Source organism: Triturus cristatus, chromosome 4_1, assembly GCF_964204655.1.
Source record: "Triturus cristatus chromosome 4_1, aTriCri1.1, whole genome shotgun sequence".
In the NCBI taxonomy this organism is placed as follows: domain Eukaryota; kingdom Metazoa; phylum Chordata; class Amphibia; order Caudata; family Salamandridae; genus Triturus; species Triturus cristatus.
The window spans coordinates 698,614,988-698,687,076 of record NC_140585.1 but is presented as its reverse complement, the minus strand read 5'-3'; positions in this window follow the sequence as shown (position 1 = coordinate 698,687,076).

Genomic DNA, 72,089 nt, shown 5'->3' with positions numbered 1-72,089 from the left:
ATTTAGCCAGCACCACCCTTAAAGTGGAGCAGGTGATATGGACACAACTTCTCCTATTCCTCCATCTTGGGATGGCAGGAATGAACCTTTCAGGGCTTTGCTAATGCTCACTCCCACAAGAAGTGGTCATTTAGGGGGTGAACTTGCACGCAGCGGCTGTTATGAACACGTTCCATTCCAAACACGCAGAGACCTTGCACGTGTTAAAGTGTTCCGTTATATGAGATCTCATAGTTGACCACCTGTTTTATTTTTACATCTTTGCATACATTTTTTTATTCTGAAGTGTGGTGTCCTGCTGAGCTCCCGTAAGGGTAGCAGGTTGGATCTGTTTTTCATGGTATAAAAGAAATTAAGGGGCTTTTCCAAAGAACAGAAGCCCTTGCTTTACAGGGGGCATTAATATACCATCTAGGAATCGGTTACAATTCGTACACTTGGTTCTTAACCAGGTTTATTGTCTTTGTTAAACTGCCTACAATGTGATCCTCTGGCATGAATGTGATCACCATTGTTTCTCCCTCTTCATGCTGCAGTGATGGTGAAAGTGCATCACTTTTTATGGGTCCTTTTGAAACTAAAACAGAGTAAGTAGCACATTCAGTGTGCTTGTAATTACTGGTAAATGTGACCTGGCTATTTCTTGTTGGCGTGTCTAGATAACAAATGCACTCCTAGTTGCAAGAAGTTCCTGCTCGAATATAGACTAAATAATAAAATTAATCATGTATGTCTATAATTATTTAAAATGTAGTGAAAAAAACACAAACCAAAATTACAAAAGTAGACTAGTGAGACAAATCAAATGGATTAAAATATACTTTAACGACTGCCAAGCATGAACGTTTTGACATCACAAACATCACTATTTCATTTAAAAATACAAACACCATAATTGTGCATTAATGTGAAAAAAAACCAAATGGGACAAGCAAATATATAATAAAATGGAGCATTTTAAGACACAAAAACAATGTTCATGGAAATGTAATATGGAGAAGTGAAAATGATATATTTGCCATATTTTGTTTCGACCTTGGCAGAACAGAAGTAGACTGGGCTTGCTGCCTATAACCTATGTGGAGACCTGAAGGGCTGGGCCTGTTCACATCTCTACCCAGGGCAAAAAAATTAATGTGTGGCTACAGTGATATAACAAGCTGCAAGAATCATTTTTCCTGCAGTAGCCAGAGGACCAGTTTCAACTGGAGCTTAAATGGACCTTTCTGGCTCCCTCTGATAGAATGTGTTCTGGATGCCTTGGATGTGGCTAAGAAAGCCTAAAAGGTTGGCACTGAGAACATTTTTGGACTTCCAAGACCTTTGAAGCTTCAGCAGGGCCTTTCTGCAAATGTGTCCAATTTTGTAAGGACTTCATTGGATACAGCTTCTGGCTAGCCCCGCTGGAAGATTTTAACCTCCAAAAATGGGACTGACTAAGGCTACAGACTGGCATACTTGCGAGGGCATGGCATGGTGGTCCAGCCTCCGCTGAAATGGTGTTCTGACCTCCTTATTAGGACGTTGGTGGTTGGGCCACCATTGCCCCACCACAACTGCCAGAGACCTGCAGTCCCGTGGTGGTCTAAGGGCCGCAATATGCCTGGTGGAGCCCTGAGGCACCACCAAGCATATTATGACTTTCCTCAATTCCAGCAGTGTCATGGAGGTTCTTCCTCCATCTAACTGCAGGTGGTGAGGAAAGAAAGGGGACCCTACAGGGCCCCTCTTGCCCCTGTGCACAGGGGCTCATGCAGGAATGCACATGTGCCCGCCTGTAGTGTGGCACCACCAGTTCCTGCAAGGAAGTGGCATGGGCCTGTGCCCGCACAGCCAAAATTCGTAAATCAGGCACCAAATCTAAAGGTAGAAATTGTGACCAGGCATAAGAACGAAAAGTATCCACCCAACAAGAGGACTCCGGCAGCTGCAAAAGTTCTGTTTTAATACTTAGAGATGTTTCCACCATAACCAATTGCTTCAGTTAAACCTGAATTTGAAAGAATCTCATCCTTAGATTTAGGCCCTAATTTGCAGTTTGGTGAGTGACAGATATTCAGTCTGCTGTATTACAAGTGCCATAGAATATATGGAACTTATTGCATATATTCCATCCGCCAAACTCGAAATCAGCCCTAAGTCAGAAAGTATACATTTTTACTGGGATGACCCACTTGCTGTGTCCAACCTCTGCTCCATCATGGTCAGCCTACAATTGTGCCTAGATCCTGGTCCACTGCAAATAGTGGTTTCTGATTAGTGCTGTTCTTTTTATTGGTACTTTTTGTCTTAAAACTTAAAAAATGTATATCTCTTGTCCCCTTTATCGGATTTAGCTGTTTTGATGTCATTTTTCTTATTGCATTTTTTTTATTTTGTAGAAACTGGTTGTGCGATTTTTATTTAGTTATAGTTTGAATTGTTGATTGTTTTAGTGTTGTACCTTTTCCTAAGTTAAACCTGTGTGCTCTATGCCACAGCTACCAAGGTGTGCTCCCAGGTTTACATTGTTGCAACAGTGTAACTGACATGACAGGATTTTGGAACGTATTACTTGAGTAGAAAGCACATCCTCCCCAACGAATAACCCATTTTCTTACACTACATATCATTGTATTTCTCACCTATAAGTATCTTCCAGAAATTCCCAGTTTTTGTACATTCAATGTATGTTTTTTTCTAGTTAGTAGTTTACATTGCATACTATTGAATATTGTTTGGTGGAACGTAGATATCGGTCGTGACTATTTTTACAGAATCCATATTTTCTCAAATTAATATATGTCCTGTTTCTTTTAGGGAGTTTTAGGAGAACTGAAAACAAGTAGTGACATATTGGATATCTTATATTTACCTAATGAACGCCATCTAAAACACACTTTCTTTTTTCGTTATGAGTGATGGAATACTGAATGTTTACTTGTAAATAATTCTAGTGCCTATTAACCTGGCCTTTTACCTTTTGTCATATTCTTATACGTCAAATGCCCAAGATGTTTTCCGGTACTTGTACAATTATCTGTAAACGAAAGGTGCTCTAACTTACTATAAACAAGTCTACAAGAAGCAGTTTCTCTTTTGGTGTTTTTTTTTTTTCATTTTATACAAATACCTCGATGATTTGTATTTGTTTTTTTGAGAGCACAGGAGACGGAAAATTCCCTGTATAGTGCATTTTAAAAGTGGTCTTGTTCAAGTACTTCACAAATAAATAAGTTATTATTCTGATAAATGTTTAATGCAAAACTGTGAATGCACGGGTGTAAATTACACCATAGGTAGGCAGCTCAGGGACAAGGCCTGCATTTTCCCAGGGCTTCTGAGAATCACCTTAATAATCTATGGGAAAAGGTTTTCCCATTTAGCTCAAGATGTCGATTTCACTCTGGGTATGGATATTTCAACAGCTAGATCGTGTTCTGCATGCTGCTTGTTTGTGTAGTGGCGGAGTTTGTCAGCGATCTTGCTTGCAATTCTTTCTACAGATGTTACACACAGCATGACTTCAACCTAACGTCATGATGGAGACAATAAAGGGGCATTCGGCACAATAAAATCTACAAACACTATCCTAATATGTCCTTTAAACATTAGAAAACCAGATCAAATACAACAGCTTGAACACATCAATTCAAACGAAAAAAAATGTGTAGATTTGGGAACTATTTTGTTGAATTTTCACATTGAAAGGCGGAGATTGAGATGGGCAGCAGTCAGTGACCGAGGAAAGGAGTGAGTTGGACGCTAAATCAGGAGACAAAAAAATGCAGCTTAATGATTGCCGTGGACTTGACCTGTCGATTTATTATTTCATGAAAACGCTGGTGTTTGATATAATTTAAGAATGGATGTAAACACTTTCTTGTGAGTTCCAGGCTTTTAAAACATTTTTATTGAGCAGATTACTAGATACAGTACAACATAAATCATTATAGCCATATTTTCATAGTTCCACGCTTATTGTGCATGGTTTGCACTTCTGTTTACAGCAAGCAATGTGGTAAAATAAAAAAAAGTGCACATTAAGAGGTGAAACCAATAAAATTAATGAAAATAATCTTCAGGGCTCCTTTTGGGTATTAAACCTTTTTTGCGATGTCCTTCAGGCTCCGCAATGCATTTGTTATATTTTAGCGTTTTGAATGCTGTGTTCCGAGACTTGCTGGAGAATTCTCGAGTAACTGTATGTTAAATGATTGTACTAAGAATCTTGTTATATATAAACTGAGTATTAGAAAAACTGTGGATTCATAAAAGTTTGGCTACAACGTCAAAGCCCTTTTTCGATCAAGACCATATCTTATTCCTCGCATATGTCTTGTCATGAGAAACATTCAAAATGAAAACTGAAAGACCAATTGCAATTTTTGAGTAGGCCTGGGTGGAGTTTGCGGAGTCGCGCTACTTGGAACTCTGCGCACGGGCTAAGAACTCTACCATTCTATGTCGAATTCTGCATTCGTGGGGATGTTCCCGGCGTGTCCGTTCACTTTGTGTTTTTAGTCAAATACAATGCGGAATCGTCCTCACATTGGAAATCACACACAAATGGCACCACGGGGTTCAGATGGGCACGCCCATCTTGTTTTCTCTGTTCTGTTCATGGATTTTTGAATCCACTGTTAATCCTTTCAATCTTTCACCCTCCTAATTAATCTACCCCTAATTTTTATTTATTATATTAATGTGTTTTTTTCTGTCTTTGTATTTTGCGCTTTTTATTTTTTGTGTGTTTTTGTGACAGTTTTTATTGTTCCTTTACTTCCTTATATTTCATTTTCTTCCTCCATCCTGTCCTCCTTTCCTCCCTCCCTCCCTTTTTCTTGTGCACCGCCACCTCCCCTCCATGCTGGCAGCAGGCAGCAGGCCTGGCAGCGGTTACCCCCTATTTTGGCTGCATGGGGGACAGTGCATCAGTTTGTGTGGTGCACCAGACAGTTTCGGTGCACCGTCCAGCAGATGTCGCAATGCTGGACAGATATCCTTGACTGGGAGCAGGACCTGCTCGACTTGCTTGTTGATGAGATTCCGGGCTTGGTGACTCTTAATTGTTTGTTGTGTTTGTGTTCCACAATGGTATAAAAAAAATCTGAATAGCAAGCTGCTCACACTAAGAGGTAAGTAACCTTTAGTTTACATTTGATATTATTATTATGTGATCTAGTTTCAGCTTGGCGGGGGTTAAGCACCACCTAATCGTACTCATTGGTGCTCGCTTTGGCTGATTAATTAGTAATCCATTGCAGACTCTTCTGTCCTCCCGTCACCATAGTGAACCAGTGATATCAGTGTGTTAGCTTTCTCTGCAACTTTCTTTATTTAGGTCGTACAGTTCCAGGCTATTTCAGAGTGATGTGTAGTATGCATCTATGCATTGCAAAAAAGGGAGATTGAGTTTGTCCATCAAGGGGGTTGAGAAAGAAGAATAGAATAAAAGATCATTCATTGCAATGAATTAATTTCAAATGTAGGTTTTGTTAATGAACTCAGGAATAGGGATATTATAATTAGTATGAGCAACTCAACAACAGTGAATATACTCGAATCTAGTACTATAGTCGATCTGATTTAGATAAGTACAATGTGGCAATGTGACTGCGTTTGCCTGTCATAATACTTTAGCAGAGATTAACTCTACCACTAAGCTATTTTTCATCTTCTTCATTTCTTACATCAGCACACAAAGGCAAAACGAGGGGCAGTTCAGAGGAGGGTCTGGTAAGAGCTGGGGAGGAGGCGCCAACCACCAGCGCCACCGCTGAGAGCTCATCCTACTAAGTCCTATTACTTACTATTATTATTTGCCTAATTTTGGTTTTTATGATTGTTGTGGGCTTAGGGTAGAACCTTGGGGCATTCTGAATATTGGTGCTGGGTTCCAGGACAGGAGTTGCTGCCTTGAGCCTGGTGTTTCTGTTGAGAAGTAAAGTTGCGCTGATACTCTTACCTGCTGTCTTCCTTTCACGTGGCGACTAGGGTGGAATATTAACCTGTGCATGCATGCAAAGCACAATGGATTAGCTATTTTATCTCTGCCCCCTATGGTTCTTTTAAATGTTGCCTTGTTTATTTTTTCATAGTCTCCTTTTTTTCCAACTCCGCTATCTCATTTTTGCTTCTTTCCTGTTATCCCTGCATTATCTTTTTAGTTCCTTATTTCATGTTTTTTTGGGGGTAGCTGACTTTTTCCAGTCTGTTCTAGTCTCTTGTACACTTATGTTCTGCTTTGTTGGTAATATTTACCACTCTCCTATATATCTTGAGGTACTGTAAGACTAAAACAGATTTGTGTTACTCTACTGTCTATTGTGAAATTTACAGGACCAAGTAAGCTAGTATTATAAATAATATTCACCATGTATGTTGTTGAGAAGGCTTTCTTTTCCTTGCTCGTGCTCTAACAGTTAACAAGAGAATTGCCATGGTCATGCACCTCCCAGATCCCAATGTTCTGCTGTGTAATTCACTCATACAGTAAACCAGCAGTTTTCATGACAGTGCAGCATGACTGGAGAATATTAGATCCTTTTTATTGTTTTTTTTTTTTTACTATTATTATTTTTCTTTTTTCACATATACAATACCAGCAAGTGTACTTACATAAAAATCCATTAAGTTAACCAAAATAAATAACATTCACCAAATAAAATAGCAGCACTAATTCATAATACATTCCAATTGTGAACAGAGTCAGCATATAAAATGATCTAAACTATATTGCCTAATAAAACCATTCCAGCCATATTGTTAAAGCCTCCTAGATGCTCCTCCCCTTCCTTTTATCTCGCTTGGTTTCACGTGCATTCAGTGCCTTTTCAAAGTGACATACATGTAAAAAGCGGTCTTTCCATTGCTGTAAGGCTAACGGTAAAGGGGCGAACCATGATGAAGAGATACACAGTCTTAAATCTGTCATTGTAATACAAATAATTTCCACTCACACAATTTGCAACTGTCTCATCCACCCCCAATAGCATAAGTTGTGATGATGATATTAACATTTAAAACCTCCCCTAAAAAGCTTACAATTTCCAAATGAAGTGATTTTAAAGTGGGGCAGGAATAAAATATGGGAGCCAAATCCTCCTCCAGTGCCTAACATCTAGGTCCCAGCCACACCACCCCATTTCGCAATCTTTGCTGGAGTTATATACAGGTCAAACAACGTCAAATAGTGTTGTGACTGTAGATACGAGGCGCACTTGACTGCACCTCCCATCTGAAGTGATTTCAAAAACCTGGGGTCGGCCAAATCAAGCCTATCCCGCCATTTCCCATTCTGTTTCACTAAATCATCCGGGACACATTACAGCAAACAGCCATATAACTGCGAGATGAAAGGGGTAGTGTTCTTCACCAATATTTCCAGCACAGGTATTCGGTCAAAGCCAGCTATCTCCCCAGTCTTTCTCATGAAAAAATCCAGAATCTGTAGATATTTAAAAAAAATCCTGTGGCCCAGTATTAAATCTACTGCAGACCACCTCAAAGGGAGCAAACAGCTTCCCAACAAGAAGATCTCCTATCCTACCCAGCACGCCACTTCCCCACCTTGCAAAACATCTGTCATTAAATATGCTGGGTAGTTATTCATTCCGAAGCGGGGTGTATATCTGCTATACCTACCCACCCCCCATTTCTTTCGGGCCATTGCCCAATTTTGAAATGCGCCATTCAAAGTCTTGAAGTGAGTCTGCTTAAAATAGCTTGGCTCAAAAAACTTCAAAGGGCATCCATGGACAGCGTTGCCAATCAAAAGCAATAAATGGAGGGTACATAACCAATTGCTCGGCATTCTATTGCTTGACAATTAAATAATAAACTAAAGCACTGCAAAGCAGCACCTAAATAATAAAATCTGAAATTGGGTAGCGCCCACGCCCCCCCTCTCTCTGGGTAAACACATGAAAGTGTTGGTTCTCCTAGTTTTCCCATTCGCTCAAATAAATCTTGCCACTAATCTATCAATTTTTTTAAACCAATCATTATTGAATTCCAATGGGACAGTGTGAAAAACATATAATAGTTTAGGAAGGAAAATAATTTTAACTAAGTTGCATCTCCCCATCATGGAAAGTTTCAAATTATCCCACCGCGTAAAATCCTTCTTGGCTTTCTCAAGGATGGGCACTAGGTTTAGATCAATTAAATGCTCCACCTTAGCAGTAATAGATATTGTTTATTATATGTCCTCTTTTTTAATCCTACTATCAGAGGCAAGTGTGTGACTATTAATCAATACTTGGGTTTTAGAGCTATTAACCAAAAACCCAGATCTAGTGCTTAAGTCTTCTGCTATCTCCTCAACAGCCAGCAGAGCTCTATCTGGATTGCTGGTTATTATCACCACATTATCAACGTAGGCCAGGGTTTTTGTATCCCAGCCCTGTAAGCTGACAGGCACAATATCGTGTTAGGATTCCAGCTTCCTTAAAAAGGGACCATAAATAATGCAAATAACAAAGGAGAGCTAGGTCAGCCCCGTCTCGTGCCCCTCTCTATTGAGAAGGGGTCTGAATCGTGTCCCATTATTCATAGACAGACTATTGGTTTATTATACATTGTGCGAATTGCCTCAATGAAATCTCCCTCCAAGCCGTTTGCTTCCAGAACTTTCCACAGAAAGGCCCACAACACCCAGTCAAAGGCCTTTTCAGCTTCCAGTAAGGCCACCCACATAGGTTTTGCCATGTCTTCAGTTGCATCAAATAAAGAAATGACCCTCTGAACATGATCCGTAAGTCCCTCTGCTGGGAATGAACCCATGCTGCCGTTCTGACACCAATCTGTGTATAACGCCCGCAAGTCGAGTGGCAAAGATTTTTGAGTAGATCTTCACATCACTGTTATGGAATTGTTCTATATGGTCCCATAACTGTGGGGTCCTTGGCTTTAAAATATATATATATATACTAGCAATGCCCCAAGACCCTGGGGGAGGGACCCCACATTTAACATCATTGACCATGCTCAGCAGTTACTGATTTATTTCTGTATAGAATACCATATAAAATTCAAGGGGGACATAGTCTGCCCCAACTCTTTTCCCAGATGATAAGGCGAACAGAGCCGACTGTACTTCCTGGATCACTGACATAATATCGACAGACATAATATCGACCGACCATAATATCGGGACAAAAATATTGATTACACTAATGTCGACATACTATAGTTATTTTAAAAAATACACAAATATCGACAACAAAATATCGTTAAACATTTACATCGATCTCAGTATTATCGAACCCAAAAATATTGTTATAACTAATATCAAACTGATTAAGAAAGCATACAAAGTGACAATAATATCGATAACAAAAATGTAGACAACAATATTATTGTTAAAAAAAGTATCAACATGTTAAAATGGTTTATAACACAATACTTACCCCCAAAAATATAAAAATGTTAATTAACACAGACAAAATAAAAAAAAATGGATTAACACATATTAAGACATTTAAGAATTATTAACCCCTTCACTGCTAGGCCTTTTTCCCCCCTGTGCTAAGACTTTTTTTGGCTATTTCGGGGAGTTCACGCTTAGGCCCCTGTAACTTCTTGACCACATAAGGTATCCACGCCAAATTTGTGTCCTTTTCTTTCAACATCATGGGGATTCTAAAGGTACCCAGGGTTTGTGGATTCCCCCGGAGGGGACCCAGAAATTAGACAAAATACAGCTCCATTTTGTTTTTTGGGGGAAAAATGGGAAAAAACTGCTGCAAAATGAAAGCATCTGTTTTTTTCCCTGCAAATGGTATCAAAAAAGGGTTTGTGGGGATGAAATCACCATTTGCCCAGCTTTTAGGGAAGACAAATTTTTGTCAGAAAACCAACATTCTTTACACAGTTTTGGCATTTTTCTGGGACATAGCCTATTTTTACTATTTTTTGTGCTTTCAATCTCCTTCCAGTTAATGGTAGAAATGGGTTTGAAAGTAATGATGGATCCTGTAAAGCTATACATTTTTGATAAAGTAGACAAAATTCCTAATTCAGCAAGGGGTCATTTGTGTAGATCCTTCAAGGTTTCTTTAAATAAACTAACAGTTAAATATAGGAACAATTGAAAATTAGTTGAAAAAAACAGCCTTTTGTGTCAACGTTTTCACCTGTAACTTCTTCTAAATATGACAGCTCTTTGAAAGCAATATGCCGTTATATCCGCTGGACATTACTGGTTGTGGGGATATATAGGACTTGTAGGTTCACCAAGAACCCGACGAACCCAGAGACAAAAACTGAGCAGCGACTTGCAATGGTTTTTTATTATGTACCGTGTATATAGCAATTATTCTGGGAAAATGTATACATGGAAAAATCGGTATGAAAGACACCTCTATATTTCTGAAATGGGAAGAAAATGTAGAGTTTAGAAACAGTAGATATTTGCACATTTCTGAAATTAGGAATACTCATACTAGCATGAGAATTATCGGTCATTTTTCAAAATGACTTCTTTTTTACACATTGTCTTTCATTTGGAAGGCAGACATGCATCAAAAGTAAATAGTTAATACATTTACGTTACAAATCTGAATTACCCTAAGTCTTCCGATAAAAATGGTACCTCACTTTTGTGGGTAGGCATAGTGCCCACGACAGGAAACGGCTCAAAACTCAACGTGAACACACTACAATTTCATGCATGGGCACCCTCTCACACAAAACCAAGCACCCTCCCTTCAGGCCTGCCATAGGGGTGACTGATAGGTTTATATGTGCATTGATAGGTGAGATATAGTGAACCTATATCTCTGTAAGGGGTGCATGCACCACCTTACACAGGCTGCAGTAGTAGGCCTGTGGTGTCATTTTGGAGGGCTTCCCAGGGGTGGCATAATACATGCCGCAGCCCCTGGTAGGCCTCTGGGGTACCTATGCCCTGTGTACATAATATACCATATACTAGGGACTTATAAGGGCACCCCAGAATCCAATCTGTGGTGTACCTAAGGTACTAGGAATCAATTTAGAGAGGAAGCAGCTAGGCTGGGGTCCTGAATAGCAGGGCCCCAGCCAGACTAAAGTCGTAAAACAATGAAACATCAGCAAAAAGTGGGAGTAACAATAAGAAGCAGATCCTACTCTCCTACAACCCTGCCCACTTTTATAAAACTTCCTGCATGTTTTACTGCAAGCTATCCCACAGCTCTCCTCTTTCCCTAAAACCAACATGGCAGAACCCTTCTTCCCATAGACAGAGCTGCCTGTTCTCACCCAGATGTTTGGCAATGGATATTGGCAAACCCTCCCCTGTGGTCAGCCAAATCCAGTTCAGAGGCAACAAAGAAGGTATGCCTGGGTGTGAAGAACATCTGCTAGTGTGAGGGTAGGCACCCTTTATAGCTTAGGAATGGAAAATCAACTCTTCACAACCAAGCCTTTTGTCCATTGTCTGGGAGCAATCCACATCTCACTACAGGAGAATGAAGCAACACTCAGGTGGCAATGGGCACTAGCAGAAAGGCACATTTGTCATAGGAAGAAAAATGGCAAATTTCTGAAAGTGTGGGGGCTTGTGTTTGCTGCGCACTGTTCACTGGTTTGTAACCAACAATGTTAAACCATGTGTGCTCATTTTTACATTTATTTTCTTATGAGAAAAGTATTTCAACGTTAATGGAAAAATAATACATACATTTGTATTTGGTAACGGAACATAGAAATCAGTAGTTATTAAAAAATTCTGCTTTTCATGTACTTCAACATCATATATAACATAAATTGTACATTTACAGAAATATTCATTCGTGGATGCTCGTGTCTATGCCCAATGCATTTCGGAACATACAAGTTCCTTCCTCAGGGGAAAATTCTGAAATAAAGAATATATAGAACATGATATTATTAAATGTGTGTCCATTCGGAGGCTCGAGAATGAGTATATGTTAGCTTAACTGTTTTCATTGTGTGTCAATTAATCATACCTCAGATAGCCAGTGTGTGTCCGCATAACCGGTAATCCTAAAATGCCAGATCACAATAATAATGGTTTTAATATCGTGAAGCAATAGTAAACCGTGAGAGTACCTAATTTGTAAAAGCTTACCTAATTAAAGATTTGCCAGTGTTATTATCTGAAACACAGAGCCAAAAGAGAATTCAGTGTGAAAAACCATGTGTTTTAAGGCAATCACGAGACCAAGAAAACAAGATTGCTAGAGGCGTGTGAACAACAAGTATACAATGTCAAATGTCTTACCTAAACGGCACCCATTTCATCAAATATCTAAACGGAAACAAAGAGCAAAAAGACAACATAAGTCGGAGTTTAGTCTTGTATATCTGCCCCTTTGAATCTAGAGAGAAAACGCATAAAGTTAAGTCAGCTTCATGAATCCAATTATTTTAAATAATTCACTAAATTGTGCTGAGAAAACAATTTTAATGTACGAAATTCTAGAATGTCGTCATTGAAAACGTCTTATGAAGAAAGTAAATAATGCATGCATTATTGGTTGCTCATAAAAAGCATATTTTTGCTTGTCAAATTTTACAGTCCCTGGAAATATCAGTACGGATATATTATGGCTCATTATCTTGACTTATCAAGCAGTCTCACCTTGTTTTTTTCGAAGGCAAAAAGGATGAACCTGTACAACGTCACTGCATCGCATCAGACAACAAACATACAGGGGCAGATTTACAAGCCCCTTGCACCACTTTTCCCATGTTAAAAAATTACGCAAACCCTATACGTCTTGCTGCGGCCGCCCGGAGGAGGGTTTGCCCTCGGGGGGGGGGGCGCCCTTGAAGCATGACTCACACGAAGCCAGGGAAGGAGCCGCCGGTGGCCTCCAGGGATCCCTCAGTCGTAGACCTCTGGAGCAAGCCCGGCGCTGCGTCGGCGGGCGCCACGCCGTCAGGAGCGGGAGCCTCTGCCAAGCCGGTCACTCAGTCCTTCATGGCGCTGTTCATGCAGGAGCTCAAGTCGGAAATTGGGTCACTTCGTACTGAAGTCCAAGCGTGCGTCAAGGACCTACGGAGGGACGTGGGGGAACTGGGAGCTCGAGTGGACGACATGGAGAAGACTCTGGATGCTCACACGGAGGACCAGGAACACCTATGGCAGCGGCTGGCGACTTTGGAGGAACAGCATGTCGAGCTCCAGATTAAACAAGAGGACTTGGAAAATAGGGGGCACCGAAACAACATACGCATCAGGGGTGTTCCAATCGGGGCGGAAGGCGCTGACATCATGCCGTTTGTGGCGGACCTGTTGCATGATATTCGCGGAGACGACGACGCCTCGCCGCCGGCCCTGGATCGGGCGCACACGGTCTCGGGACAACCTGGGAGGCCTGGACTCATCCCCGACATCCTGACACGGGTCCACTTCTTTGTCGAAAAGGAAGCAATTCTCAAAGCGGCTAGAGATAAGTCCGAACTACTTTACAAAGGCAAACCTATACAGCTGTTCCAAGATTTGGCCCCTACGACTCTCCGACGCAGAAGGGACTTCTGACCTGTCACTGACAAGCTGCGGGATCTTAACATCCGCTACCAATGGGGCCACCCCTTCGCCCTCATCTTTCAGTGGGAATCCAAGCGCCAGGTGATGCGTTCCTATCGGGAGGCGGCCCAACTGCTCCAAATTCAAGATTCCCCGCCGGCCAGCCACTCGTGGCGGCCGGCGAATCTCAGAGTCCCGCTGAAGCCGCAGTGGTCTACGGTACGCCGCGCCCGCCGCCCTTCCTCCCCTGATGGCAGCAGAACATCACGCGACAAGCAGGATATCATACAACATATCAAATCCTTGGAAGGTGGTACGTCACTGTCCGGCTCATAGGCGTCTCCTCTAAAATGAGCCCCCGCGAGCTGGAAAGTCCCTCATGAAGATACTCTCAGAGTTCTACAGCCTACTGGCTTGATTCGTCTCTACTCGCCTCGGAGGCCTTCCCCTTAATGTCCTCGGAGCCCAAGCTGGTGAAGCGTTCCTGCTTGTTCTGCGGCGCACCACCCACTCTGGAGCAGCGGGGGCCCGGAGAGGGCCCTTGGCGATTTAGACTTATAGACTGGCGATGACGGACCCCCATGCCTATCTTTGGGAGAGTGACATCTCCGGGACAGCCTGTGCCATTGTGCCTGGCTACTCCCTAGACTGGAATAGGCTTTGTTGGCCATCTTGGCCGTTTACGTATATTTGTTGTTCCACCTGTTCTTCCCCACTCTCCCTCCTTCCCCTTCTTTTGGTACCCTCTTGGCGGGGGGGGACACGCTAGCGCGTGGAAGATTTGCGTGGACATAGCCTTTCGAGTGGACCTGGGATAATGACCACTGAACCTTGCTGGAAGCTCCTCTCTCTTAATGTGAAGGGGCTCAACTCGCCCAACAAGCGCCGCCAAATATGGCGGTATTTGCTACTTCAGAACCCCGATATCATTTTCCTTCAGGAGACCAACCTCCTTAGGGCTGACGTGGCCCGTATGGCCCACCCACGCTTCCCTCGGCAGTTTTGGGCCTCTGTGGCCACTAAGACAGCAGGGGTGGCTATTCTCTGCAGGGCGGGGTTAGCTCAAGGGGCTCACAAAGTGTTCAGTGATAGCGAGGGTCGGTTCTTGAAAGTTGAGGTCAGGAGAGGACATCGCACGCTCACTCTCTGTAACGTTTACGCCCCCAACCAGGGTCAGAATGCTTTCTTACGCAAGCTGATTAGGGAACACCTCGAGCCGATGCATACGGACCTCATAGTTGGAGGCGACTTTAACTTGGTATGGGATGCGGAGCTGGATCGCTGTGGGGGTGCCTTTCATGGGGTAGGGGCTATGTCTGCAGCTGTGAAGAACTCCCTGGGTGCTTTGAACTTAGTTGATATCTGGCGCTACCACTCTCCGGGCCTACGAGACTATACCTACTACTCGCACGCGCATCGCTCTTACTCTCATATAGACCTGCTTCTCGTCTCACACTCCCTGCTCAAAGACACCATATCGACGGCACATTCTACTATTTCAATCTCCGATCATGCACACGTGGAGTTGAGTTTGCGTGAGCGCCTCACCCATCCTCTGCAGTCGTGTCGCTGGCGGTTCCCGGATCACGTCCTTCGGGACCCCGTGGATAGGGAGGAAATTCAGGCCGCCATGCTGGCATACTTTGAAGCAAACGACCTCCCAGGGACCCCCCTTCCCCTTCTGTGGGACGCGTTCAAGGCTACCATACGAGGTACCCTCCCGGCTATAGCTGCTGCGAGAGTGCGTGAGGCACAGCTTTATGAGACCAAGCTTACGCGGGAAGTCAAGACGCTTGAGAAGATGGACCAAGAGCGTCCGCTAGCAGCGCACAAACAATGCCTGGCCGTACTTAGAGGCCAGCTTCGGGCGCATAGGACGAACAAAGCGGAGCGTGCTCTGCTTGCGCTCAAGCAGCGTTATTATACAGGCGGCGACAAGGTGGGCTCCGTTCTGGCTCGGCGCCTGCGTACACGGGCAGCCAAGGCCCACATCGCAAAGCTGCAAAAGGCAGACGGGTCATGGGCCACCACGGAATCGGCAAAGCTCCAAATATTCCGCAATTTTTATGCGACTTTATATGCAGATGACCCGCCTGCGGCGGATCTGATCTCGTCGACTTTGGGCGCCTGCGATTGGGAACCATTAAGCGAGCGCCAGTCCGGGCTCCTGGAGACCTCCATCACCTCGGCAGAAATAGCTGACGCCCTTCGCGACCTTCCGTTGGGTAAAACGCCAGGCCCGAATGGGTTGCCGGTCTCCTTCTATCGCGCCTTTTTGCCGCAATTACAACCATATCTTCTCCGTCTTTTTAACTCATTTGATGAGTTGGTTGGACCCTCACCGGACATGGCAATGGCCGAAATAGCCCTCATCCCAAAACCCGGGAAAGATCACACCCTTTGCTCCTCCTATAGGCCCATCGCCCTGCTAAATACGGATCTCAAGCAGTACACTAAACTTCTGGCTAAGCGGCTCAGCGTCCATCTGCCCAATCTCATAGAGCCAGACCAGGTGTGGTTTATCCAGCATCGCCAGGGTGCAGACAACGTACGCCGCATAGCGCACATAGATGGGAAGGCTAACCATTGGGGTATCCCAGCCTGCTTGTTATCGCTTGACGCCGAAAAGGCGTTCGATCGGGTGGACTGGTCATTCCTTCGTGCGGTCTTACGGAAGGTGGGCCTGGGCCCGAAGATGGTGGGGCGCATTATGGCTCCCTATATTTCACCGGTCGCTATAGTGCACGTAAATGGTCAGCTCACGCAGCCCTTTTCCATCTGTAGGGGCACCCGACAGGGCTGTCCCCTGTCACCCCTGCTGTTCGCCCTTGTGGTGGAACCCCTTGCTATCATGATACGCCGTTCCCCCGACATCCGTGGTATCTCTCTTCGAGGGGTGGAACATAAGATCGCCCTTTTCGCGGATGACCTCCTTCTCACTCTCTCTGACCCGCTGCGTTCCTTGCCGGCAGTGCACTCGCTGCTTCAGGCTTATGAAAGCGCCTCTTGGCTTAAAATCAACCACACGAAATCCTGGGCCCGTAATCTTACGATCCTGGACGCGGACCTTGTGTCGCTGCGGGCCTGCGTTCCTTATCAATGGGCGTCCTGGTCAGTGCGATACCTGGGTCTCAACTTGACCCCCGATCTGGCCACCTGGACACAGGCTAACTGGCAGGAGTATAAACTCTCAGTCCTGGCCGACTTGTGCGCGTGGAAAGCTTTACCACTCTCTTGGCTTGGTCGACTCAACACGGTAAAAATGTCTATCCTGCCGAAGATCCTTTATCTCTTTCAAACGCTGCCGACGCCTATACCGGAGCACCTGATACAGGGGCTCCAACGGGAGATTGTTGCCTTTATCTGGGGCAGAAAGAAACCGCGCTTCTCTAACAAAATTTTGATGCTCCCTTGGGATAGGGGCGGGCTTGCCTGCCCAAACCTACTTAACTACTATTGGGCGTCGCATCTCCGCTATGTACTGGAATGGGGAGCAATGGAGAGTGAAAAGGTGTGGTTCCACATGGATCGGGCTGTCACCTGCCGCCCACTGTGGGACCACGCCTGATTGCCTCGAGAGGCGCGCCATCGCAGCGCCTACTTGGCGGTCCCCACAAAAATGGTCCTTGAGATCTGGGACAAGGTGGCAGTTCGCAAGGGCCTTACCACCTTCCCGTCCCCTCACACTCCCATTGCGCGCAATCCGCAGTTCCCTCCGGCGTGTCGTCTGCCCTATTTCGCGAACTGGACGGAAACTGGTTGCAGGACGATAGGGAACCTATTTACAGGAGGGAACTTTAAATCCTTTCCTCAATGCCAGCAAGAATTTGGGCTCACAGGGAAGGACAAATTCCAGTACATCCAGCTCCGTCATTGGATTCAGGGCTTCTCACTGTCCCAGGCGGCCGCGCGGCCCTACACCCCATTCGAGCAGCTAGCGCGTACCTTTGGCACATATAAGGGGCTGATCTCCCGTATCTATAAGGTGCTGCAGCACGCACAGTGCCTGGATCCCCACCCATACCAACTGCGATGGCAAAACGTCTCCGGCTCTGGTGTTACCCCCTCTCAATGGGCAAGGCTTTGGAGGGACATCCCTAAAACTCTACATAGCATTCCCCAACAGGAGTCAGCTTACAAGGTAATGACCTAATGGTACTACACCCCCATTCGCCTTCACAAGATGTTTCCTAGGACATCTCCCCTATGCTGGCGTTGTACTCAGGCGCTGGGAGACTTCATACATATTTGGTGGGTGTGCCCCCTCCTGGCCCTCTACTGGAAAGAGGTCCTCAGCCATATCAAAAGGGTTCTGGGGTACCCCCTGCCTGAGGATCCGCTTGTGGTCATCCTAGGCCTTACACCAGAGACTCTACGAGCTATGACGGGTCGTGATCGGCACCTTAGCCTCCACATGCTGTGCGCTGCCAAACAGACGGAGGCGCTTTACTGGAAGAAACCCGACACGCCCTCCATCAACGTATGGTTTACCCGCCTGTGGCATGTGGTGGCGATGGAGTCACTCACGGCACGTCTCCAATTTCGAGATACTCAGTTTAGGAAACTCTGGAAGTCCTTGGTAGATCATCTGGGATGCCTGGAGCACGTTAGACTGCAGCCACCACGGCTCCGGGCCCTTAAGCTCTTTGACGATGAAGTACGCTCTGTGGACCCAGGGGGTTTCTAGGGGTCTGTGGACAATAGGTAGGGTGTACCAGATACTGCCACCTCCCTCGGGGGGGGGAACCCTGACTCTGAACAGTTGAGCCCACGGCCACCACCAGATAGCGATAGTGTGATTCACCCTCCTTCTCCCCGCCAAGCCCGCCCTTTCTACCCCAGTCTCTCCCCCCTTCTTCTCCCTTACCCCCGACCCTGCCTCAGTTGGTTGACTGCCGTATAGGCATCCTTTGATTCAGGGAGTACAGCGGAGGGTTCGCCCGCCGCCATGCCAAGGTAACGCTGGATTGCCCTACTGCCTGTCTTTCTATTGCCATGTCTAGCCTGATAGCTGGTGTGCCACTTTATGCTCTGCAAGTAATAGGCGAACGATTTGGTGCTTCCATAGGACTCTACTCCTGCCATTGCGACTTGCTCAGGGGTACCTCTGTTGAAGAATGGGATAGGGTCATGGTAAAGAGATCCCCCTGACACCGTCCTCCTGGATGGCCGCTGCCTGTGGGGAGGTGCTGCCCGATCTGTTTGTGTGCTGCTACCTCTAGGGCGGCATAGCCTCAGGTCTGGCTGGAATTGCAGTAAGAAGGGTTTGGAAACCAGGAGGCTGCCCTAGTGTCATGCACCGAACAGGGCATATCGCCCTCTTAGGGCGCGGGCGGCGCCTTTTGCATTTGCTATTCCTTGCTGGAACCCCCGCTCTTGTCTGATATTGTTCATCTGAAGTTTTGACCGGGTTGATATAGAGCTTTTGGGGCGGGGGATTCTGTTCAAGTGGACGATTGTATCTAGACCTGTTCTTGGGTTATAGTATGGCCTCATTGTCTCTTAGACCCCTGCATTTCCTTATCTGAGTTCTTTGGCTGCCGGCCTATAAGGTTGTAGGCGAATAAGCTGTGTATTGGTTATGGTGGGAACCTTGAAAATCAATAAAAAGTTGTTCTATAAAAAATTATGCAAAAGTGGCGCAAGCCCTTGTAAATAAGCCCCACAATGATCTGTAGTGGTTGCGCAAGCACGAAACATCTACGTTCTGAGCGTTTAAAAAATCAATGAGTATATTGCAATATACCCATCAAGCCTTACTGTATATCACTACAAGAAACTTTTTTTCTGAGAACAATTAGTGCAAATAATCACATATTAAAAGAATATATGAATGAACTGTAATATACCTTATAATACATAGACACTTATAATCCATGTATCTAATATCGCTAATTTCCATAATACTATCTAGCTGTAACAGAGGCAGTCACTTGAAATAAGAAAATGAATAGGTTGCTCAACTATGTTATTATAATTGAAATGTGACGTCATAATGCATGCAGACAGAGCAAGCAGTCACGGTGAAAAGGTCAGGGAGCATCATTGCAGATACGGTTTAAACAAAGAAACCAGTAACTGCCTTTTCCTCCTCAAGATCTTTGTGTTGTAAGTGAACACTGGCAGCAAAAAGATATTTATGGCCGCATCTTTATTTTTTCACATGGTTCATTCCAGGAAAGGATCTCTCTGCAGTTTACTTCTCATTGTGATCTACAACCCTTCAGGCTGATTGTAAACTGATTCTATCTTATTTTGAAACAAATGTCTGCTTTGGTGTTTCCCATTGGACTGTATATTCTTCTTTAGTCTTCATGACAGCGGCTTTACTATCTCTTCCATAGGAATGAAGACTCCAAGGCCCATGTTTATCATAGTGTTGGGCCACGTTACACCACGCAGGGGGGCGCAAATTTGACTTAATACTAAAGTCAGATTTATCAAACCGCGCAAGGCATGGTGACCTCATGGCTTAATAAATCTGGAGTAACCCAAGGCAGTACAAATCACTAACTTGCATTACTCTGCCCGAGGGAGGCGTTCCATGGGTGGAGAGTGTTTGTTCCCATGTATTCACCCATGTATTTTGGTGCATTCCCAGATTTACTATTAATGGCAGACCTGGGAATGCATCAAAATGCTACACCTTCCCAGGAGACGACCAAAGAGAAGAGGTATCTTTATTATTTTGCCTCCTTTTCCCTCTTTTTATCTGTGCTGAATTTTGCAGGACACATAGAAAGAGGAAAATGCCACTGAAGATTGTTTTTGTGCAGGAAGGTATCCCTATCCTGCACAAAAACAATCCTGACTGCAACAAGGACACCCTTGCTCCATGATGCAAGGGTACCTGCGTTGGTCCTAGGCAGCCAAAAGTGTGTCAGCGCAAGGAAAGGATGTTAAATACAAGCGCATACCTGTCCTTTCAGGCAGTGCAGTTCAGCAAGTTGGTTTGCTGCGTTGAGCTGCATGAAAGTATGAAAATTTGTGCCCATGATTTTAAGCTTCTTGTCAGAAGGGTTATGATGTGACCATTTATAGTAATAAAGTACCCTCTGCCATATGTTAAAATAAAAATACAGAATGATTTTTTTTTTTTTTTTTTTAAAAACCTTTATTGTCATTTCAAACTGTACACCGCTATTTAGCCAACAACCCGGAGGCAGGCAGCAAAGTGACGTGGCGGCACACCGCCAAAGCTTATCCACCTTGTACATCTGAGCGATATATCCAAAATATGAATACACACAATTTACAGTAACATACAACCAAAAAGCGACAGTCGAAGAACAGTAGCACATTCCAGTCATCAGTACTCCTGCAGTTACTAACGCGCACCTATGCAATGCCGCAGCCTCGGGAACCCTAGTCGTCCCATCTAGTCATAGCACAGCCCAGCCACCAGAGCAGCAGCGGCCTGGGCAGCGCAGCCCCAACGCCAATCAGCCTCCACATGCAGACCCAAAGTGCGCCCATATCAAACTACCAGTCCACTCTCCCACGGCCTCAATCCTCGCCAGCCGCATCTCTACTCGCCAGCCATTCTACTAGCGGCTGCCATATATCCACTGGTCGTGAACGCTGCGGCATCTGATCCCAATAGGCAGTGAGTTGGTCCTTGCAGTATATCGCAGACCTAACCCATCCTGCAACAGCCGGCGGAGCCTGCTTCTTCCAGTGTACTGCCAGTTGGCGCTTAGCGAGTAGTAGGAGAAGGGCCACAAGGCGACGCAACGCCGGGGGTATATTCTTGACGAAGCCCAGGAGGGCCACCAAAGGGTCCGGAACAATGCGCATGCCCACAATTTCACTGACAGCTTTAAATATGGCATCCCAGAAGCCGTCAATGGGACCGCATGTCCACACCAGATGGAAGAACGTAGCGTCCCCCACACCACATCTCCAGCACTTCGTATCGGCCTGCAGGCCCATCTTGAAGAGCTGCATAGGTGTACGGTACGTCCTGTGTAGGTAGTTGAAGTGTACCAGCCGCAGCCGGTAATTGGGCGACAATTGCTCAAGCTGGGCACAGCAGAATTCCCATTGTTGTTCCGTGATGCGCACGCCCGCCTCCTCCTCCCACAGTGTCCTGGAGTCCATATGCGCAACCGGCGTCGCACGCTGTGTAGACCTGTATATGCGTGTTATTAATTTCCGCGAGGAGGAGTTGGACAGCACGTCCTCCAAGGCCGCCAGTGATGGCGGGGCCTCCGGGAACGTAGGATATCTCTTCCTGCATGCCGACCGTAATTGATAGTATAGCAGCAGCTCCGATGCCGTCGGTTCAGGGGTCGCGGCCATGTCAGGCAGTGTGATGAAAGTGTCGTCCGGATACAGGTCACCTGCCACCGTCAACCCACACGCACCGGCCCGGCGTGCCACCGCCGCGTCCGTCAACTGACCCAACAGGGGATTTCCCTCCAGGGGCATGCTCGGGGCGTAGAGATCAGAGACGCCCGCGCGTCTGGCAATGCCCGCCCAGGCCCAACGCACCATTTCCACGGTGTTGATATCTTCCCTGGGTCGTTTATATTTCTGGTACACCGCCGTCCGTATCGGGCAGGGCGCCGCCACGTCCAGTTCTATCGCAACGTGTGGCTGGTAAGGAATCGGGTGGTGCCAGTAGTGTAAGTATTGTGCCTGCGCGCTGTACGCATACATCTCAAAGTCCGGGGCTGCCAGGCACCCCTGACTGAAGGGAAGTGTGAGGAGGTTCCAAGCCACTCGAGGCTGCCTGCCCGCCCAGACCAGTTCAATCACGGCTGAGCGGAGGCGACGGAAGAACGCCTTTGTTAGCGGTAAAGGGATGTTTACAAATAGGTAGAGAAACTTGGGCACCACGACCATTTTCGCGATGGCGATGCGGCCCAGCATGGACAGCGGCAGCGCCTTCCATCTCTTCACCTTGGTCTCCAGCCATTCCATGGTCACCCCAAAGTTAGACAGCCACACTTCCTGAATTGAGCGGCTGATCTGAATGCCCAGATACTTGACCTCGTCGGTGGCCCACTCTATCGGGAATTCCGTGTGACACACAGCCGTGCCGTCCGTCAGCGGCAGCATCACTGACTTCGACCAGTTAATATCTATGCCGGTTAGGCCGCTATAGCGTATCACCTCTCTCATCAGCGGATCAAAATTCTCTGCCGGGTTCATCATATATATGGTAAGATCATCAGCGTACAGCGAGATTAAGAGGCCACGGGACGTGAAGCCTATGCTGCGCTGGGTGTGGTGCTGCCTCAACCGAGCCGCCAGGGGCTCCGTGGCGATGGCAAAAAGCAACGGCGAAAGCGGGCAGCCCTGCCGAGTCCCTCTGGTTATGCGTATGGGCGCAGACGTTTGACCATTCACCCGCACCCTTGCCGTCGGGCCATTATATAGAACACCGATACGCCTAGCAAAGGGCAGGCTAAAGCCCATTCGAGTAAACAATGTCCGCAAGAATTTCCACTCCAGGGAGTCAAACGCTTTGGTCGCGTCCAGCAACGCCGCCGTCGCCTGCACCCTGGGGTCCAGGTAGTGTAGGAGCCCAAAGAGCACCCTCAAGTTCTGAGAGGTGGACCTCCCCATGACAAAGCCCGACTGATCCGACAGCGCTATCTGTGGCAGCATGAATTTGAGGCGGTCAGAGAGCAGTTTCGCATATATTTTAGCGTCAAGGTTTATCAGGGAAAGTGGGCGGTAGGAATCCGGGCTAGCGGGGTCCTTTCCTGGCTTCAGCAGCGTGATGATCAGCGCCTCACGCATTGACTGGGGAAGGATCCCCGTTTCTACCGCCTCCTCAAACACTCTGTGTAAGCGCGGGACCAGGATGTCAGCATATTCCTTATAGAAGGCCGCCGTAAGCCCGTCAGGGCCCGGTGCCTTACAGAGGGGTAAGCCAGCGATCACTGCCCTTATGTCATCCGGCGTAAATGGGAGATCCATGTATTGTCTGGCTCTATCATTGAACCACGCAAGCGCTATAGTGTCCAAGTACTCGCGGAGAGCAGTGTCGTCCGGATCCACCTTGGAGGTATATAATTCTGTGTAAAAGTCTGTCATAGTAGCAAGTATATCCGGCGGCTCCCGCACCACCTCGCCATCCTCCCTCCGTAATTCCAGGATATGATCCGCCCCACGCGGTGCCCGCAGCAGGTTCGCCAGCGTGCGGCCCGCGCGGTCACCCTCTCCATACCGTCTGGCTTGACAGTCTTTAGATAGGTACGCGACCTCACGGTCAGCTTCCTCCTGATATTTAGTCAGTGTCGATCGGAACATAGCCCTCGCGCCATCAGAGGGCGCCGCGAGTAACGTGGACTCAAGCCGCGCAAGTTCCGCCTCCAAGGACTCAAGCGTGCGCCGTATGGTTCTCAAAACTCCCGATTTTAGTGACATGCAGTACCCCCTGGTGACTACCTTGCAGGCCTCCCACAGTATTCCCGGGGACTCTACGGACCCCTCATTAAGCTCAAAGTACTCCTCGAGCTTCTCGCGGAGACCTTGCTGGAATACCTGGTCGCGCAGCGCTCGGGAGGGGAACCGCCAGCTAAAGGGCGTAGCATATTTGGAGGGGGTAGCCAGTGACAACAACACCGGGGCGTGATCAGAGAGTGACCTCGGTAGGTGCTCCACCTCCAATACCGAGGTGTGCAGGTCCCTGGACAACAGCCAGTAGTCCAGCCGGGACCAAGCAGCCCTATGTGCAGTGATGCACGTACCCGCCCGATCTCCGGGGTGCAGCACCCTCCAGGAATCCACAAGCCCCGCATCTTGTATAATATCACCGAGCGTTTCCGCCGCTCTAGGATGATGGTCCCTGGCCGCGCCCTGAATATCCATCGTGTCAGAGAGCACAACGTTGTAGTCCCCCCCCCACAACACTGCCGCCGGCCCCCGGGTCCGTACCTTATGCCATAGTTCTTCATAAAAGTCAGGGTTGTCATCATTGGGGCCGTATACATTCACGAGCACCACCCTCATACCATGCAGCGCCCCCACCAATATGATATATCTGCCATCTGCATCCCTAATCGTCTCATGGGTGGTCCATGGGAGCCCTCTCTTTATTAAGATCGCCACCCCTCTGGAGTAATTGGAGTATGCCGCATGCACTGGCTCTGCCCAACGATGCCGCCTGAGGAGCTGTGTCGCGGTAGCAGTTAGATGGGTTTCCTGCAGGAGGCAGATGTCTATGTCTTTCCTAAGTAGGTAGGCCTGCACTAGCCGGGCCTTGCGGCCGTCATTCATACCGCGCACATTCCAAGTCAGGCACCTCACTCTCTGCACTGCGCCAGGTACCTCAGAAGATCAGGAGCCAACCGCAGGCCATGATCGCTCAGCTCGCCACTCTCGCCCCACCTACAGACACTAGGGTCAAACACCTGTCGCACGGCTAGTAGTCTGGCACAAAAAGGAGCGCGGGACAGCGTGCACCATGATGGAAAACATTGCAGTGTGTACTGTACAGTAAAAGATAAATCACAGCGATGTGCTTCTTCTCGGTCGTCGCCACAAACCCCCCAACTACCCTGAACATCCTCCCAACTCCCAAAACCAGAAACCCCACCCGCTCCAACCCCCCAATCAGGTTGTGCAACTGCCCCCCCAATTACCCACCCCACCCCACAAACAGTTGCTAAGGCCATCGATAGCAGCCCGTAAATGGGAATCATCCCCTGAGGCGCGCAGGTTGGCCACCTACTAACCCTGTACTTTTGACAGGGCGATCGAGCGCCAGTGGGTTGTGCCAGCTCGAGGACCCCCACCCCCAGAATCAAGAGGTCAGATTAATAGCAGCCCAGCCATCTGGAGGAATTCCCCAATGCCCACAGCAGACACCAGTGTCCGGTCGAGCCCATACAGGCCGGTCATAGGGAAACACCAGAAAAAAACCCTCTGCGGACACACTCATTCCACATCACTTAGCCTGTCCGGAAGTTCTGGTCCCTCCGCAGGCGGGCGGTTCTTTTGGTCTCTGGCTAACTGCTTCGCGTACTGCATGGCTGCCTTCGCATCCACGAAGAATGAAGGTGTCCCGGGGCCATGCACCCGGAGCTTGGCAGGGTAGATCAAAGAGTATTTCGTGCCCGTTTGTTGAAAAATTTTCTTCGCCGGCATGAATTCCCTGCGGGCCATCTGTACCTGTAGCGTGAAGTCCGGGTACAGCGCGATGTTGTTTCCCTTGTATTGTACGTCCTTCATGTCGCGTGCCATTCGCAGTATCGTGTCCCGATCCCTGTAATTTAGGATGCGTGCAATAATGGGTCTGGATGGTGCTCCCGGCTTAGGTCTAGGTCCCAGTGTCCTATGCGCCCTTTCAACAAGGAACATCTGCGAAAGGCCGGACCCAAACAAGTCCTTCATCATCTGCTCGACATACTGCTCCATGCTGGTGATGTCGGTCGACTCCGCCACCCCTGTGATGCGGATGTTGTTACGCCTTGAGCGAGCCTCCAAATCCTCGTTCTTTTGCTGTATGAGTGCCAAGACTTTTTCCATGCCCTTCATTTGCGTGGCCAGCGCCGTCTGGCTCTCCTCCGTCTCCGCAACACGAGCCTCCAGCCCTTCCACTCTGCCCTCCTGCTTGTCCATTCGCGTCGTAATGCCATCCATGCGCGCCGCTAGCGCGTCCATCTTGCCATCTATTCCCTGCAGGCTTGTTTTTAGGTCCAGAAACATTGATTTAATGTCCACGTCTTGAGAGCCGCCCTGAGCATCCTGCACCGCATCGGGGTCTCGAGTGTTCGGATCCGGTGCTTTTTGCTTGGATTTGTCAAATGTCAGGCGCGGTTGGCGGGTATCAGGCTTGCCCATTGTTACCTCGCAGCGCCAACTGTGGAACGGGGCCTACGCTGTCCCCAAATCGCAATCCAACCGCAGGCCCGCGCCGCGGAGTATGTCCTTCCACGGGGTAGCACGCTTCGTCTGATCAGTTGCGGCACAGATCACCATCCGCCGGCTGCCCCCAGCGCGACCTCCTCACTGCGGGGCTCCCAGGTCAGGGCTTCGCAGCAGCACCTCACAGCGTCGGCGTCGCTCCAGCCCGGCAAAATGGCGTCGCAGTCAGTGTCGGCAAGGCCCAAGCGCCACCACAGGCACAGGCCCCGGACTCCGGGGGGTGCCGGCCCGCTATCTCTTGTTCTTAGGGCCCCAGCAGTAGGCACTCCTCACCGTCTCACAGCCGCAGGGAGACCTACGCCACCGGGTGCCCCCTCGCAGGCCCCCGCGTCGTCGCCGATCCAGGCGCGGCGATCGATCTTCGTCCCTGATCCCAGGGCACAGTGCGGACCCAATAGTCAAAGGGGAGCAGAAGCGACCCACGATCACAGCACGGGTTACCCTGCCGGGCGGATTAGCAGTTCGCGCCCAGCTCGCGGTCTCCCACAGGGCCTCTCTCTGGTCAACAGGCCAGGCGCTCGCGCCACGACCTCCGTAATGGCTTCCGAGCGCGGGGACCCAGAGTGCCCCGATCTCCAGCTCCAGCTCCGCCAGCGGCGGATCCAGTCCAGGGCGAACCGCCTTCGAGTCCCAGCGTCCCCCGAGGGGGCAAAGTCAGTGATCAGGCCTGGGAAGAGCAGCCTCACGCCCGCGAGCAGCACCGCGCCGCTCCTGGCACCAGTCCCACGCCAGTCCCCGGCTTCTAGGAAGGTCGTAGGCCCCGCCTCCGGTGCTCCGCTCGGCAGGCCGATAGTCGCCGCCGCCGCTCACGCCGCGGCAGGGATCCTCTCCGGCCGGGCCCCCACACCAGGGGGTTCAAGCGGGGGCGAGAGGACCGAGACTAGGCACAATTTCGACGGATATTCACCGGATTAATTCGCTCGATCGGTGGAGCTGCGGTTTCAGGCAGCCATTCTGCCTCGCAGCCAAGCCACGCCCCAAATACAGAATGATTAAAGGGGGAATACTCGATTTTAATATTTTAATGATTTGGAATAGAATGTGCCACCTGGTGATCTTGTTTTACTCCGCTCACAAGGGTAACAAACAAACTCCATTGCCCACTAATTGTCTACTTGTTTGATAACCTCTGCAAACTAGATGGATTTGCTAACCTGATTTTATTATAGGCACATGAGCAATCATAAAATCAAAGATCAGGTATGATTTAGTTTTTGTTTAAACTTTATTGTATTGTAATGTACAATAATGTGTTCACTTTTGTAAACATTTTGTGTCCCATGATTCTCAATCCATGTGTGATAAATTAATTTCTTTTGTTTTTTGAATAATATTTTTGGAATGGGTATAGAACACATCCTGCTATTGGAAGGGCCTCTAAACACTTTCTGCAATCTTGTGGATTCACAAATAGTTCTGAGGATTTTATTTCAGCCAAGAGTCTGATTGAGTCTATAAAGAGGGGTGACAATGTTGAGATGCAGTCTGACACTTAGGTAGCTGGCTTTATCTTCTTCTTTGAGCAATAGGGGTATGAGTTTGGTGTTAAGGTTTGAGACAAGAGGAGCGTCTTTAATATTTGTTTGTACGTCTTCTAGGTCAGACATTGCCAGTGAATAGAGTTGTATGAATGTGTGTGTGTTGTGCTTTTGCTGGTGAGCACTGATGGGTACCATGATAGCCAAGCAGTATTCTCTGAGAGTTTTGAATATCATTATACATACTCAGGGGGATATTCTCAAGAACGTGTATTAACCATCGCAAAAGTTACTTAACGCAACCTTCAACATCGCAGTCTATCGCGGGAAATTTACGCCGTGTTAACCAAGTATTCACAACACGGCGGTACCATGCGATAGTCTCCAGATAACGCGTTAACTGACCACATTAAAATCAATGCCACGCTGCAAAAATGCAACACACAAACGCAAAAAAAGCTGCGATGAGGTCAAGCGCGATACAAAAATCTGTGCAAACCAGCTACAGGCCTGCAATTCACACGCCTCAAGTGTGAACAATCACCATAAAAGTAGAAGAAAAACAGACAAACAAATGCCAAACAACAGCGAAGCACAATGGACATTGCCGGAGCAAGTATGGAGGAGAACCAGAACCCCACAAGCCCCCCGGAGGACCAGCCTAGGACCTCGGGGTCAGGGAAGGGCAAGGACAAGAAGAGTAGGAAGAAAACATTCAGTCTGCAGGAAAACAGGATCCTGATAACGGAGGTGGTAGAACACCATCAACTACTGTTGGTCACCTCCACTGTGTCATTGGCAACAAAAAATGGACTATGGCAGTCCATCATGGACAAGGTGAATGTAGTCGGAGTGCTGAAGAGGACAATGGAAGAGGTCAAGAGGCGCTGGAATGATGTCAGTGCAAAAACAGCTGAAACTCGCCAACAACCGGAAGGCTGCAATGCAGACTGGAGGTGGGAGCCCAACGCCACAGGAGGAACTGGACAACATGGAGGAAATGGTGTCCACAGTCATCAGTGGGGAGACGGTGGCAGGAGATGGGGGACCGGACACTGCTCAACAGGACCGGACACAACAGCAACAGGGTGAGTAACGACCAGGGACTGGAGGGACGGGGGGAGATGGGCACAATTACACACATGCACAAGTAAGTAGAGCACATCTGTGGACAAACCATGCACCAGACCACCAACTCCCACCAAGAGACCAATGTACCCAAGTATGCAACATGTCGGCACTGTACAAGCACAGAAGTCAAAGGCACGCCGCATGAAAGGGATAAGGGGCAGCAAAATCAGAGCTGCAGGGGCGACTCCCCCAAAATGCAGCACACACATATCACATGCAGAGCACATCAACATTGACGACAATGTGGCACAATCCGCAAAACACCTATAACAGAACACAGGACACAACTGGTGCCGCTTGGGTGCAGACACTGGCCAATCACATTTGGCATTGCAGGGAAATGTGAGTTGATAATGTACAATTACAAACAAACACACGTCTGTCATCGAAATGTCCACTGTCCCCCATCAAATAGGCAGCTCCTCCCGGGAAACAACCGTTACAACACATGCATTAAAACGCATGCTTTTACTCTGCATGCCATTACAACGAAAACGACTTTCTGTAGGGGGTATAAGGTGTTGGATTCAACTCCGGCACCCTCCCTACTGTTGCACAGACTGGAGTTGGAATAGTAAATTATACTATCATGCTGTCTCTCTGAATTTTCAGTCGCATTATCAATTTCATCATCTTTGAATTGTTGGGCAGCCTGTATAATTGTCATACCCTGTGCTTTCCTATCTCGTTTTGCTTGCTTAATTTCTTTCTGTTTGGCTTCCTTACGTCAAAGGCGGAAAGAGTCAAACATTGCCGGCCGGGCTTTTCTTTTGAATAGAACTGCTTCCAAATTATCTAGCACATCAGAATCGAAACTACCATTTTCTGGCCATTTTAGAACACCATCTTTCTTCGTGTATCGGGTCCATGCCTTATTAAAGGCAATGGGGCCAATACCATGTTTCGAATAGAGCTCATATGTGGGAGTTCCGACCGAAGGAATCGGACAAAAGTCCTCAAGTCGGGAATCCCTATTACAACCTAAGCAACAAAATTCTCCAAACTTAGTCAGACCAGGCATCTCGTGATTTTACCTGACTGTTCACAAACTTCAAGGGGGTAAAACTCGGTTTACGCAGCACAAATGCACTTACCCTCGGCTTCGGCTATTGCAATAGTCGAATCTAAGGACCAGGAGTAAACAACTAAGAAAAAAAAGGACAAAAATTGTGGGCGCAACCCACGAAAATACTTAACTAAGGACGTCTTCTTACGCCAACAGAGGCCCGTCTATCGTCTCCCCTTACCATACATCACCAAAGGAAGGGCCAAGGCAGGTCGGCAGTCAGGGCAGCAGTTGTTAGTAGCCGTCAGGAAGGAGTAACCGCGCTGCAAAAGACCTTCGGACCACTTTCGACATACAGGGGTCGCTTGATGTGGCTCGCGAATCCTCTGGAATTTTCTTGCGGGGTTCCTCACGTCCTTCGGGCAGAACCGGTACCACTGACACCGCCCCACGTTGGGCGCCAGTTGAAGAACCAGAACCTTTTGGGCCTGGCGGCGCAGGGTACGCCTTAATCTCCTGGGTTCTCCTGCTCAGCTACACAGAGACACGGGACACTCTGTTAGGCGTTAGAAGATCAGATTTATTAGCTGCAGCTAGTACAGTTATCCCAGAAGTACACAAGGTAGGTTCTCAGGAGACTGCCACTTCACTCTGTGGCGCACAATCTAATATACCATATAAGTAACATATACATTAACCAAGTATACACCCAGAACATTCACGAAAAAGCCAATAAGTAAAATTGGAAAACAGGACAGAACCAATAGGAGAGATTTGAAAACAAAAGTGTCAGATGACTCGAAGAAACCTCTCCTCCAACTATGTTTGTCACCCCACCCTCAAACTAATTCATTAACGGATTCGTCACAAACTTGCAGGTGGCGAGATACGTTTGTGTGTGTTGGAGGACAGTTGTGAAATGAGAGAATGCTAGCAGAGGACAGTGAAGGCCGGACGATAAGATAAAGTCAGAAAAGAATAGTGTGAACCAACAGATAGTTGAGACGGGGATTAGAAAAACCAGACAGGGATTAGTGTACTCGGCCAGTCCTAACACCAGCTTTGCAAATAGAGGCAGAAGGGCCATTTTAACACGAAGCTGCAGAAAAAGCAGAATAGACTTTGTTCGCCGTGCTGCCTGAGTGATGGCAACACAAAATGGCGGCGGAGCACAAAATGGCAGGTCGATTCGATCGCGATCGGAAATCGAAGTTCCTCAAGGGCCGGCTTCAGCTTGGTTTTGCCCTCTGCGTCATCACCTTCCACTGTCTCCAATGCACTCTGCGACACTCACCTTGGACCTCGACATGGACTGCCATATGCTGTTTGATTCCCAATGACACAGCAATCAGACTGCAGACTTAACTCTTCCTCTTCCTTTGGACTTGTCATTCCCTGAAGGACTATGTCTGGTCCTCCACGGGCCAACATCGTCATGTGGGGTTTGCATGGCCCTGTACTGCTCCAGATGCAACAATCTACTACATTGTGCATTAAGCATTCATATTCACACAGATGTGTCATGTCTATGGTCTTTCAAGTGTGGAAGCATGGATGAATGTAGGCTCACTGGGCTCCTCTTATGTCAATGTGGCTCATGTCGTAGAACAGGGATCACAGGGTGACATATTGCTGAATGCGGTCCGTGTGGCGCTGGCACGACAACTTGGACAAACGCATGAGTTACTTCCTTGTCCAGCCCAGTACGGAACCATGCCCAGGTCCCCGGGGTCATTTACAAACCCTTACGCTGGACTGGCATACGCCAGGCCAGCCCACTCTGCTTACGCTCACAGGGGGGAAGGCAACACTACATGACCCTGGTCTTCCCTGTAGTGATCTGCTGCTCACTGGTGTAGTTGTCAGCATGCCACACACACACCACACCCATCCAGTTCAAGTGTCACAGGACATGTGACCCTGGCATTAAAAAGGGCCATGCGCACATGCTCTATGCCATTTCCACTCTCTATCTGGGTGCATCCGTGTGGTGTTACTGTAGGCAAGAAGGCCTCAGACCCCTGCAACATCACATTCCCCAGGACCAGAGGTGACATGATGGCATCCGCAACACGATGCCCAATCATACAGGGTCCATGACTTTGGGGCACAGACTTGGTGGCACCGGATTCATTGTGGCAGGCACAGGAACACCGTCACGGGATGGTGACTTTGGGTGCACTGAGGTAGGGGCACCTTAAGTGCTGAGCGGGTGTGCAGCCTGCGATGATGCCTGGTCCCGGCGGTCCGGACTGCTCAGGATTTGTGTGCCCTGCTGGACTGCAGTGTAGGTCAGAGGCGGTGGGCAGTGTGGGCCTACCACCACGTAGTGTCGCATCCCGGATCACAGAGTTAGTGGCACCTCAAGGCCTGAGCAGGTGTGCAGCCTGCAATGATGCCGGGTGCACTGGTATGTCCTCTGCCATGGCAAAATCAAGACCCAGAATCAAATGTGAGAACCGGTGGCCTGTGGAGCGGGGCTGCATGATGTGGAGGGTGCTATGTCCGGGGGCCCTGGGCATATGGCTTGCAGCGGCACGTGGTGGGCCCTTATTGCTGCACGCCAAGGGCGGAAGGTGAGCAGTGAGGCCTGGGTGCGCAGGGGCAGGCATGCACCGCTGGGTGGCGGGAGGGGCTGGGTTGCATCTGCCTGGGTGCACAGGGGCGGGCATGGACCGCTGGGCGGCGGGAGGGGCTGGGGTGCATCTGCCTGGGTGCGCAGGGGTGGAAAGGCGATGATGGCGTGTGCAATTGTATGTACTTTGCCATTCATGTATCTGGACTCTGTTTCAGATGACGGATCTGTTTCAGATGTGTGACCTGGTGAACTGCACTACATACCGGCATGTGGTTGGAGACACACCTGTGGCAGCAGGTGAGCAGTGTGGCCTGGGTGCGCATTGTCAGCACTCTCTCTCCCCGTCCATCTCTTCTGTCCGTCTTCGTCTCGCTCCCCCTCTCTGTCCGTCTTTCTCGCGCTCCCCCTCTCTGTCCTTCTTTCCCTCTCTTCCCCTCTCTGTCCGTCTTTCTCTCGCTCCCCCTCCTTCGCTCTCTCTTTGTCCTTTGATGTATGCTAGACACACCTTCTCATCATGATTTTTGTGACCTACGTATTGTCCCGAGGGGAGCTGCCATGTGCCTTCATTTCTGTTCTGTGTTTCTTTGAATACATTTTCATTTGTTACATCGTAGGTGAATGTGTGATGCTCATTTTTGTGACGACACATGCATGTCACCAAATGTGATTGTGCGACATTAGGCGGATTATTTGGTACATGCTTCTGTGTAGTTGATGTGGCAAGTCTTGGGCAGGGGGGAGGGTACCGGGGAGGGGTGGTCCTGGGGTGGTGGCGGTGGGTGTTGTGTCCCTCTTGGGGGTCCGTGCTGCATGATCAGTGGCTCCATGCCATCTGTTGCCCTTCAGGTGAGGCTCTGGTCTGGGCTCCCTTTTCTGTTGCAGGCTGTGGTCCAACTTTTCAACAGGTTAGAGCAAGTATTAATTTCCTGCAGCTAACGTGCCTTATCACCTGTTTTGTGGTGTTGTCGCGGCTTTTTGCACGGGAACGCCTACTCTGCATCTCATTACCGATAGTTGCCGGAGTCATCTGTGGCGATGTTTTTAGCGGCTGCTATCGCAGGTAAACTGGTGCTTGGGGCTGTTAACACCAGCTTGTGAATGGGGTGATAAATGTATCGCGACTTTGGCATCGATAAACTGCCGTTAACCCGGCAATAGCTCCTTGAGAATATGCCCCTATGTTTTTTTGGAACAAATATTGTCTAACGCCAGGCCTACTTTGGGTTGCTGAGGTTTTGCAAACCAAATTATTCAACAATCGTAAAATCTTGTTGAGATTAAGATTATTATTAATACTTTGGAATCTGGATTCTGTTAATAGCATGAGAAGGAAACTCAAGCACACGAGGCTCTACATAAGCAACGACCTATACATATTAACCACCACCTGATCTTCCACCAACCATTGAGAAGACTATGCTGTGCCTCCCTTTCACTCACCCATACTCCCTGTATCTACAAAGCAATAGTGGAGGACATGCTTTATAAATCCTGATTGATCAATTAATTGATTTACTTAATGTTTGTAATGATCTCCTATGCATTGCAGATGGTAGCTTGTTGACCATGCTCATCTTGTCAGCGGGTTTTGACATGGTGTTATTAGCTAGCCTAACTGCTCAGCAAGTGTGCTTTGGTCAGATGTTAATGAACAGAAATATGGATAGTTAAGGCCTATTTGAACAGTAGGTACCTGAAATTGAACTGTGTTTCTCGCTCCAGGGTGCTTGCTTATGGATTTTCACTGGGCTCATCCTGTTCCTCTTTGATGTTTATCATCTACATGAATTATTTTGCCCTGAATTAATTATATTTTCTTTCATTCTTAGGCCTTGTCAGATTATCAGGAAGTCAGGGGTTTAGCAACCCTTGAGGATTTCTTTTGTCTGACTTCTCCAACTGAATGTCAGCAGAGATCTTGACCGCTGGTTCAAAACATATATCTAAAACAAGCTTTGGCAATGCCTTGTTCATGAAAGTGCCTTTTGTGTTACTGATGGGTATAACACTTGATAAGTCATCATGCATGAACTTTGTCACTAATCTTTGCACTCATACACCCATTTATGAATCCACTGACTCATCTGTCCATTCACCCTCTTACACAATCACAATAACATACACACAAACTCAACAACATGTGCATGGTAAACTAAAAGAATACAAGTAGAACAAATAAATCATGCAGCCTTCTAAACACAGAGGGTATATGTTTGCAGTGTGTCCATCTTGCAATGGTATTGTAAATAGTCTATCATTGTTTTAAAGTTCAAGCATGACCGCCACATTTAGAACCAATGTGTTGGCCTTTTTGGAATGGTAAAACAATGATACCCTGTGGAAGTGGCCATGTGTAATGCTGAACACTGCAGATGAATTAAGCGGCAAGCAAGTGACCCATAAGCACTGTCCGGAGAGCTGTAGTATCCACGAAAATAAAGAGGAGAAGCAAAGAAATGAAAGGAGAACAATTAGAAGAGAAAAAAAAAAAACATAAAAGGCTTGCAAACCAGACCTGTTTCTGATGTGCTCACATATTCAGGTGGATGCACATACATGAACCAATGATGGATGCAGTGTGAACCGGTTGTATGCCAGGACAACACTGGCAGTTACCACGCAGGTAAGTATAAATAAGGTAAGTGTTTATATGTGTGTATAAATATATATATACATAAAATTCCGATGGAATTGTCATTATTAATAAGGTTGCACTTCAATATAATGGTGATACGTTAAAGATTTTACACTCTATGCACCTTAAACCGGCCTATGTAACATCCTTGTATTTAATAATAATAATTTTTGGGTTGGGATATGAAATATGCCCTTGCCACGAGTTAATGATTATTATTTAATGATTTGGTTTTTACTGTGGTCCAAAATGTCAAAAATTGGGAATTTAACCTAGAGTATCGTATTATGTTAAATGTTGTCAGGAGACCCTCTTTAATGTCAGTCTGAGACCAAGGTTGCTGAGATGGCCAAAACGCATCATGGTTGACGAAGAATAAAGCAAAAAAAAAATGCATTGGTGTAGGCTCTGTTTTGTTATTGGATATTGACAAAATTACTCTGATATATATGTATATACATATATGTATATATATGACGGGGGTCATGGAGAAACAAGTAGAAAAGTTAACGGTGACACCACCCCCCCAGGACCTGACGACTCCATAACCATCATCAATTTGGCAAACACAAACTTGAAGGCAGCGGAGGAGCAGCTGCTGTCCTTGGAGCTCACTTACTGTCCAGATTCTAATTTTTATTACACACAAACACATGTAGATGTGTATCAATTTATTAGGAAGTTGAAACTCCAGAAGTTCTACAAATTACAGCCACAAATCCAGACAAATTTCAACCCAACTACCACTATATCCAGTACATCAGATTTGGTAGTTGCAGACTATGATTTATTGAAAGACTTACAGGAGTTATCAAATGAAGCTGAAATCTCCCAATGAGATGGACAACTGGGGGTGTATATGGTAGACGGTACAGGACATGAATTCCAGGGATCTGGAGCAGTGAATTGGAGTAAGCCAGATACACCCTTCAAAGTCAAATCTACATTTACACCAGTTACCGTGAGGGAATCAGTAGATGTGTTTAATGAATTAGTTGTGGCTCAAATAAAGAAACTCAACATTACAAATAACAAAAAAGAAAAATAACAAATCATGAAAGAAAATATGGACAGCTCATGGCTAAACTCAAGAAAGAGGGGAATATAATAATCAGAAACTCAGATAAAGGGGGGAATATAGTGCTTTGGCCCCTGGCAGGTACAAAACCATGCGGGACCAGCTCTATACTAAATTACTGGCATGGAAAAGTTTGGGTTTGCTTAACTTGGAAGAGCTCAAATTCCTAAGAAAGGACCACCCCAAAACTCCCGTCATCTATTTCTTTCCGAAGGTGCATAAGCACATTGAAAAGCCACCTGAAAGGCCCATCATTGCAGCCTGTGATGGGCCTTTAGGGAATCTGTCGAGGTAAATAGACTTATTTTTGCAGGAACATGTCCATGGTCTGGAGTCATATATTCAGGATACTAGTGACTTCATTCGAAAGATTCAGGATGTGGCATGGTGAAAAGGATATTGCAATGGGATAGAGGCAGTGGACTACTTTTTAGCAAGAAGACCGATAGAGTACAGGCAGCACAATCGAATGTTGATGAATATGCTGGTTTTCTGCTTGGAAAATAATTTTTTCTTATTAAAAAAACAAATGTATAAGAAGGTACAAAGGGTTGCAATGGGGGCGAGCTTCTCCCCCAGCTATGCCTGTATCTCTATGGGCTGGTGGGAGGAGAGGGTCCTGAGAAAGCAGTATGAACAAATTTATAGTGGGAATGTGGTGTCCTGGCTAAGATACATCGACTATCTCATTATTGTATGGAATGGTACACAGACAGAAGCCAGATATTTCATTTCTGTGAACGATGTCAATCTTGCATTTACATCTTGTACTAGTGACAGTAGTGTCACATTCTTGGATGTAAAAGTTACAGTAAATGATGAAATCTTAACCACCTCACTGTACCGAAAAGATACACCTTGGCATATTATCTACTGGCGGTCGCCAGTAGATAGTTATAGTTAGGACCATGTTTCCATAGGAAATCCGCAACATTCTATTTGGAATAACTTTGGCGCCGGTCGACGAATCCTCGTGAAATTTTCAAAACTAATGGGGCGCTACGCTCCGCTCCTACCCTGAAAGTCTCGGGGGGATTCGTCAAGCGGGGGCTGAGAAAAAAGGGGGGTCCCAAAATGCATTTTCCCCATGCATTTTTCCATAGGACCTTTAGACACAGCTACAGCCCGAACGGCTGAACAGAGTTACTTGAAATTTGGCAGAGAGGTAGTCTACAGGTCAAGGATGTGCCTTTTGTAGGTTTGGTGTAAATCTGTTCAGTATTTCCTAAGAAAATAGCATTTAAATCAATATATATATCTGTAAGCGCGCTCCGAGCACGCACCGTAAGCTTACCGTACGCGTACGGTGCTGTGCGCGTGCGCGATTCTGATTGGCTGTTAGATCTTAGTAAACATTCGAATCGGTCGAAACCAGGAAGTGTCGGCCGCCATTTTCTCTCTCGCACTCTGAGGGGGGGAGGAAAAACAAAGTTGGGTAACATGAAAAGGGGCAGGCTAGACAGCTCCTAACCACCTAGCCTTGGTTACGGTGTCCCAAAAGAACCCCCAAGGCCAAAAATTCTATTTTTTTTTTTTGAAAAAACGCCGAATGTGCTTACCATACGCGTACGGCCAAAAATAAATGAAAAAAAAACAAAATCCACATAACCCCCCCCCCCCGTGTGCAAAAGGTGCCCGTGGTGCACCTTTTGTGCATGGCATATCACTCAATTGAACATTTAATAGATAACCTTTCACAACGAAGCGCATAATATGTCCTCCGTGTGCGGACGGTGCGCGAAGGGCATCGTGCGTACATGGCCCATCCAGCATAACGTGGGCACGGCACTAACTGCGTAAAGTGGGCGCGCGGTGCGCGAAGCGCACCGCGCGCTCACTGTACATGCACGGTGCGCGAAGCGCACCGTGCGCGCACGGAACGAACTGCGTGAAGTGGGCGCGCACGCCACGAACGGCGAAAAGTAACTTAGCATTTAAAAAAACGTACAAATTCACTGAAAAAACCATAGGTTTCACACACGTTATAGTTAGGAATTAGCATTTAAAAAACCTTGCAAATTCACTGAAAAAACCATAGGTTTCACACAAGTTATAGTTAGCTGTACATTTCACTCGTAAAAAACCAATGAAATTCCACGTTATAGTTAGTGCAGGCAACTATAACTCACGCGACCGCAATCCTCTTCTGATGCTAATACTGTATTTAGAAACTTATTTGCCCATGTCTTCTTCCATTAAATTTTAGCTATACATATATTACAAATATTTTTTTTTCATAAAGACACATATGTCATCAGCAGAGGATTGTGGTCGCGTGAGTTATAGTTGCCTGCACTAACTATAACGTGGAATTTCATTGGTTTTTTACGAGTGAAATGTACAGCTAACTCTAACTTGTGTGAAACCTATGGTTTTTTCAGTGAATATATATATAAAACATATTTAAACTTTAGAGAAACACACAGTCACTGGATGATGTCATCCTCGATGTCATCAGTGATGTCATTTGAGATGTCATCAGTGATGTCATCAGTGATGACATTGACCATGTCATGAATGATGTAATATGTGACATCATCAGTAGTGCATTGCGGGGGCGCAAGTTATAGTTAGCTGAACTAACTATAACAGCCGAATTTCTCTGGTTTTGTACGAGTGAAGTGTCCAACTAACTATAACATCCCTGAAACCTATGTTTTTTTCAGTGAATTTCTAAGGTTTTTTAAATGGTAATTTATAACTATAACGTCTCTGAAACCTGTGGTTTTTTCAGTGAATTTCAAAGGTTTTTTAAATGCTAATTTGTAAGTATAATTTTTATAATACCTATCTTTTTGTCTGAAAATTGCAAGTTTTTTATAAATGATATTTTGTAACTATAAAATCTTATAATTATTTTCTCTTATTTTTTCCTTTTATTTTAAATATGTAGTCTTATGTCTTTTAAAATATATATATATATATATATATATATATATATTTTCCATCAAAGTGCTCTTGCGCTCGAGAGGGCACACACGGCATCCCAGCAGTTCAGCTTTTCTCGCCTCTCTCAGCTCTCATGCCCTTCCTCCAAATGTATAACCAAATCCCGACGCGTTTCGAGGCTGTTCCGCCTCTTCATCTGGGGACAAACACAGAAGCAGACAGGAAACTCTCCTCTTGTTTCCATTACTTTTTATTGGAAATCACCGCCCTAAGTGGGCGTGGCTCGCCGTGTTCACCATCAAGCATGATGGTCTACGTAGTCCCTGAGGTGAGTTGTAAGTCTCCCTATAGTAGGTTGTGTGCTTCTATGTTCAATTTCAGTCCATTTTCAAGCCTTTAGTAGGAAGTGAAGAACGGGGCACTTGAGCTGTTAGTTAAAACGGAACGTCGTATCCGAGGGTGATGAGCAGTTCTCCACCACGGTCTCTCTGCTAGCAGTATCGTCTTCTGCAGACAGAGCGGTGCACCTCTCCACGACCAAGGGCAGCCGTGTATATATTTTCCATCAAAGTGCTCTTGCGCTCGAGAGGGCACACACGGCATCCCAGCAGTTCAGCTTTTCTCGCCTCTCAGCTCTCATGCCCTTCCTCCAAATGTATAACCAAATCCCGACGCGTTTCGAGGCTGTTCCGCCTCTTCATCTGGGGACAAACACAGAAGCAGACAGGAAACTCTCCTCTTGTTTCCATTATCTTTTTATTGGAAATCACCGCCCTAAGTGGGCGTGGCTCGCCGTGTTCACCATCAAGCATGATGGTCTACGTAGTCCCTGAGGTGAGTTGTAAGTCTCCCTATAGTAGGTTGTGTGCTTCTATGTTCAATTTCAGTCCATTTTCAAGCCTTTAGTAGGAAGTGAAGAACGGGGCACTTGAGCTGTTAGTTAAAACGGAACGTCGTATCCGAGGGTGATGAGCAGTTCTCCACCACGGTCTCTCTGCTAGCAGTATCGTCTTCTGCAGACAGAGCGGTGCACCTCTCCACGACCAAGGGCAGCCGTGTATATATTTTCCATCAAAGTGCTCTTGCGCTCGAGAGGGCACACACGGCATCCCAGCAGTTCAGCTTTTCTCGCCTCTCTCAGCTCTCATGCCCTTCCTCCAAATGTATAACCAAATCCCGACGCGTTTCGAGGCTGTTCCGCCTCTTCATCTGGGGACAAACACAGAAGCAGACAGGAAACTCTCCTCTTGTTTCCATTACTTTTTATTGGAAATCACCGCCCTAAGTGGGCGTGGCTCGCCGTGTTCACCATCAAGCATGATGGTCTACGTAGTCCCTGAGGTGAGTTGTAAGTCTCCCTATAGTAGGTTGTGTGCTTCTATGTTCAATTTCAGTCCATTTTCAAGCCTTTAGTAGGAAGTGAAGAACGGGGCACTTGAGCTGTTAGTTAAAACGGAACGTCGTATCCGAGGGTGATGAGCAGTTCTCCACCACGGTCTCTCTGCTAGCAGTATCGTCTTCTGCAGACAGAGCGGTGCACCTCTCCACGACCAAGGGCAGCCGTGTATATATTTTCCATCAAAGTGCTCTTGCGCTCGAGAGGGCACACACGGCATCCCAGCAGTTCAGCTTTTCTCGCCTCTCTCAGCTCTCATGCCCTTCCTCCAAATGTATAACCAAATCCCGACGCGTTTCGAGGCTGTTCCGCCTCTTCATCTGGGGACAAACACAGAAGCAGACAGGAAACTCTCCTCTTGTTTCCATTACTTTTTATTGGAAATCACCGCCCTAAGTGGGCGTGGCTCGCCATGTTCACCATCAAGCATGATGGTCTACGTAGTCCCTGAGGTGAGTTGTAAGTCTCCCTATAGTAGGTTGTGTGCTTCTATGTTCAATTTCAGTCCATTTTCAAGCCTTTAGTAGGAAGTGAAGAACGGGGCACTTGAGCTGTTAGTTAAAACGGAACGTCGTATCCGAGGGTGATGAGCAGTTCTCCACCACGGTCTCTCTGCTAGCAGTATCGTCTTCTGCAGACAGAGCGGTGCACCTCTCCACGACCAAGGGCAGCCGTGTATATATTTTCCATCAAAGTGCTCTTGCGCTCGAGAGGGCACACACGGCATCCCAGCAGTTCAGCTTTTCTCGCCTCTCTCAGCTCTCATGCCCTTCCTCCAAATGTATAACCAAATCCCGACGCGTTTCGAGGCTGTTCCGCCTCTTCATCTGGGGACAAACACAGAAGCAGACAGGAAACTCTCCTCTTGTTTCCATTACTTTTTATTGGAAATCACCGCCCTAAGTGGGCGTGGCTCGCCGTGTTCACCATCAAGCATGATGGTCTACGTAGTCCCTGAGGTGAGTTGTAAGTCTCCCTATAGTAGGTTGTGTGCTTCTATGTTCAATTTCAGTCCATTTTCAAGCCTTTAGTAGGAAGTGAAGAACGGGGCACTTGAGCTGTTAGTTAAAACGGAACGTCGTATCCGAGGGTGATGAGCAGTTCTCCACCACGGTCTCTCTGCTAGCAGTATCGTCTTCTGCAGACAGAGCGGTGCACCTCTCCACGACCAAGGGCAGCCGTGTATATATGGAAACAAGAGGAGAGTTTCCTGTCTGCTTCTGTGTTTGTCCCCAGATGAAGAGGCGGAACAGCCTCGAAACGCGTCGGGTTTGGTTATACACTTGGAGGAAGGGCATGAGAGCTGAGAGAGGCGAGAAAAGCTGAACTGCTGGGATGCCGTGTGTGCCCTTTCGAGCGCAAGAGCACTTTGATGGAAAATATATACACGGCTGCCCTTGGTCGTGGAGAGGTGCACCGCTCTGTCTGCAGAAGACGATACTGCTAGCAGAGAGACCGTGGTGGAGAACTGCTCATCACCCTCGGATACGACGTTCCGTTTTAACTAACAGCTCAAGTGCCCCGTTCTTCACTTCCTACTAAAGGCTTGAAAATGGACTGAAATTGAACATAGAAGCACACAACCTACTATAGGGAGACTTACAACTCACCTCAGGGACTACGTAGACCATCATGCTTGATGGTGAACACGGCGAGCCACGCCCACTTAGGGCGGTGATTTCCAATAAAAAGTAATGGAAACAAGAGGAGAGTTTCCTGTCTGCTTCTGTGTTTGTCCCCAGATGAAGAGGCGGAACAGCCTCGAAACGCGTCGGGATTTGGTTATACATTTGGAGGAAGGGCATGAGAGCTGAGAGAGGCGAGAAAAGCTGAACTGCTGGGATGCCGTGTGTGCCCTCTCGAGCGCAAGAGCACTTTGATGGAAAATATATATATATATATATATATTTGATTTGCATAAATAGTGGAGTCGCGTACCCATCGTGTACCTATCACGGTGGGTGCGCAAATTCAAGCCGCCATATTGCTAAGGTCGAGAAAGCTGCGCGTTTGGCATGCAATGGGTACGCAGTGTCTGGCCCCGCTTAACGTGACATACATATGGGATCGCGTCATGTGCGCATTTGGTATGTGACTGGTGCACGGTGCTTGGCTCCGCGCAACGTGATATACATATGGGATCGCATCATGTGCGCGTTTGGTATGCAACATGTGCGTGGTGTCAGGACCCACGTGACATCATATACATGCTGGGTCGCGTCGGGGGCACGACTTCAGTAAAAAAAATTATGTTTGAAAACTATCTGTATATAACTTTATTGTATATATGAGGGCAAGAGATTATTTAAACTATTTAAAAAAATTTATATATTTCTACTTGTAATAAAATTATATTATTGGTATATTTTCGCGGAGTCACGCCGGGTGTGAAGTGGTTGCACGCCGGGTGCGCGACTTCCATGGGACTTTAAAAGAAAGCATTTGATTGGTTTTTAAGGTTTCCTATTATAACAGTTGAAGGACCCCACCCATTTTATTCATTCTCTGTGCAGCATTTGAGGACAGAGACCTGTTGTATTTTTGGGAGTTATATTGACAATTTTGTTTTTGTGTTTGCTGGAAAAGGTTACAATGGCTTTCTCAAATCCACAAATAGACCATCCTTCTGAAGATGAAAACTTGGATCCACCTACCAAGAAAAGACCTGAGTCTATTGTTTGAAAGTTTTTCAGCATACCTGATGGTGAAAAAAAGGTGAATGCTCAAAAGGTGAGCTGCAAACTATGTCCCAGGATTCTTTTGAGAGGCAGTGACAAGAAATATTCGTGTGGGACTTCCAGCATGTTTAGACATTTGCAAACCATACATCCGAAACATATTGCACGTGAACAGCTGCGACGTGCCCAAGAAGCCACACAGCAAAGTGACCAGGCAGCACTTCTGGAGCCTCAAGCTCCACATCTTGTGGTCCAGACATTCAAGTTGAGTTTGCGACCCTAGAACAGCATTGCATGAAATTCAAGGCAATTTTATGTTGTGGGGAGCTGTCAGTTGACGCTGTTTGTTCTCCAGCAAGAATTCATTGCTGCTATTTTTTTTTTTCTGTTGGAATGACTACATAATTCCCAAGGTAAAAGTTTTGTCTGTTGTTTTTTCCTTTTTCAAAAAACACCCAAAAAATTGACAAAATAGTTTAAAAAACACAAAAATTTTACAAAACAAAAAAGAAGAAAAAAAGAGTTATTTTCATAACTACCTTATTTGGTTAAAAAAGAGAAATAACTGCATGCTAATGTGTGGGTGATTGCATGAATACATGGGTAGTGACTGCATGATTAGAGTGCAGCAAGGAGAGTGCATGGTGAATTTATAAGTGCTTGGGTATTGGTGCAGTGATTGGATAAGTACATGGTGCTGGCAGGGTGATTGAAAGAGTGCTCACGGAGTGACAGGGGGAATGCTGGACTGCATGGGTAGTGCATAGGGGATTGCAGCAGTGCATATGTTAGTGACTGGGTTATTGGATGAGCACACCGGTAGTGCCTAGGTGACTGGAGAATGCAAGGAGAGTGCATGGTGAATTTATAAGTGCTTGGGTATTGGCGGAGTGTTTGTATTATTACATGGTAGTGGCTCGGTGACTAGAGGAGTGCACAGGGAGTGACAGAGTGATTGCTGGACTGCATAGGTACTACCTAGGGATTGGAAGAAGTGAATGAGTAGTGTGTAAATTGTTAGAGTACTGCATGGGTAGTGCATAGGTTATTGCAGCAGTGCATGTGTTAGTGACTGGGTCATTGCATGAGTACACGGGTACTGACTGGATGATTACAGTATTGCAAGGAGACTGCATTGTGAATTTATAAGTGCTTGGGTATTGGCAGAGTGTTTGGATTTGTACATGATAGTGACTTGGTGACTAGAGGAGTGCACGGGGAGTGACAGTGTGATTGCTGAAGTGCATGGGTAGTACCTGGGAAAATAAAGGTGCAAATGAGCAGTGTGTTGGTGGTTAGAGGACTGCATGGGTAGTGCACATGTGATTGTGGCAGTTCATGTGTTAGTGCCTGGGTCATTGCATGAGTACATACGTAGTGACTGGATGATTAGAGTACTGCAAGGAGACTTCATGGTGAATTTATAAGTGTTTGTATTTTGGCGGAGTGATTGAATAAGGACATGGGACTGGCTGGGTGATTGGAACAGTGCACAGGGAGTGACAGGAGGATTTCTGGACTGCATGGGTAGTACTCTGGGGATTGTAGCACTGCATGAGTTAGTGCCTGGGTCATTGCATGAGTACATGGGTAGTGACTGGGTGATTAGAATACTGCAAGGAGAGTGCATGGTGAATTCATAAGTGCTTTGGTTTTGGCGCAGTGATTGGATAAGTACATGGTGCTGGCTGGATGATTGGAATAGTGCACGGGAAGTGACAGGAGGATTGCTGGACTGCAAGGGTTGTGCTCTGAGGATTGTAGCACTGCGTGAGTTAGTTCCTGGGTCATTGCATGAGTATGTGGGTAGTGACTGGATGATTAGAATGCTGCAAGGAGAGTGCATGGTGAATTTATAAGTGCTTCGGTTTTGTTGGAGAGATTGGATAAGTACATGCTGCTGGCTGGGTGACTGTAGGAGTGTATGGGTACTACCTGGGTATTTGCAGTGTCTAGGCGGTTAGAGGATAGTATGGGAAGTACACAGTTGAATGTAGTACTGCATAGGTAGTGCTTGGGTTACTTAGTCTTACTTTTTTCATAGTAGATATGAAAGTCATTGAAACAATTTTTGCAGTTCTTTTTTATAATCTATACTTTAAAAAGTTTCAAACTTTATAATGTGGGTCTGTAAAAGAGAAGAAAAAATACAGTTATAACATATAATATTATAGTTTTAAGAACACAACACAACATAACATATTCAGTTTGCCTTTTTTGCTTTTTTCAGAATATATTGAATTTCACCATACACTGTGAGTTCAATGTTGCTCATCATGTAACAGCGGGCAAAAAAATACAATCAATAAGATTGTTAAAAATAAACAAATCTGTGTTCAAAATAATTACAACAAAATAAACATTGCATATAATACAAAGATCAAATATATGAAATATTTCTTTCTAATACAATTTCAAAGAACAGAAAAGATAGCTAAATCAGCCACCTTTAGGCCGAATGATATTTCCAAAATGATTTGCATTGAGAATATCCAAAATAAACTTCTTAGTTTATATTGACCTCTTCCCAATAGGTTGAATGATGTTTCTGAATTTGTTTGCATTGCAAATTTCCAAAAGAATCTCATTAATTCCTGTTGACATCTTCCCAATAGGCCGAATGATGTTCTCAGAAATTTGGCATCAAAAATATTAGGTATGAATTTAGTAATTTATTAGGCAATCAATATTTGAATTGCAAATGGGCATCATTACAATGTGTCCATCCTTTATTGCACTTTAAATACATAGTGTAGTGTCCAGATGTTGTAGAAGCTCCATCGTGGAAAATAATTGCACTGCTTTGAAAGTTTTTCGTGAAATTGACAGCTGACTTGCCCCAAATTCTTTAATATTAGTATCAAATTTTATTCCATCTGGTCTACAAAGTTGTATCATTAAAATGACATATTGTCCAAATCTTTCTATAAATAATGTTGATAACATTTCAGATTTGCACTGACTACATTCCATATTTTGATTTGCTGATTTTACAAATTTTTTAAAAGACACTGTTTTACAATCTGGTATTAAATATATGAATCTTTCAGTGTCTATTTCAGTGTTAGAAGTAAATGTGCAATCTACACATTCATGTTTCCATCTGTAACAAAGTCCAAACAGATTTTCAATTTGTATTCCTTCATCTTCCAATACTGCAAGCATAAACATAAGAAATTCCCATACCCCCAGCATGTACGCGCTGGGGGTACGGTGCATACATATGCGTTGGGGGTACGCACCGTACATACGTGCTGGGGTACGGTGCGTACATACGCGCTGGGGGTACTGTGCGTACATACGTGCTGGGGGTACGCACCGTACACACACAACACACTGGGGTGTATGCCTGTACGACTCGTACCCCTGGGGACTCAGCATTTACGGCTGTTATTGGCTCCCGTAAAAAAAGAGCCGTACGGAGTGACGTAGGAACGATTCGTACTTGCTGGGCCATAAAACGCTGCTTAAATACGTACGGACGTCGTGTACAGGCTGTTCCGGATCAGAATCGTAGCTATTTATTACCCGTACGGTCTTTTGTACGATTCATAGGGAAATAGGCTTTCTGTACGAATCGTACTTCCTAGGTTGTACGGACAGTTTACTGGGTACGAGTCGTACAGAGAAAACGCTCTGTACGACGATTCGTACGGCCTTTTTCCATGATTTGAATCGGCCCCCTGGAGATAATTTGGAAAAACTGTGCGTTCAATGCTATCTTTACATGCACTAAAAGAATCTTCATAGCACTGAAAAATCTCCAAGTAATTCCAGTTCCGTACACCAAGGTTTGAAGAGTTGCAGAAGTGCTTAATAGTAAAATTCCCTTTTATCAGGAGTATCGCAAATCAGTTTCCTGTGATTAATCAGATTTCCTTTACTATGTTTCACCAAACATCCTTCTGAACCAATCACTGCATATTTTTCTTCATTCATGTTCTCTGTAATATTTCTCTTAAAACTGTAATATTGCAGCACTTTATAGAGACATATGTTTTCAAGATGAGGACTTCTATTTGGATAGTACGTATCCAACATGTTTGTTTTAACAATATCTGTGCTTTGCGGTTCATTTAATGCTAAATATTCAATTTCTTGAATAGATTTAAGTGCTCGATTTCGTGTTGCAGCAAGACCTAGACTAACCCAAATGATTCCTCTTGACTTTGAAACTAAAGCTGTACAATTTCTTACTAGTGGGAAATTTCATCCCACATTTCTTTCAAATCAGTCTTTTCAGATTTTGTTATGTATGAAGTTACATACCGAGCAACAGCAATGGAATTATCCGCAACATACTGGATATCCATATTAGCATTTCTCATTAACAAAATAACTGGATTATAATCATTAATATACTTTGATTGTTCACTTCTTTTTCAATTGTAAGTATTTTTGGGAGATTTTCTAGTGATACTATGCCTCACTGCTGACATGAAACTGTTGACTCTTCTTTTGTATATTACTGGACGTGGAAATCCAAAACGACATTTGGTATAAAACTTTTCCTTTTACTTGTATTTCCGTCAACAGTATTTGCCACATCGATCAGTTTGGAACCGTAAGACTTGTTGCCTTAAGGTGTTTTCTTCTCTTGTTTTTGGTATAGCACATGTAACATAGTCTTCAATAAAAGATAAAACAGTCTCATCTGAATAAGTTCCAAATGTTGGTGCATCCTTGATCCATAAAAGCATATGTATATGAGGAGCACCTCTAGCTTAATACTCCTTTCTCTAAAAGAAATCAAGAACTTCTCCAAGGGGAGGATTGTTTTTATTGCAGATAAAAGACATCATAGCTAGAAACTTATAATTAAAATATCTACACACATTTACTGGATCAGGTTCTGCAGGTGTCTTGAATTCAATGTTTTTAATATTTGAATTTGCTTCTCGGAAAAATTTGAGTAATCATCCCATGCGCATTCAGCACAGCTTAGCGTAACAAACCACGTAGGAGTTCCTAAGTTCCTTAACATACATTTACGTTCTCCATGATGACGATACCAATACTCATTAGTACCAAGTTGACACGCCATCAAATTAATCAATTGAGATTCTAAATGATCATCAATCTGATGTACTTTGTCCATGAGTTCCTTTGCAGAAACATTTTGAAGATGAACTCCTGTTTTTATTATGTGGTTGACTGCATATGAAAGTCCAGGCAAATCAATTTCAAACAAAAGATGAAATATATATGGGATACATTGTCGAAATCTTGGATATTCTGAGTACAATCTTGTTGTACGATATTCTGATGCAGGAATCTGTACTGGTTGTTCATCATGTCGTCCACCTTTACCAGTGGGGAAGAGCAGTGGAAAACAACGAGCTTCCAAGCTTTTTTCCCAAACACTCATGGGAGTGCATTTCACTTTCTTCATGTGGAATAATTCAATAGTATTTCCCATCACTTCTTTGGAATGTAAAGGATGTACACTATAATGTTCATAAATTTCTTCACTATTGGACATATCCACTTTTTCAATTTGGCCACTTGAAATTTCGCTATAATCTCCTAAAACTAATTCTTCATCTTCCACATACACATTTTTGAAGTAATCATTGTTTTTTATGAGATATAGCGTAGCCTTTTGCACTTTACTCACATCTACTAATTCTTGCCATATTTTCCGACTCTTTGTAGGATCACCATTAACTAGAATAACTACAGGTTCTATTTCCTCTTTCTCTACACCAATAGTTTAAATATTTTTCTTTAAATCTAAAGGTAAATACACAACTCTTCCTTTTAAACCTCTGTGTAAATCTGTGAGGGGCAACTTACCTGTTTTAGGCTCCTTACGAACAATAGCCTGAAACGGGTGCACAGATTGAATCAGAATGGAATCATAAGTATTTAAATCTACCAGCTCTGGAGGAATACCTACCAACTCTAGGTTATTATGTACAACTTTAGCTGGCATTTTGTTATCCTCAAATTTGGTATAACAATATTTACAAATACGTTGATCACTACCCAAATCAAAGCAATATTCTACCAACAAATACGTTGCAAAAACCTGCCACTTATCATTGTTCTCTTTTTCACTTTTTAAATACAGATCAACATTCCTAGTTTGATTTTTATAGTGAGTTCGCCGACAACAAATACAAACATAATTTGGTTTTTCACAACTAATTACCTTAAACATTGTAATTTCTTCTTCAAACTTCTTAGTACTAATATCTTGCACGTCTTCTTCAACACCTACTTCTATCAATGTCTCACTTTCTCTACACTCATGTTCAGGACCAAAGTAAAGAAACTCTATTTCATCACAAACTTTTTTTAGATCTGATACTGACCCATGCAAAATAGCACTACTTAAATCAATTAAAATTATTGCTGGACTTTTTGCATAGTACAATCTTCTGACTAACTTCCGCATTTGAGAGTGATGTACTGCTAACATTCTGAAATGATAAAAAACACTTTGACACACTTTTCTAGAAAGACAAGCCAGAGAATGACCTTGCAAACCAGTGTTTTCTCACTTTGCAAAGATTTAGTCTTTGCAGCATCTAAATCTATTGTTTAACACTTTTGTTACTGTATGCTCGTACGAAATTTCATAAAATATCAATAGACTCCTGTCGTATACTACAAATACTACTACAATCCCAAGAATAGACTGGGACTTTAGTATATCTCCCTAGAACTTCATCAGCTATCACTTCTTCTACATTTCTAGGAACCATTTTTTCTTTTTCAATTGCACAACCGTTCTTCACTTCATAAGCGCGACCACTGGTATCAACTGCGTGAACTAATGTATTGGTTTGAAAATAGCTCTCTTTATTAAATAAAGGCTCTGAACTTGAAGTGTACTTCCATTCACCCATAAAAATATCACAAAAGTGAGTTCTGTTAATTAGTCTCTTCTTTTTACTTTTGGCCTTCATAAAATGTATTGGCTTATCTAATGATCGAATTCTGTTTAAAACTAAAATGAATAATTTCCCTTTTAATTCAAAAGCCTTCTCAACAATAGTTTCAATCTGTTTCTTCTTTTTATAAAATGCTGATGTTTTTTATATAATTCTTGCCATCTTTTAATAAATCGAATACTACTCGATTGTGAAACATTCTTTTCCCTATTTCATCAAATTGATTCTTTTTCCTTTTACCATAGATTGTTTTTTCAAAACATGATTTGCCATTAATATGTCCTTTTTTCATTTAATTTTTCTTTGTTCCTGAGATATCCTTTCTACTTTTTACATTATGCAAACTGTTTCTAGTCCTTGAAAGTCTTTTAATAAATTCTTTTGATCTCTTACCACAAGAATTTTTCTTTTTACCCACATGTTGTAGTTCATCAAATTCTTGCTGTTGTCTTTTCTTTAAATAATATTCTTTTTTTTCTTGTTTCCTCTGAATGATGATGAAGAATATCTGAAAAAAATTATATAATATTATTAATATACCTTAATAGAAATATACTGTTCTATTACTACACAAACACGACATGCATAAAAAACAATTAAATGCTTTCCTTTGAAATCACATTGGGATTGGTGCACTATACAGGTAATACCTGGATAATTGGAGGAGTGAATGAGTAGTGTTTAGGTGTTTAGAGGACTGCATGGTTAGAGGACAGGGAATTGTAGCAGTGCATGAGTTAGTACCTGGGTCATTGCATGAGTACATGGGTAGTGACAGGATGATTAGAGTGATGCAAGGAGAGTGCATAGTGAATTTATAAGTGCTTTGGTTTTGGCGCAGTGACTGGATAAGGACATGGGACTGGCTGGGTGATTGGAGAAGTGCATAGGTAGTAACAGGGAGACTACTGAACTGTATAGGTAGTGCTCAAGGGATTGTAGAAGTGCATGAGTTAGTGCCTGGGTCATTGCATGACTACATGGGTACCAACTGGAAGATTAGAGTACTGAACGGAGAGTGCATGGTGAAATTATAAGTGCTTGGATTTTGGTGCAGTGATTGGATAAGGACATAGGACTGGCTGGGTGATTGCAGAAGTGCATAGGTAGAAACAGGGAGATAACTAAACTGTCTAGGTAGTGCTCAAGGGATTGTGGAAGTGCATGAGTTAGTGCCTCGGTCATTGCATGAGTATATGGGTAGTGACCGGATGATTAGAGTACTGCAAGGAGAGTGCCTCGCGAATTTATAACTGCTTGGGTTTTGGCGCAGTGATTGGATAAAGACATGGGACGGTCTGGGTGATTGGAGGAGTGCATACGTAGTAACAGGGAGATTACTGAACTGTATAGGTAGTGCTCAAGATATTGTAGAACTGCATGAGTTAGTGCATCGGTCATTGTATGAGTATATGGGTAGTGACTGGATAATTAGAGTACAGCAAGGAGAGAGCATGGTGAATTTATAAGGGCTTGGGTTTTGGTGCAGTGATTTGATAAGGACATGGGACTGGCTGGGTGATTGGAGGAGTGCATAGTTAATAACAGGGAGATTACTGACCTGTATAGGTAGTGTATTATGGATTTTATAAGTGCATGAGTTAGTGCTTGAGTCATTGCATGACTACATGGGTACTAACTGGAAGATGAGAGTACTGCAAGGAGAGTGCATGATGAATTTATAAGTGATTGGGTTTTGGCGCAGTTATTGGATAATGACATGGGACTGGCTGGGTTATGGAAGGAGTGCATAGGTAGTAACTGGGAGATTACTAAACTGTATAGGTAGTGCTCAAGGGATTGTAGAAGTGAATGAGCTAGTGCTTCGGTCATTGCATGAGTACATGGGTAGTGACTGGATGATTAGAGTACTGCAAGGAGAGTGCATGGTGAATTTATAAGTGCTTGGGTTTTGGTGCAGTAATTAGATACGGACATAGGACTGACTGGGTGATTGGAGATGTGCATAGGTGGTAACAGGGAAATGAATGAACTGTATATGTAGTGTTGAAGGGATTGTAGAAGTGCATGAGTTAGTGCCTGGGTCATTGCATGACTACATGTGTACTAACTGGAAGATTAGAGTACTGCAAAGAGTGTGCATGGTGAATCTATAAGTGCTTGGGTTTTGGCGCAGTGATTGGATAAGGACATGGGACGGTCTGGGTGATTGGAGGAGTGCATAGGTAGTAACAAAGAGATTACTAAGCTGTATAGGTAGTGTTCAAGGGATTATAGAAATGCATGAGATAGTGCCTGAGTCATTGCATCAGTCCATGGGTAGCGACTGGATGACTAGAGTACTGCAAGGAGAGTGCCTCGCGAATTTATAAATGCTTGGATTTTGAAGCAGTGATTGGATAAGGACATAGGACTGCCTGGGTGATTGCAGGAGTGCATAGATAGTAACAAGGAGATTACTGAACTGTATTGGTAGTGCTCAAGGGATTGTAGAAGTGTATGAGTTAGTGCCTGGGTCATTGCATGAGTACATGGGTTGTGACTGGATGATTACAGTACTGCTAGGAGAGCGCATGGTGAATTTATAAGTGCTTGGGTTGTGGAGCAGTGCTTAGATAAGGACATAGGACTGGCTGGGTGATTGGAGGAGTGCATAAGTAGTAATAGGGAAATTACTGATCTGTGTAGGTAGTGCTCAAAGGAATGTAGAAGTGCATGAGTTAGTGCATCGGTCATTGTATGAGTATATGGGTAGTGACTGGATGATTAGAGTACAGCAAGGAGAGAGCATGGTGAATTTATAAGGGCTTGGGTTTTGGTGCAGTGATTAGATAAGGACATGGGACTGGCTGGGTGATTGGAGGAGTGCATAGTTAATAACAGGGAGATTACTGACCTGTATAGGTAGTGTATTATGGATTTTATAAGTGGATGAGTTAGTGCTCGAGTCATTGCATGACTACATGGATACTAACTGGAAGATGAGAGTACTGCAAGGAGAGTGCCTGGTGAATCTATAAGTGCTTTGGTTTTGGAGCAGTGATTGGATAAGGACATAGGACTGGTGGGGTGATTGCAGGAGTGCATAGGTAGTAACAAGGAGATTAGTGAACTGGATAGGTAGTGCTCAAGGGATTGTAAAAGTGCCTGAGTTAGTGCCTGGGTCATTGCATGAGTACATGGGTAGTGACTGGATGATTAGGGTACTGCAAGGCGAGTGCATGGTGAAATCATAATTGCTTTGGTTTTGGTGCAGTGATTAGATAAGGACACAAGACTGGCTGGGTGGTTGGACGAGTGCATAGGTAGTAACAGGGAAATTACTGAACTGTATCGGTAGTGTTCAAGGGATTGTAGAAATGCATGAGATAGTGCCTGGGTCTTTGCATTACTACATGGGTACTAACTGGAAGATTAGAACACTGCAAGGAGAGTGCATGGTGAATCTATAAGTGCTTGGGTTTTGGAGCAGTGAATGGATAAAGACAAATGACTGGCTCGGTGATTAGGGGAGTGCATAGGTAGAAACAGGGAAATTACTGAACTGTATAGGTAGTGCTCAATGGAATGTAGAACTACATGAGCTAGTGCCTGGGGCATTGCAAGAATACATGGGTAGTGACTGGATGAATAAAGCACTGCAAGGAGAGTGCATGATGAATTTATAAGTGATTGGGTGTTGGCGCAGTTATTGGATAAGGACATGGGACTGGCTGGGTTATGGAAGGAGTGCAGAGGTAGTAACAGAGAGATTACTGAATTGTATAGGTAGTCCTCAAGAGATTGTAGAAGTGCATGAGCTAGTGCCTCGGTCATTGCATGAGTACATGGGTAGTGACTGGATGATTAGAGTACTGCAAGGAGAGTTCATGATGAATTTATAAGTGCTTGGGTTTTGGCACAGTGATTGTATAAGGACATTGGACTGGCTGGGTGATTGGAGGAGTGCACAGGTAGTAGCGGGGAGGTTAGTGAACTGTATAGGTAGAGCTCATGGGATTGTAAAAGTGCATGAGTTAGTGCCACGGTTATTGCTTGAGTACATGGGTTGTGACTGGATGATTACAGTACTGCTAGGAGAGCGCATGGTGAATTTATAAGTGCTTGGGTTGTGGAGCAGTGCTTAGATAAGGACATAGGACTGGCTGGGTGATTGGAGGAGTGCATAAGTAGTAATAGGGAAATTACTGATCTGTGTAGGTAGTGCTCAAAGGAATGTAGAAGTGCATGAGTTAGTGCATCGGTCATTGTATGAGTATATGGGTAGTGACTGGATGATTAGAGTACAGCAAGGAGAGTGCATGGTGAATTTATAAGTGCTTGGGTTTTGGTGCAGTGATTAGATATGGACATAGGACTGGCTGGGTGATTGGAGGAGTGCATAGGTGGTAACAGGGAAATTACTGAACAGTATAGGTAGTGTTGAAGGGATTGTAGACGTGCATGAGTTAGTGCCTGGGGCATTGCATGACTACATATGTACTAACTGTAAGATTAGAGTACTGCAAGGTGAGTGCATGGTGAATCTAAAAGTGCTTGGGTTTTGGTGCAGTGATTGGATAAGGACATGGGACTGACTTGGTGATTGGAGAAGTGTATAGGTAGGAACAAAGAGATTACTGAACTGTATAGGTAGTGTTCAAGGTATTGTAGAAATGCATGAGATAGTGCCTGGGTCATTGCATTAGTAGAACGTATGTAGTGACTGGATGATTAGAGGACTGCAAGGAGAGTGCCTCGCTAATTTATAAATGCTTGGGTTTTGGTGCAGTGATTGGATAAAGACATAGGACTGGATGGGTGATTGGAGGTGTACATAGGTAGTAACAGGGAGATTACTGAACTGTATAGGTAGTACTCAAGGGATTGTACAAGTGCATGAGTTAGTGCCTCGGTCATTGTATGAGTACATTGGTAGTGACTGGATGATTAGAGTACTTCAAGGAGAGAGCATGGTGAATTTATAAGGGCTTGGGTTTTGGTGCAGTGATTGCATAAGGACATAAGACTGGCTGGGTGATTGGAGGAGTGCATAGGTTGGAACAGGGAGGTTAGTGAACTGTATAGGTAATGCTCAAGGGATTGTAAAAGTGCATGAGTTAGTGCCTGGATCATTGCATTAGTTCATGGGTAGTGACTGGATGATTAAAGTACTGCAAGGAGAGTGCATGATGAATTTATAAGTGCTTGGGTTTTGGTGCAGTGATTGGATAAGGACATGGGACTGGCTGGGTGATTGGAGACGTGCATAGGTAGGAACAAAGAGATTACTGAACTGTAAAGGTAGTGTTCAAGGTATTGTAGAAATGCATGAGATAGTGCCTGGGTCATTGCATTAGTAGAACATAGGTAGTGACTGGATGATTAGAGGACTGCAAGGAGAGTGCCTCACTAATGTATAAATGCTTGGGTTTTGTTGCAGTGATTGGATAAAGACATAGGACTGGATGGGTGATTGGAGGTGTACATAGGTAGTAACAGGGAGATTACTGAACTGTATTGGTACTGGTCAAGGGATTGTGAACGGTCATGAATTAGGGCCTAAGTCATCGCATGAGTACATGGGTAGTGACTGGATGATTACAGTAATGCTAGGAGTGCGCATGGTGAATTTATAAGTACTTGGGTTTTAGTGCAGTGATTAGATAAGGACATAGGACTGGCTGGATGATTGGATGAGTGCATAAGTAGTAACAGGGAGATTACTGAACTGTATAGGTAGTGCTCAAGGGATTGTAGAAGTGCATGAGTTAGTGCCTCGGTCATTGTATGAGTACATGGGTAGTGACTAGATGATTAGAGTACTGCAAGGAGAGAGCATGGTGAATGTATAAGGGCTTGGGTTTTGGTGCAGTGATTAGATCAGGACATGGGACTGGCTGGGTGATTGGAGGAGTGCATAGGTAGTAACAGGGAGATTACTGAACTGTATAGGTAGTGTTCAAGGGATTGTAGAAATGCATGAGATAGTGCCTGGGCCATTGAATGAGTTCATGGATAGTGACTGGATGATTAGAGTACTGCAAGGAGAGTGCATGGTGAATTGTGAAGCGCTTAGGTTTTGGTGCAGTGATTAGATAAGGACATGGGACTGGCTGGGTGATTGGAGTAGTGCAGAGGTACTAAGAGGGAGATTACTGAACTGTATACATAGTGTTCAAAGGATGGTAGAAGTGCATGAGTTAGTGCCTGGTTCATTGCATGAAAACATGGGTACTAACTGGACGATGAAGGACTGCAAGGAGAGTGCCTGGTGAATCTATATGTGCTTTGGTTTTTGAGCAGTGATTGGATAACAACATAGGACTGGCAAGGTGATTGCAGGGGTGCATAGGTAGTAACAAGGAGATTAGTGAACTGGATAGGTAGTGCTCAAGGGATTGTAGAAGTGCATGAGTTAGTGCCTGGGTCATTGCATGAGTACATGGGTAGTGACTGGATGATTAGAGTACTGCAAGGAGAGTGCATGGTGAAATCATAATTGGTTGGGTTTTGGTGCAGTGATTAGATAAGGACACAAGACTGGCTGGGTGGTTGGAGGAGGGCATAGGTAGTAACAGGTAAATTATTGAACTGTATAGGTAGTGGTCAAAGGATTGTAGAAATGCATGAGACAGTGCCTGGGTCTTTGCATTACTACATGGGTACTAACTGGAAGATTAGAGTACTGCAAGGAGAGTGCATGGTGAATCTATAAGTGGTTGGGTTTTGGAGCAGTGATTGGATAAAGACAAAGGACTGGCTGGGTGATTAGGGGAGTGCATAGGTAGAAACAGGGAAATTACTGAACTGTATAGATAGTGCTCAAAGGAATGTAGAACTGCATGAGTTAGTGCCTGATGCATTGCACAAGTACATGGGTAGTGACTGGATGATTACAGTACTGCAAGGAGAGCGCATGGTGAATTTATAAGTGCTTGGGTTTTGGTGCAGTGATTAAATAAAGGACACAAGACTGGGTGGGTGATTGGAGGAGTGCATAGGTAGTAACAGGGATGTTAGTGAACTGTATAGGTAGAGCTCAAGGGTTTGTAGAAGTGCATGAGTTTGTGCCTCGGTCATTGCATGAGTACATGGGTAGTGACTGGATGATTAGAGTACTGCAAGGAGAGTGCATGGTGAATTTATAAGTGCTTGGGCTTTGGCGCAGTGATTAGATAAGGACATGGGACTGGCTGGGTGATTGGAGGAGTGCATAGGTAGTAACAGGGAGATTACTGAACTGTATAGGTAGTGCTCAAGGGATTGTAGAAGTGCATGACTTTGTGCCAGGGTCATTGCATGAGTACATGGGTAGTGACTGGATGATTACAGTACTGCTAGGAGAGAGCACGGTGAATTTATAAGTGCTTTGGCTTTGGCGCAGTTATTAGATAAGGACATGGGACTGGCTGGGTGATTGGAGGAGTACATAAGTAGTAACAGGGAAATTACTGAACTGTATAGGTAGTGTTTAAGGGATTGTAGAAATGCATGAGATAGTGCCTGGGTCTTCGCATTACTATATGGGTTCTAACTGGAAGATTAGAGTACCTTAAGGAGAGTGCATTGTGAATCTATAAGTGCTTGGGTTTTAGCGCAGTGATTGGATTAAGACATAGGACTGGCTGGGTGATTAGAGTAGTTCATAGGTAGAAACAGGGAAATTACTGAACTCTATAGGTAGTGCTCAATGGAATGTAGTACTGCATGAGTTAGTGCCTGGGTCATTGCACGAGTACATGGGTGGTGACTGGATGATTACAGTACTTCAAGGAGAGTGCATGGTGAATTTATAATTACTTGTTTTTTTGGTGCAGTTATTGGATGAGGACATGGGACTAGCTGGGGTATAGAAGTAGTGCATAGGTAGTAACAAGGAAATTAGTGAACTGTATAGGTAGTGCTCAAGGGATTGTACAAATGCAAGAAGTTAATGCCTGGATCATTACATGACTACATGGGTAGTGAGTGGATGATTAAAGTACTGCAAGAAGAGTGCATGAGGAATTTATAAGTGCTTGGGTTTTGGCGCACTGATTGGATAAGGACATAGGACTGGCTGGGCGATTGGAGACGTGCATAGGTAGTAACAGGGAGGTTAGTGAAATATATAGGTAGAGCTCAAGGGATTGTAGAAGTGCATGAGTTAGTGCCTGGATCATTGCATGAGTACATGGGTAGTAACTGTAAGATTAGAGTACTGCAAGGAGAGTGCATGCGGAATCTATAAGTTCTTGGGTTTTGGCGCAGTGATTGGATAAGGACATAAGACTGGCTGGGTGATTGCAGGAGTGCATAAGTAGTAACAGGGAGATTACTGAACTGTATAGGTAGTGGTCAAGGGATTGTGGAAGTTCATGAGTTAGGGCCTAAGTCATTGCATGAGTACATGGATAGTGACTGGATGAATACAGTACTACTAGGAGAGTGCATGGTGAATTTATAAGTGCTTGGGTTTTGGCGCAGTGATTAGATAAGGACATAGGACTGGCTGGGTGATTGCAGGAGTGCATAGGTAGTAACAAGGAGATTAGTGAACTGGATAGGTAGTGCTCAAAGGATTGTAGAAGTGCCTGAGTTAGTGCCTGGGTCATTGCATGAGTACATGGGTAGTGACTGGATGATTAGGGTACTGCAAGGCGAGTGCATGGTGAAATCATAATTGCTTTGGTTTTGGTGCAGTGATTAGATAAGGACACAAGACTGGCTGGGTGGTTGGACGAGTGCATAGGTAGTAACAGGGAAATTACTGAACTGTATCGGTAGTGTTCAAGGGATTGTAGAAATGCATGAGATAGAGCCTGGGTCTTTGCATTACTACATGGGTACTAACTGGAAGATTAGAACACTGCAAGGAGAGTGCATGGTGAATCTATAAGTGCTTGGGTTTTGGAGCAGTGAATGGATAAAGACAAATGACTGGCTCGGTGATTAGGGGAGTGCATAGGTAGAAACAGGGAAATTACTGAACTGTATAGGTAGTGCTCAATGGAATGTAGAACTACATGAGCTAGTGCCTGGGGCATTGCAAGAATACATTGGTAGTGACTGGATGAATAAAGCACTGCAAGGAGAGTGCATGATGAATTTATAAGTGATTGGGTGTTGGCGCAGTTATTGGATAAGGACATGGGACTGGCTGGGTTATGGAAGGAGTGCATAGGTAGTAACAGGGAGATTACTGAATTGCATAGGTAGTCCTCAAGAGATTGTAGAAGTGCATGAGCTAGTGCCTCGGTCATTGCATGAGTACATGGGTAGTGACTGGATGATTAGAGTACTGCAAGGAGAGTTCATGATGAATTTAAAAGTGCTTGGGTTTTGGCGCAGTGATTGTATAAGGACATTGGACTGGCTGGGTGATTGGAGGAGTGCACAGGTAGTAGCGGGGAGGTTAGTGAACTGTATAGGTAGAGCTCATGGGATTGTAGAAGTGCATGAGTTAGTGCCACGGTCATTGCTTGAGTACATGGGTAGTGACTGGATGATTAGAGTACTGCAAGGAGAGTGCATGGTGAATTTATAAGTGCTTGGGTTTTGGTGCAGTGATTAGATATGGACATAGGACTGGCTGGGTGTTTGGAGGAGTGCATAGGTGGTAACAGGGAAATTACTGAACAGTATAGGTAGTGTTGAAGGGATTGTAGACGTGCATGAGTTAGTGCCTGGGGCATTGCATGACTACATGTGTACTAACTGTAAGATTAGAGTACTGCAAGGTGAGTGCATGGTGAATCTAAAAGTGCTTGGGTTTTGGTGCAGTGATTGGATAAGGACATGGGACTGACTGGGTGATTGGAGAAGTGCATAGGTAGGAACAAAGAGATTACTGAACTGTATAGGTAGTGTTCAAGGTATTGTAGAAATGCATGAGATAGTGCCTGGGTCATTGCATTAGTAGAACGTATGTAGTGACCGGATGATTAGAGGACTGCAAGGAGAGTGCCTCGCTAATTTATAAATGCTTGGGTTTTGGTGCAGTGATTGGATAAAGACATAGGACTGGATGGGTGATTGGAGGTGTACATAAGTAGTAACAGGGAGATTACTGAACTGTATAGGTAGTACTCAAGGGATTGTACAAGTGCATGAGTTAGTGCCTCGGTCATTGTATGAGTACATGGGTAGTGACTGGATGATTAGAGTACTTCAAGGAGAGAGCATGGTGAATTTATAAGGGCTTGGGTTTTGGTGCAGTGATTGCATAAGGACATAAGACTGGCTGGGTGATTGGAGGAGTGCATAGGTTGTAACAGGGAGGTTAGTGAACTGTATAGGTAATGCTCAAGGGATTGTAAAAGTGCATGAGTTAGTGCCTGGATCATTGCATTAGTTCATGGGTAGTGACTGGATGATTAAAGTACTGCAAGGAGAGTGCATGATGAATTTATAAGTGCTTGGGTTTTGGTGCAGTGATTGGATAAGTACATGGGACTGGCTGGGTGATTGGAGACGTGCATAGGTAGGAACAAAGAGATTACTGAACTGTATAGGTAGTGTTCAAGGTATTGTAGAAATGCATGAGATAGTGCCTGGGTCATTGCATTAGTAGAACATAGGTAGTGACTGGATGATTAGAGGACTGCAAGGAGAGTGCCTCACTAATTTATAAATGCTTGGGTTTTGTTGCAGTGATTGGATAAAGACATAGGACTGGATGGGTGATTGGAGGTGTACATAGGTAGTAACAGGGAGATTACTGAACTGTATTGGTACTGGTCAAGGGATTGTGAACGGTCATGAGTTAGGGCCTAAGTCATCGCATGAGTACATGGGTAGTGACTGGATGATTACAGTAATGCTAGGAGAGCGCATTGTGAATTTATAAGTACTTGGGTTTTAGTGCAGTGATAAGATAAGGACATAGGACTGGCTGGATGATTGGATGAGTGCATAAGTAGTAACAGGGAGATTACTGAACTGTATAGGTAGTGCTCAAGGGTTTGTAGAAGTGCATGAGTTTGTGCCTCGGTCATTGCATGAGTACATGGGTAGTGACTGGATGATTAGAGTACTTCAAGGAGAGAGCATGGGGAATTTATAAGGGCTTGGGTTTTGGTGCAGTGATTAGATCAGGACATGGGACTGGCTGGGTGATTGGAGGAGTGCATAGGTAGTAACAGGGAGATTACTGAACTGTATAGGTAGTGTTCAAGGGATTGTAGAAATGCATGAGATAGTGCCTGGGCCATTGCATGAGTTCATGGATAGTGACTGGATGATTAGAGTACTGCAAGGAGAGTGCATGGTGAATTGTTAAGCGCTTAGGTTTTGGTGCAGTGATTGGATAAGGACATGGGACTGGCTGGGTGATTGGAGTAGTGCAGAGGTACTAACAGGGAGATTACTGAACTGTATACGTAGTGTTCAAAGGATGGTAGAAGTGCATGAGTTAGTGCCTGGTTCATTGCATGAAAACATGGGTACTAACTGGACGATGAGAGTACTGCAAGGAGAGTGCCTGGTGAATCTATATGTGCTTTGGTTTTTGAGCAGTGATTGGATAAGGACATAGGACTGGCAAGGTGATTGCAGGGGTGCATAGGTAGTAACAAGGAGATTAGTGAACTGGATAGGTAGTGCTCAAGGGATTGTAGAAGTGCATGAGTTAGTGCCTGGGTCATTGCATGAGTACATGGGTAGTGACTGGATGATTAGAGTACTGCAAGGAGAGTGCATGGTGAAATCATAATTGGTTGGGTTTTGGTGCAGTGATTAGATAAGGACACAAGACTGGCTGGGTGGTTGGAGGAGTGCATAGGTAGTAACAGGTAAATTATTGAACTGTATAGGTAGTGGTCAAAGGATTGTAGAAATGCATGAGAGTGCCTGGGTCTTTGCATTACTACATGGGTACTAACTGGAAGATTAGAGTACTGCAAGGAGAGTGCATGGTGAATCTATAAGTGGTTGGGTTTTGGAGCAGTGATTGGATAAAGACAAAGGACTGGCTGGGTGATTAGGGGAGTGCATAGGTAGAAACAGGGAAATTACTGAACTGTATAGATAGTGCTCAAAGGAATGTAGAACTGCATGAGTTAGTGCCTGCTGCATTGCACGAGTATATGGGTAGTGACTGGATGATTACAGTACTGCAAGGAGAGCGCATGGTGAATTTATAAGTGCTTGGGTTTTGGTGCAGTGATTAAATAAAGGACACAAGACTGGGTGGGTGATTGGAGGAGTGCATAGGTAGTAACAGGGATGTTAGTGAACTGTATAGGTAGAGCTCAAGGGTTTGTAGAAGTGCATGAGTTTGTACCTCGGTCATTGCATGAGTACATGGGTAGTGACTGGATGATTAGAGTACTGCAAGGAGAGTGCATGGTGAATTTATAAGTGCTTGGGCTTTGGCGCAGTGATTAGATAAGGACATGGGACTGGCTGGGTGATTGGAGGAGTGCATTGGTAGTAACAGGGAGATTACTGAACTGTATAGGTAGTGCTCAAGGGATTGTGGAAGTGCATGACTTTGTGCCTGGGTCATTGCATGAGTACATGGGTAGTGACTGGATGATTACAGTACTGCTAGGAGAGAGCACGGTGAATTTATAAGTGCTTTGGCTTTGGCGCAGTTATTAGATAAGGACATGGAACTGGCTGGGTGATTGGAGGAGTACATAAGTAGTAACAGGGAAATTACTGAACTGTATAGGTAGTGTTCAAGGGATTGTAGAAATGCATAAGATAGTGCCTGGGTCTTCGCATTACTATATGGGTTCTAACTGGAAGATTAGAGTACCTTAAGGAGAGTGCATTGTGAATCTATAAGTGCTTGGGTTTTGGCGCAGTGATTGGATTAAGACATAGGACTGGCTGGGTGATTAGAGTAGTTCATAGGTAGAAACAGGGAAATTACTGAACTCTATAGGTAGTGCTCAATGGAATGTAGTACTGCATGAGTTAGTGCCTGGGTCATTGCACGAGTACAAGGGTGGTGACTGGATGATTACAGTACTTCAAGGAGATTGCATGGTGAATTTATAATTACTTGTTTTTTGGTGCAGTTATTGGATAAGGACATGGGACTAGCTGGGTTATAGACGTAGTGCATAGGTAGTAACAAGGAAATTAGTGAACTGTATAGGTAGTGCTCAAGGGATTGTACAAATGCAAGAAGTTAATGCCTGGATCATTACATGACTACATGGGTAGTGAGCGGATGATTAAAGTACTGCAAGAAGAGTGCATGAGGAATTTATAAGTGCTTGGGTTTTGGCGCACTGATTGGATAAGGACATAGGACTGGCTGGGCGATTGGAGACGTGCATAGGTAGTAACAGGGAGGTTAGTGAAATATATAGGTAGAGCTCAAGGGATTGTAGAAGTGCATGAGTTAGTGCCTGGATCATTGCATGAGTACATGGGTAGTAACTGTAAGATTAGAGTACTGCAAGGAGAGTGCATGCTGAATCTATAAGTTCTTGGGTTTTGGCGCAGTGATTGGATAAGGACATAGGACTGGCTGGGTGATTGCAGGAGTGCATAAGTAGTAACAGGGAGATTACTGAACTGTATAGGTAGTGGTCAAGGGATTGTGGAAGTTCATGAGTTAGGGCCTAAGTCATTGCATGAGTACATGGATAGTGACTGGATGATTACAGTACTGCTAGGAGAGTGCATGGTGAATTTATAAGTGCTTGGGTTTTGGCGCAGTGATTAGATAAGGACATAGGACTGGCTGGGTGATTGGAGGAGTGCATAAGTAGTAACAGGGGGATTACTGAACTGTATAGGTAGTACTCAAGGGATTGTAGAAGTGCATGAGTAAGTGCCTCGGTCATTGTATGAGTACATGGGCAGTGACTGGACGATTAGAGTACTTCAAGGAGAGAGCATTGTGAATTTATAAGGGCTTGGGTTTTGGCGCAGTGATTGCATAAAGACATAGGACTGGCTGGGTGATTGGAGGAGTGCATAGGTTGTAACAGGGTGGTTAGTGAACTGTATAGGTAATGCTCAAGGGGTTGTAGAAGTGCATGAGTTAGTGCCTGGATCATTGCATTAGTTCATGGATAGTGACTGGATGATTAGAGTACTGCAAGGAGAGTGCATGATGAATTTATAAGTGCTTGGGTTTTGGCGCAGTGATTGGATAAGGACATGGGACTGGCTGGGTGATTGGAGAAGTGCAAAGGTAGGAACAAAGAGATTACTGAACTGTATAGGTAGTGTTCAAGGGATTGTAGAAATGCATGAGATAGTGCCTGGGTCATTGCATGAGTACATGGGTAGTAGTGCCTGGGTCATTGCACGAGTACATGGGTAGTGACTGGATGATTAGAGGACTGCAAGGAGAGTGCCTCGCTAATTTATAAATGCTTGGGTTTTGGTGCAGTGATTGGATAAAGACATAGGACTGGACGGGTGATTGGAGGTGTACATTGGTAGTAACAGGGAGATTACTGAACTGTATAGGTACTGGTCAAGGGATTGTGGAAGTTCATGAGTTAGGGCCTAAGTCATCGCATGAGTACATGGATAGTGACTGGATGATTACAGTAATGCTAGGACAGCGCATGGTGAATTTATAAGTACTTGGGGTTTAGTGCAGTGATTAGATAAGGACATAGGACTGGCTGGATGATTGGATGAGTGTATAAGTAGTAAGAGGGAGATTACTGAACTGTATAGGTAGTGCTCAAGGGATTGTAGAAGTGCATGAGTTAGTGCCTCGGTCATTGTATGAGTACATGGGTAGTGACTAGTTGATTAGAGTACTGCAAGGAGAGAGCATGGTGAATGTATAAGGGTTTGGGTTTTGGTGCAGTGATTAGATCAGGACATGGGACTGGCTGGGTGAATTGAGGAGTGCATAGGTAGTAACAGGGAGATTACTGCACTGTATAGGTAGTGTTCAAGATATTGTAGAAGTGCATGAGTTAGTGCATCGGTCAGTGTATGAGTACATGGGTAGTGACTGGATGATTAGAGTATTGCAAGGAGAGAGCATGGTGAATCTATAAATGCTTGGGTTTTGGATCAGTGATTGGATAAAGACAAAGGACTGGCTGGGTGATTAGGGGAGTGCATAGGTAGAATCAGGGAAATTACTGAACTGTATAGGTAGTGCTCAATGGAATGTATGCATGAGTTAGTGCCTGGGGCATTGCACGAGTACATGGGTAGTGACTGGATGAATAAAGTACTGCAAGGAGAGTGCTTGATGAATTTATAAGTGATTGGGATTTGGCACAGTTATTGGATAAGGACATGGGACTGGCTGGGTTATGGAAGTAGTGCATAGGTAGTAACAGGGAGATTACTGAACTGTATAGGTAGTGCTCAAGAGATTGTAAAAGTGCATGAGCTAGTGCCTCGGTCATTGCATGAGTAAATGGGTAGTGACTGGATGATTAGAGTACTGCAAGGAGAGTACATTATGAATTTATAAGTGCTTGGGTTTTGGCGCAGTGATTGCATAAGGACATTGGACTGGCTGGGTGATTGGAGGAGTGCATAGGTAGTAACAGGGAGATTACTGAACTGTATAGGTAGTGTTCAAAGGATTGTAGAAGTGCATGAGTTAGTGCCTGGGTCATTGCATGACTACATGGGTCCTAACTGGGAGATTAGAGTACTGCAAGGAGAGTGCATGGTGAATCTATAAGAGCTTGGGTTTTTTTGAAGTGATTGGATAAAGACATAGGACTGGCTGGGTGATTGCAGGATTGCATAGGTGGTAACAAGGAGATTACTGAACTGTATAGGTAGTGCATGAGTTAGTGCCTGGATCATTGCATGAGTACATGGCTAGTGACTGGATTATTACCTGCCCGACCCTGCACACCCATGCAGAGGTACCCCAGCCCCTCCCACTGCCCATCAGAGCATGCCCTTCCATACACGCCCAGGCATCACTGCTCACCTTCCGCCACCGGCGTGCAGACAAGAGGTCCCAACACGTGCCGCTGCAAGCCACAAGCCCAGGGCCCACGGACATAGCACCCTCCACATCATGCAGCCCCACTCCACTGGCCACCAGGTCTCACATGTTATGCTGGGTCTTGAATTCGCCATGGCAGAGGACATACCAGTGCACAGGGCATCACGGCAGGCTGCACACCCGCTCAGCCCAATAGATGCCACTAACTCTGAGATCCCGGACGCGACGCCACGTGGTGGTAGACACGCACAGCCCACTGGCTCTGGCCTACACTGTGGTCCAGCAGGGCACACAAAACCTGAGCTGTCCGGACCGCTGGAATGGAGCATCAGCGCAGGCTGCACACCTGCTCAGCACTTAAGGTGCCCCTACCTCAGTGCACCCAAAGTCACCGTTTCGTGGCGGGGTGCCTGTGTCGGCTGCAAAGCTTCAGGTGCCATTAACCCTGTGCAACCCCAGTGAGCACCATGTGGTGGTAGGCCTGTGACGGCCACAAGGCCACGGGGGCCACTAACCCTGTGCAACCCCAGTCAGCACCACGTGTTGGTAGGCCCATTACAGCTGCAAGGCCTCGGGTACCACGAACCCTGTGCACAACAACTCATGGGCCCTTTATGATTGAGAACCGTGGAGTGTCTGTCATCCAGTCACCATTGGCAGAGGGGAATGTGACGTCATTGACCCTTTATGTTGGCGGAGTCACATGGTCTGTGACGCCTGTGCGTGCAAACCTGCCCACAGGGAGAGGTTGTGACATGCTGACAACTAGACCAGTGACCTGCACATCACCAGTGAGTACGCCTGAGACGGGTAGCAATGAGGCCCCCCCTCGGAGAGTAAGCGGAGTGGCGTGGCCTGCATTATGCCAGACCAGCGCAGGGCTTGCAACAATGACTCGTGGGCTCTGGGCGTGGTTCAGTCCATGTCCGAACAAGGAAGTGACTGATGCGTGTGTCCCTGTTGTAGTGTCCACGGCACCCGGAACACAATAGGCAATGTAGCAACCTCTGACTTGCGTCCCACAGGATGAGCAACATTTACACAAGGGAAAACACTGCCCCTACATTCATCCACACATTCATACAAGAATGATGAAAGACATAACACAGCAGTGCGTTACTGGATGTTTATTGCACATCCAGTTCAGTTTTGCAGCTGGAGTGGCACAGGTCAATGCCAAGCACACTACACAATATGGGCCTGTGGAGGGCCAGCCAGAGTCCATCTGGGGATGGTAAGTACTGCGGGAGAGGAAGGGTACAGTCTGCAGTCTGGTCACCGTATCATTGACATAAAACAGGATATGGCAGTTGTTAGATCTGGGGGTCTCTAGTTTGTAGAGGTAGGTACCAATGTCCAAATAGGGACCCTTGATTCTAGTCAGGGTAAGGGGGATACACTCTTTAGATAACCCCTGCTCACACCCTTGGTAGCTTGGCAGAAGCAAACAGGTTTATCAAAGGCAATGTGTAAAGTATTTGTACCAACACTCACAGTAACGCAGTGAAAACACCACAAATGGTCTCCACACCAGTTAAGAAATATAAAGTATCATTATCTAAACTACACAAGACCAAAACAACAAAAATCCAACATACACTGTTCCAAAGTAAGTCTTTAAAAAGAGTTCAAGGGTTTGCACCAAAATGATCCACAGTTGCATCACTTTTAGCCGAAAGTACCTGTAGATGCAAAAAAAGTTCCCAGCGGCAGCTGCACCTTCAGAAAACAAGCGATGCGCCACTCCTGAGACCCTGAGGAGGCGATGCGACAACCCCGCTGCATGCAGCAGGCGGGTTGTGTCGAATCTGGTCTGTATGGGGAGCAATGCGATACCTTGATGGATTCCGGTTTGCAGGTTCTCCGGTAGGAAGCGTCTCGCACAGGCATGATCTTCGATGCAGCGGTGATGCGCTGCGCAGCGTTGATCATCTTCTGTCGCGGCCCTCGATGCGTTGGCGCTGGACTCTGCGACGATGTTCGCAGTGATGGGATGCGGTCCGCAGGCAAGCAGTGCGACGGGTCTCACAGCGACGGCAGGCTCTGCGACGATAGTCGCAGCGACAGGAATCTTCCCGCACCGGGGCAATGCGCTCCGCAAGCGAGTGACGCGTCGGGTCTTGCAGTGGCTGCGACGATCCTCGCAGCGACGGGAATTTTCTCGCACTGTCGACGATGCATTCCGCAAGCGAGCGATGTGTGCAAAATTGTGGATCTTCTCTTCTTCTTCCTTTCCAGCTCCCCAAACAACAGGAGAAAACGTCCAGAGGCCCCACAACTGGATCAAACACTCTGGGCAGGTCAGAACTCACACAGCAGATTTCAAGGGGGAAGCTGGGGGTGAAGCCCTTTTGTTCCTGGGACTTCTTAACAGGAGGCCAGCTCTCCTCAGGCCCTTGGAGATCTTGTCAATCAGGGGACACAGCAACAGCAAAGTCCTTCCCCTCTCCTTGGCAGAATAGCAACTGCAGGTCAGCCCACAAACACACAGCAGGACAGTCCTTCCTCTTCAGTCTTCCAGCTTTTCTCCTTGGCAGAGTTTCCTTCTTGATTCCAGGATGATCTAAAGTTCTGGGTTCTGGGTCCCCCTTTTTATACACAGTTTCTCTTTGTTCTCTGAAGGCAGAGAGGCCTTTGCCTAGTCCAAACCAGTTCTGGTCAGTCCTGGAGCACTTTGTTGACAAGACTCCTTCTTTCCTTTGACAGTGTAGGCCAGGGCCATCAGACGCACCACAGGGGGTGGAGCCAGCATTGTGGAGGGAAAGCACAGCCCTATTCAGGTCTCAGGTGCAACTCCTCCCACCACTCTACATGTAGATAGCCCTATTCAGCCCTGTGCTGACTCACCCTGCCTCCGGGAATTTCCCCAGCCCCTGTCACTCAAACTCCAGACAAGGAATACACAGCCTAGCAGAGGCAGGTTTGGATGCTTAGACGAGAAAATACCTACTTTCTAAAAGTAGTATTTTCAAACACAGAATGTTAAAACCAACTTCACTAAAAGATGTATTTTATCATTCTGAGTTCAGGCATACTAAACTCGAATTTCTACCATGTTCCCTGAGTCAGTTAGGATTATAAGATGTAATAATCAAACTGCCCATTCTGGCCTATGGAGAACATGCACAGCCTAGCAGAGGCAGGTTTGGATGCTTAGACAAGAAAATACCTACTTTCTAAAAGTAGTATTTTCAAACACAGAATGTTAAAACCAACGTCACTAAAAGATGTATTTTATCATTCTGAGTTCAGGCATACTAAACTCGAATGTCTACCATGTTCCTTGAGTCAGTTAGGATTATAAGATGTAATAATCAAACTGCCCATTCTGGCCTATGGAGAACAGGTAGCCTTGCAATAGTGAAAAACGAAAATGGCTGTAACTCACTATTAGAGCATGCCACACACACCAGGGCATGTCCTACCTTTAACTTCCAATGCACCCTGCCCTTGGGCCTACCATAGGGGTGTCTGATATAGGCCTGGGCCAAAATTCCATTCCGTTCGCGGAAATTGCGATAATTTGGCATTTTCGCATTCCGCGGAAAGTGCGAAAATGTCAAACTTTCCACATTCCGTATCTTAGCGACAATTTGTTTCTTGCTAGCGCTGTAAAAAAATACATTCTTGTGTGCGCGCGATCGCCTTACCTGAATCCCCGCGTTCGCTGACAAGCATTCCCGAACCGGTCGCGTTCTCCACGAGATGTTGGATGTTGATAGCCATTTTGCGCTGTCTCGCGACAGTTCACGCCCGCATTAACGTCATTTGTCGCGCGAACACGTCATTTGTCGCGCAATCACGATCATGCACCGCAAGAGTATGAGAAGATTGAGATCTCGAACACGTCATTCTCTACCGCGAGCGAGAGGATGAGGACGCAGGCACGTCTAATCAAATGCGAAAAGGAGAAAGAGACCCCGAACACGTCAAATCCAACGTGACAGGGAGCGAGAGAACGCGATCAAGTCATTTTCAACACGCCATCGACATCCAGCAGAAGTAATGTGAAGCTCGAGAACTCGAACATGTAAAATTTTCAATTTGGAGAAGAATATCAGCTCTAGCAGCATGAAACCTTCTGCAACTGATGATTTTGGATGAAAACAACTCCTCAGATTGACATTTGGCTGTCCTTTTTTGTGCAAGGAGCCCTTTTTTAAAAAGGTGGGGAGAGGGAGGAAGTGACACAGAATCTCCAACTTCCTGTTCCTGTCCAGCAGGCTCCTCCCAGTGCTTTGTCCATCTCCTGCTCATTCTGCCTTTGGATTTTGAGCTGAAAAGATCACTCTTTTTGTCTGCTGCATCATTGCAATTGGATTTGAGGATTTTTTGATTTGGATATTTCACAAGTAAGTGGTTGTTGTGTCTAGTCTGTTTGATTGGGGGCATTGCAGTTCTTGTAACTACAATTTATTTTTGGCAACTATCATTATTCCTTTTTTTTAAAATGTTGTGGGTTGTACTAGTCAGTAGTAGGCCTGAGCTAGTCATGGGCATGGCCTAATGGGTGTGTGTGTGTGCATGATGAAGCAACTGTTCCTTTAGTGTTTTTTTAATGTATTTCATTTTCAAGCATCATTTAAGGGCATGGATGGCATTGGATTGAGTTGAGGAAGTGTTTTTTTTGGGGTGGCCTTTCTAATGTTGTTGGGCCTGGCCATGTGGCTGGTGGCCATTTTGAAGCCTAGGCCTGCAAGCTTGCCTGGCCTTGTCTGCCAACTGGCCTGCTTTTTCATCCACTAGGATCAGAGCAGGTAGCCACAGCTTTAATAATCAAGTGTTTTCTGTGTGGTCTGTTGAATTTAGACGTCATTTAGGGCATGGATGGCATTGGATTGAGTTGGGGAAGTGTGTTTTTTTGGGTGGCCTTTCTGATGTTGTTGGGCCTGGCCATGTAGACTGAAGACATTCTTTGCTTTTTCCGAGATTGATGTTGCCCGCTACAAAACTTGCATAGCTGAAGCGGCCAGTAAGTTGGAAAACGAACGGCTGCTAATTAAAAGCCCGCAAGATCAACCCACAAGAAGTACTGCAGCAGGCCATGCAGGATCAAGTGCAACTTTGTCGGCTGAGGGCAGTGCGTTTGGATCACAAGACTCACCATCACTATCGACCACAGCAACAATAACTGGATCAGTAGGCGGAGTACAATCATTACACGATTGGTATGTAAAGTTAGGCATTAATAAGCACAGTGCTGATGCACAGAGAAAAGAGCCCGAAACCTTACCAGCAGCAACCCTGTACATTGAGCGGATGGTCCAGGCCTATCTGGACGACCCAACAGAGGTTTACATTGATCAAAACCCATTGCAGTATTGGTATAGGAAAAGGTCTGAATGGCCACAGCTCAGCAGGCTGGCGATAAGCTATCTGGCTTGCCCTGTCACAAGTGTCTCTTCCGAACGTGTTTTCAGTGCTGCTGGTTCCATTGTAACATTGAGAAGGACCAGTCTATCGCCAAAAAACGTGGAGAGGTTAACAGTGATCAAAATGAATCAGCACTTCATACCACCGAATTACACAATACATGAAGCAATGGAGGAAGATGAGGACAGCGGCTCAGGTGACAGAAGTATTGTGTCACATGATTACCTACTACTGGCTGAACCCCCAGAGTTTGAGGACGAGCTATACTTCACTGACAATTATGCTTGCACTTACTGTCTTCCTCCCTTTTTTCCCCTTTGTTTGTGTGTCTGTCGTTCCGGTTACAAACTTGTGAATCACAACAAATCCATTACCACCGTCTTCTACTCTTCTAATTTGATATACAAGTTTCAGGTGTCTGCAATTTGACAATACAGTCCTCCGAATCCAGCTCCTCCGCTCCATCATACTGAATCTCCTGCTCAATTCCATTTTCCTCATGAATGATGATTGGATGATGGTAAAATAATACAACAACAAATTCAAACTTTCCTAGTCCTTCCAAAAGAAGTAGAGCATGAATCAGATGACTACTATAGCTATCCTCCTTTCAGAGCCGAGAGACACTGGCCATTAACTGAAAATAAGATGGAACAGGTAATGATTGATGCCATGCATTGGACGCAGAGTCGCAGACTGAATGATTTAGATTTTGTTGTGTTTGTTGTGCATGAATTTATGTAATTGTGCACTGCCACTAATCAACTTTCTACAG